We start from the raw sequence: 72089 nt of genomic DNA, 5'->3' as shown, positions 1-72089 counted from the left end.
GGGGAGGGGGGCACATACCTTAATGCTCATCTTTTTCTTCAAATATTGCCTATTTATTTCCATGTGGTTTTCTGAAATTGGCCAACACTCCGGTTTTTCTTTTTTTTTATTGGTTGTTCAAAACCTTACAAAGCTCTTGACATATCATATTTCATGCATTAGCTTCAAATGAGTTATGAACTCCCATTTTTACCGCAAATACAGATTGCAGAATCACATCGGTTACACATCCACAATTTTTACATAATGCCATACTAGTAACTGTTGTATTCTGCTACCTTTCCTATCCTCTACTATCCCCCCTCCCCTCCCCTCCCATCTTCTCTTTCTATCCCATCAACTGTAATTCATTTTTCTCCTTGTTTATTTTCCAATTCCCCTCACAACCTCTTATATGTAATTTTGTATAACAATGAGGATCTCTCTCCATTTCCATGCAATTCCCCTTTTCTCTCCCTTTCCCTCCCACCTCATGTCTCTGTTTAATGTTAATCTTTTCTTCCTGCTCTTCCTCCCTGCTCTATTCTTAGTTGCTCTCATTATATCAAAGAAGACATTTGGTATTTGTTTTTTTAGGGATTGGCTAGCTTCACTAAGCATAATCTGCTCTAGTGCCATCCATTTCCCTGTGAATTCCATGATTTTGTCATTTTTTAGTGCTGCGTAATACTCCATGGTGTATAGATGCCACATTTTTTAAATCCATTCATCCATTGAAGGGCATCTGGGTTGGTTCCACAGTCTAGCTATTGTGAATTGTGCTGCTATGAACATCGATGTGGCAGTATCCCTGTAGTGTGCTCTTTTAAGGTCTTCAGGGAATAGTCTGAGAAGGGCAATAGCTGGGTCAAATGGTAGTTCCATTCCCAGTTTCCCAGGAATCTCCATACTGCTTTCCAAATTGGCCACACCAATTTGCAGTCCCACCAGCAATGTACAAGAGTACCCTTTTCCCCACATCCTCTCCAGCACTTGTTGTTCTTTGACTTCATAATGGTTGCCAATCTTACTGCAGTGAGATGGTATCTTAGGGTGGTTTTGATTTGCATTTCTCTGACTGCTAGAGATGGTGAGCATTTTTTCATGTACTTGTTGATTGATTGTATGTCCTCCTCTGAGAAGTGTCTGTTCAGGTCCTTGGCCCATTTGTTGATTGGGTTATTTGTTATCTTATTGTTTAACTTTTTGAGTTCTTTGTATACTCTGGATATTAGGGCTGTATCTGAAGTGTGAGGAGTAAAAATTTGTTCCCATGATGTAGGCTCCCTATTTAACTCTCTTATTGTTTCTCTTGCTGTGAAAAAACTTTTTAGTTTAAGTAAGTCCCATTTGTTGATTCTTGCTATTAACTCTTGTGCTATTGGTGTCCTATTAAGGAATTTGGAGCCCAACCCCACAATACATAGATCGGAGCCAACTAAGAGAGTTGGTACCAGTACCATGCTGTTTTTGTTACTATTGCTCTGTAATATAGTTTGAAATCTGGTATCGCTATGCCGCCTGATTCACACTTCCTGCTTAGAATTGCTTTTGCTATTCTGGGTCTTTTATTTTTCCATATGAATTTCATGATTGCTTTATCTATTTCTACAAGCAATGCCATTGGGATTTTGATTGGTATTGCATTAAACCTATAGAGAAATTTTGGTAATATCGCCATTTTGATGATGTTAGTTCTGCCTATCCATGAACAGGGTATATTTTTCCATCTTCTAAGATCTTCTTCTACTTCTCTCTTTAGGGTTCTGTAGTTTTCATTGTATAAATCTTTCACCTCTTTTGTTAGGTTGATTCCCAAGTATTTTATTTTATTTTTTTAGGATATTCTGAATGGAATGTTTTTCCTGATTTCTGTTTCAGAAGTTTTGTCGCTGATATACAGAAATGCCTTTTATTTATGCATGTTGATTTTATATCCTGCCACTTTGCTGAATTCATTTATTAGTTCTAGTAGTTTTTTTGTAGACCCTTTTGGGTCTTCTAGGTATAGAATCATGTCATCCGCAAATAGTGATAATTTAAGTTCTTCTTTTCCAGTTTTTATGCCTTTAATTTCTTTCATTTGTCTAATTGCTCTGGCCAGTGTTTCGAGAACTATATTGAATAGAAGTGGTGATAGGGGGCATCCCTGTCTTGTTCCAGATTTTAGAGGCAATGCCTTCAATTTTTCTCCATTCAGAATGATGCTAGCCTGAGGCTTAGCATAGATAGCTTTTACTATGTCAAGGTAAGTTCCTGTTATCCCTAGTTTTTCTAATGTTTTGAACATAAAGCGATGCTGTACTTTGTCGAATACTTTTTCTGCGTCTATCGAGATGATCGTATGGTTCTTATCTTTAAGTCTATTGATGTGGTGAATAACATTTATTGATTTCCATATATTGAACCATCCTTGCATCCCAGGGATGAATCCTACTTGATCATGGTGCACAATTTTTTTGATGTGCCTTTATATCCGATTTGCCAGAATTTTATTGAGGATTTTTGCATCTAGGTTCATCAGAGATATTGATCTGTAGTTTTCTTTCTTTGAGGTGTCTTTGTCTGGTTTCGGAATCAATGTGATGTTGGCCTCATAGAATGAATTTGGAAGAGCTCCCTCTTTTTCTATTTCCTGAAATAACTTGAAAAGTATTGGTATTAATTCTTCTTTAAAGGTTTTGTAAAACTCCACTGTATACCCATCCGGTCCTGGGCTTTTCTTGGTTGGTAGTCTTTTGATTGCTTCTTCAATTTCATCCATTGATATTGGTCTGTTCAAATTGTGTGTATCCTCCTGACTCAGTCTGGGCAAATCATATGTCTTAAGAAATTTATCGATATCTTCACTATCTTCTATTTTATTGGAATATAGGTTTTCAAAATAATTTCTAATTGTCTTCTGTATTTCTGTAGCATCTGTTGTGATATTGCCTTTTTCATCCCGTATGTTAGTAATTTGAGCTCTCTCTCTTCTTTTCTTCATTAGCATGGCTAAGGGTCTGTCAATCTTGTTTATTTTTTCGAAGAACCAACTTTTAGTTTTGTTAATTTTTTCAATAGTTTCTTTTGTTTCAATTTCATTGATTTCCGCTCTGATTTTAATTATTTCTTGCCTTCTGCTGCATTTGCTGTTGTTTTGCTCTTCCTTTTCTAGGGCTTTGAGATGAAGTGTGAGCTCATTCATTTGTTGGTTTTTCCTTTTTTTGAGGAATGACCTCCAGGCGATGAATTTCCCCCTTAAAACTGCTTTAATTGTGTCCCATAGATTCCTATAAGTTGTGTCTGTATTTTCATTTATCTCTAAGAATTTTTTCATTTCCTCCTTTATGTCTTCTGTAACCCCTTGATCATTCAGTAACATATTGTTCATTTTCCATGTGATATTGGGTTTTCCCTTCCTTCTTTTATCATTGCTTTCCAGTTTCATTCAATTATGATCATATAAGATACATGGTATTATCTCCACCCCTTTATATTTACTGAGGGTTGCCCTATGGCATAATATATGGTCTATTTTTGAGAAGGATCCATCTGCTGTTGAGAAAAAAGTATATCCACTTGATGATGGTTGATATATTCATTATATGTCAGTTAAGTCTAGGTTATTGATTGTGATATTGAGTTCTATAGTTTCTTTATTCAACTTTTGTTTGGAGGATCTGTCCAATGGTGAGAGAGGTATGTTGAAGTCACCCATAATTATTGTGTTGTGGTCTATTTGATTCTTGAACTTGAGGAGAATTTGTTTTATGAATGTCGCAGCACCATTATTTGGTGCATAAAGATTGATAATTGTTATATCTTGTTGTTGAATGGTTCCTTTTAACAGTATATAATGTCTTTCCTTATCCCTTTGAATTAGCTTAGTCTTGAAGTCGATTTTATTCGATATGAGGATTGCCACCCCTGCTTGCTTGCGAGGACCGTGTGCGTGGTATATTTTTTCCCAACCTTTCACCTGCAGCCTGTGTATGTCTTTTCCAGTCAGATGTGTCTCCTGGAGGCAGCATATTGTTGGATTTGTTTTTTTTTTATCCATGTTACCAGCCTATGTCGCTTTATTGGAGTGTTTAAACCATTAACGTTTAGAGTTACTATTGATATATGGTTTGTACTTCCAGCCATGTTTGATTATTTACCTCTTTTTTTAAAAATTTAGTTTGTTTCTCCATGATTAGCTTTCCCCCCTCCGTCTGTCTTTACTGAGGTACTTCCCACTATTAGCTTTGGTTATTGTTTTTCATTTCTTCCTCATGTAGTGTTTTGCTCAAGATGGTTTGCAATGCTGGTTTTCTGGCTGCAAATTCTTTTAGCTTTTGTTTATCGTGAAAGATTTTTATTTAGTTGTCATACCTGAAGCTTAATTTTGCTGGATACAGAATTCTTGGTTGGCATCCATTGTCTTTCAGTGTTTGAAATACGTTGTTCCAGGATCTTCTCGCTTTCAGCGTCTGTGATGAAAAAATCCGTTGTTAACCTTGTTGGTTTACCCCGAATGTAATCTGCCTCCTTTCTCTTGTAGCTTTTAATATTTTCTCTTTGTTATGTATATTGGATATCTTCATAACAATGTGTCTTGGCGTTGGTCTACTGTGATTTTGTATGCTCAGTGTCCTGTATGCATCTACAATTTGTATATCTGTTTCCTTTTTTATTTCTGGAAAGTTTTCTGTAATTATTTCATTTAGTATGTTACTCATTCCCTTCGTTTAAATCTCTATCCCTTCTTCTATCCCGATGACTCTTAAATTTGTTTTTTTTTATGTTATCACATATCTCTTGGATGTTTGTCTCATGATTTTTAACCAGCCTATCTGAGTTGGCTAGACTCTTTTCAAGATGATATATTTTGTCTTCATTATCTGACATTCTGGCTTCTACCTGCTCCACTCTATTAGTGATACTCTCATTTGAGATTTTAATTTGGTTTATAATTTCCTTCATCTAAGATTATTGTTTATTTCTTTTTTGTAATCTCTATCTCCTGATAAAGATGCTTAACTTCTTCTTTTATCTGTTTATGTAATTCATTCTCAATGTGTTCTTTTGCTGTTTGAATTTGCTGTCTTGTATCCTCTTTAAGGTTCCATTCCATCTGTCTAAGGTATTCCTTGAGTTCTTTATATGACCATTTTTCTGATGACTCTATATCCTCCTGAATATTTAGGCTGTCCTGTATTGTTTGTACTCCTTTTCTTCCTTGCTTTTTCATACTGCTCATGTTGCTTCTTGTTCTGTTTGACTGCTGAGTTACTGTTTACTCCTATAAATTTATTTGATGCTTGGGAGGAAAGGTATTAGCAGGGAAGGGAAGAAGTCACCAAAGAGAATGAGAGTAAGCAGGTAGAATTCAAGGAAGGGGGAATAAGAGAATTGAAAAGAAATGAAAAGACAGAAGAGAAGATGAAAGAAAAGAAAAAAATAGAAAATTAAAAAGAATTAAAAAATAATAATAGTAATAATAAAAATGAGAATTAAAATTAAAAATAAACTAAAATAAAATAAAATGAATTAAAAATTTTTTTGAAAACAACAACAACAACAACAGCAACAAAAAACAAAAAAGAAAAAAATTTAATAAATGCTGTCTTAGAGTTTGATTCACTATTCTTCCAGTAGGTGGAGCTGTGCCCACTGGGCTAAGCTTCTCCTCTCAGTAGGCAGGAGCCTGTCACTGTGCAGCAGCTCTTCCTCCGGGACTGGGCGGGTATCCAATCCTGAGTGCCTAGGGCCTTCTCTTGTGTCTAGTCACTTCCCCACTTTTCCTGCGCTAGGCCCCGCTCACTGGTGACGCTCACCACAATACTTGCTACACGCCAGGTCTGCTGCTCCTGTGAGCCCTGTTTTCATTAACCCCTGGGCACACTCTCCCTGTTTGCCATTCCCTCGGACCCTAAGTTTGTAGAGCTTGGGCTGAGAACCCCCAGCGAATTTGCTTGCCCTCTGGTAGCCACGCCCCTGGAAGCTGGTGCAAGAGACCTCAGTTGTCAGCACTGGTGGGAGCGGTAGCCGGGAGTTCCCCGCCGTGGGTCCCGCGCCACTCCTGATTCACCCGTGCGGGTAGGGCTGTTCGAAGAGCCGGTGGGCTGGCCGTTCGCCGTGTGGGCAGGGCCTTTCGCAGAGCCCATTGTTCACACGAGGGGGGGGAGGGGGGGTTCGTCGTGGTCGTCCTTTGCAGTGCCGAACCGGAGGGGGGGTGGTCGTTTGCAGCGCCCAACCGCCAGAGGCAGTTCACAGAGCCAGGCCGGAGGGGGCCCAGGCAGGCAGCCGCCATTCCTATGTTTGCTGTGGTGCGTGGGCAGCGGCAGTTCGGCAGCAGCCAGCGGGATTGTGCCCCTGCTCTGCGTTGCTGAGATTCACTTGTCTGGGACAAACTGACCCCTCCAATAGACTTACTAATTCCCGGCAGGTCTCCTTTCAGCGGAATTTTGCTAGAAGTATCTCAGCAGGTCGCATGTAGGTGTATTAATGGGTCTCTCTGATCCCGTTACTGCGGAGGCATTGAAAGTGCTGCCTCCTCGCTGGCCGCCATGTTGGGTCCCCCTCCGGTTTTTCTTTGACTTGTTGATTTCATCACCTTTTATTTTATGCTCTCCTGGCACCCTAAATGATTCTGGTTGGGAAATATAACTGTTTGCAATACCTGTTTTTCTCCTGATACCAGGAGTTCAGGGAATATTCAAGTTCATAGTGGGTTTATGTTTATGGATGTTTCTTTGTAACATCTCAGTAACATTTTGTAACTACATTGGATGTATTCTGTGAGGTGCATAAGGAAATATTTATCCAGTCGGGGAAAGAGTAACCTGCCAGGTTATTCAGGAGGCTGCTTCATATGCAAACAAGCATAATAGCAGCACAATTTGGAATCACAAGGTCTGGTTCCAGGACCTGGATTCCTGCTTTAGTTCATTGGCAGGTCTATCTCCCATTTCTCTGTTCCCACATCTGTAGGTGCTCATTAAAATAATCCCAGTTCGATTCATGATGTAGGACAAAAGAGGCTGAATACCCAAGGAATTTTCAGTTAGCAGGTTTATTGGCTACAGGGTTCAGAGGAGCTATCACCTGTAAAATTCTCTGGACCTTGAGTCTGGAAATTCTTGGAACTTTGTATGAGAGAGAGGTTGGTGGTGTACATGAAAAGTGCTTTTTGTCCCATTTTTTTTTAGATTAGTCAGAGATTTTCCAAGTTTTATCACAAAAGCAGAAGTAACACCATCAAGTCTTTAGCGAAACTTAACTTTTGCGAGACAGAGCAATTTAGTCCTCAAAAAAATAGGAAGTTCTTTCCCAAATTCAGTTTTTTCAGATTTTTTTTGCTTATGTTTTGTTAATAAGAACAGTTATGGTAAGGGTCTCTGGAGAAGCTTAAGATTCTTTGGTGGAAGAAGGGGCAACACCATATTTAGCTCATGGAACCACCATCAGGATCCATGAAGGGAGATGTGAAAGCACTTTGTAAACTGTGAAGTGCTGTGGAGGTGTTAGCAGATAGTTTATCAGAATAGACACTGGATGGAGTAGAAGGTGAGCAGCCACGATCTTCTCTTTTTATTTCTGTTGGCTGCTTGGCAGCTACTTTTAGAGGGAATCACCCATGCTTGTGGGGACAGGGGAATCTACCGCTCTTTGAGTAATTGTTAATAAGCTTTCTATGTTGTTCTGCATTAGGCCCTACAGTAGAAAAACACAAAGAACCTGCCAAACCAGCCAAGGCAGTTCAGCTCCTCTTTCAGGTGAAGTGAAGTAAACTTTTCTCATTATAATCTCCTTATAAAACTTCCTTCTACCACATCTTGAAATTTGATGCATGAATAAGCAGGTATGTCACTAAGCCTGTGCAGGGCTGTGCCTGGCTCTGTGATGAGGAGTCTTCCAATATGAACAGACATTCACTTCCCCAATAAAAGACCCTCTCTTTTTGTTAGGGGAGACATTGCTTTGGGATTTGTCCCTATCCAGGATGCTCTCCATAATTGCTGCAAGTAATGAACTTTTCTTCACCGTTTCATCTCTGCGTTGTGCTTATCAGTTTTCCAAAACCAAAGTCCAAAGCCATTAGGTTTTGTTCCATTTTTTTTGACAGAAAATCAATAGAAGTGCTTTCCCTCTGGGGCAAGGGGGTCAGAAAGTACAACCCTCTCCCTCACTCCATCCCTAATCAGTGAACTTACTGTAGTTCTTCATGCTGATCTGTGTATGGGCAGAGGTCAGTTCATAACCCATTCAGAAGGCATGGGCTGAGGTGCTAATCATCCACTAATTCTGGGTGGCCTTGGGCAAGTCTGAGCTGGTGTTAAAAGATCAAGATGGGCATTCTAAAACTAGACTATCTAAATTTGAATTGTGACTCTGTTTGGAATTATCTATATGTCCTTGCAAGGATCAGGTGATATTACTGGAACTTCATTTCCTTGTCTGTGAGTTCTTAATAGTACCTGTCTTTTATGGTTGTCAGATGGATTGCCTCAGTGAATTAAGGTAAATTTTTTAGACACAAATTTCACCTATTGTAACAGTGACCCACCTCATGCTTTGAATACAGTCTTTGGCTGCTCTGCCACTAAGGCTTACTTTAAAATGGACATGATTTTATTTTCCTCTCCTCCCCCTCTCCCTCTATAACCTGGGAGTGGGAAACTATCTTTTTCCCATCCTAGGAGGAGTGATCTGTCTTTAAGCACACACCCACCACAGGAAACAAGTAATTCATACCTGAAGAATGACTCTCTCCCATTAACAGGTGAATTGAACCTCTCACAGGGAAGACCTGGAATGGATTATTTCTTTAAAAACCCTCTTTTCTTGGACTGGGGCTGTAACTCAGTGACAGAGCACTTGCCTAGCATATATGAGGCACTGGGTTCAATCGTTACCACCACATAAAAATAAACAAACAAAATAACATCATTCTGACTTTCTATAACCACAAAAAATAAATAAAATCCCTCTGTTTTCCCTGATGGGCAGAATCATAGCCTCTGGGATAGGAGTCCCCTTTGCGTCTTTCCTAGTAGAGCAGTAAAGCTTCCTCCTTTGTCTAAAATCCATCCTTGTTATTGAATTGGCATCAGGAACAAGACTGAGCTTTTGGTAACACTGTTGTTACTTGAGATAAATTCTGTGAGTGTACTGGGCACAGTGGTGCACATCTATAATCCCAGGGGCTCTGGAGGCTGAGGCAGGAGGATCGCATGTTCAAAGGTTTAAGCAACTTAGTAAGGCTGTAAGCAACCTAGTGGGACCCTGTCTCAAAATAAAAAATAAAAAGGGCTGGGGATGTGGCTCAGTTTTTAAGCACCCTTAGGTTCAATAATTGATACTAAAAAATTCTCTGTGTGTTTGTGTGCAAGGGTGTGTGTGTGTGTGTGTGTGTGTATGTGTGTGTGTGTTGCCTTTTCCTCTGTAGTCCTAGTTGAGAAACCAGTCTACAATTTTAAAATTAGGACCTCCTTAGCAGATGTCTTCTCCAAGGTACAGTCTATTCCATCTTTGTGCTTGATCCTGCTCCCAGGAGCTCTTGATTCCTGGCTGTACTAGAGGGTCTGGGGAATTCTCAGTGATATGCAAGATAAAGAGAATAATGAGAAGATGGTGTGTTTTTGAAAGTTCAAGAGAATTATAGAGTAGAAAGAGGCCGGCAGTCCTGTGGGGTCCTGTGACTTGAAGGACCTTGACTGAGCCTCTTCCAAAGATGAGGAAACAGAGCTAGGCACACCCAAGTGCTGATACACCCCACTCCTCAAGTCCTGTGGATTCTGCTTTCATAACTTTCAAAGTAGGAGAGAGTTAAGGGGTAAAGTAAAAGTCATGATATGATTTTGATCTGGTAAGTTCCTAAACGCTCAAGTGTTAAAGACTCAGTTTCTAATGCAGCAGTGTACAGGTGGAGATGGAGCTTTTGGGAAGGTGATTGGATTATCAGCCTCTCTAACCTCATCTGTGAATTGATCCATAGATGGATTCATAATTTTATGGCATTATCAGTAGGTGGTAGAGAGGACAGGGTCTAGGGCCTAGTTGGAGTTAGGTCACTGGGTGCATATCCTGGAAGAGTTTATCACATCCCTTGCCCCTACCTTGCCCTCCCTATGCTTCCCATTCACCATGAGCGGAGTGACTTTGCTCCATGGTGCACTTCCGCCATGATGATCTGCCTCAGTACAGTTCAGAATCAATAGATCCAAGTGATTATGGACTGAAATCTCTTAAACTGTGAGTTCAAATATATCTTTCCTTCATTATTTAATATTTCTCCTTATTTTTTCTCTTGTGGTTTTAAAATTTTATATTGTGCATTATGATTATACATAATAGTGGCTTTCATTGTGATCTATTCTTACATTCACATAGCATACATTGGTTTATTTCATTCTCATGTACCCCCTTCTTTTTGCACCACCTTCTCCCTCCTCTGATCCCAATTCTCTACTCTATTGTTCTCTCATGTTTTCATTTTCTTTCTCTAGCTTCCCCATATAATAAAAAGGTTTAACCCTTGACTTTCTGAATCTGGCTTATTTCACTTAGTATGATGCTCTCTGTTATGGTTTTGATGTATGGTGTCCTCCAACAGTTCAGGTGTGAGGCAATGCAAGAAGGTTTGGATGAGAAATGATTGGATTACATAGCATAGCCTTAACCCAGTCAGACAATGATTTCTTAATGGGTTTAGCTGAGTGGTAACTGGAGGGAGGTGGGGTGTGGCTGGTGGATATGGTTAACTGGGGGCATGGATTTGGCATATATATTTGTATGTGGCAAGTGAACACCTCTCTCTGCTTTCCGATCATCATGTGAGCTGGGTCCCTCTGCCACACTCTTCTGCCATGATATTCTGCCTCATCTTGTACCCTGAGAAATGGAGCTGGCCTTCTATGGACTAAGACCTATAAAACCATGAGCCCTTAAGTAAAAATTTTCTCCCCATACAATTGTGCTGGTTGGGTCCTTTAGTCACAGAAGCAAAAAAGCAACTAAAACATTCTCCATTTCTATTAATTTTCCTGCAAATGACATAATTCCATTTGTGTTTATGGATGATAAAAATGTGGGTATATATACCACATTTTATTTATTCGATAATCTGTTGATGGACACCTAGGTTGGTTCTATAACTTTGTTATTGTGAAGTATACTGTTATAAACATGTATATGCATGTGTTGCTATCATGTGCTAATTCTGTTGGACAAATATGGAGGATGGTGTAGCTGGGTCATATATTGGTTTCATTCCTAATCTCTTATCACAGCAACAAAAACCTGACAATAGAGGTCACCTGTGTCAAATACTGCTGGGAACTTCAGCAAAGTTTCTTTTATTTCAAAATAATTATCTCAATTTGTAATTTAATATTATTTTTGTGTTTATTTGGTTAGCATCCCTCACCATTAATCAAGGTTGAGACCCATAAGGGCAAAGATTCTGACTGGCTTGTCGGTAGTATTTGGCACATGTCCTGAACACAGCAGACAGGCAACCCTGCCAATCCACAGTGACACTGAGGTGTAGCACACACCTCCTCCAATGTCATGAGGTACTGTCTCTGGACCCGACATGTTCCTTGGCACTCCCAACCATGAGACCCCATCATTCATCCACCAAAGCTTAGATACCACCTGGTTCCCCAAATTAGCAAGATCAAGTTTTACCCAACTGAGAAGAATGTGCACTTAGCTAAGTTAGACAAGTAATCTTGCTTGCATTTTTCCATAATCACAATTATGAATTGTGGAATTTGAACCTCATACACAAATTATTTCAGAGCACTACTGTGCCTCACTATACCCAGAGAAATTCACTCAGTGCAAGTCAAGATAGGCATCCCATGAGAGGAACCACCTGTGCCACCATTATGAAAGAATGGAAATGCCATAATGATTGTACACCTTACATTACTGAGTTGGTGGATCACCTGTTCATTTACACTTATATCAGCCTGATGCCTCCCTGAATGCTATCTGAGATGGAACTTTTACCTGTTGTCAATGAGAACAAGAAAAGAGATAAACCATTCATATTGATAAGGACTGTATATTTCTCATACCTGTATGATTCATTTTATGTGGCTGGACTGTCCTTATTTATGCTACATCCTCATTTGTCTTTATCTGAAATCAGAATAATAACTGGGCATTAGTCATCTGAGTACTTAAATATTTAGAACAGACCTTTTAAGGTATGTGGTAAGTGTTTCACTAAATATGTGTGAGGAAGAGAGGCCAGAGGTCACGAGGGCACTCTTCTGGCACATAATGCTTTCCTGCCTTGGTGCAGCACAAATTTAGTATGCAAATCATTTAGTGTTTGAAGATATTACCCTCTATGGAATTAAGTTCATGAGGAATATGTCTCTCTCTCTCTCTCTCTCTCTCTCTCTCTCTCTCTCTGTGTGTGTGTGTGTGTGTGTGTGTGTGTGTGTGTGTGTGTGATAACTTCTCCCTTCTACCTGTGTTGCCTGGCCTTGAACTCCTGGGCTCAAGTGATCCTCCGGCCTCAGCCTCTTGAACAACTTGGACTACAGATGTCTGCCATCCTTCCTGGCTAGAGCATGGCTTCTCTGATTGCCTTTGCAGAACAAGAACCTTTGCATAGGTTGGGCCCCAGCACTGGATGCGTTTTTCATCTCAAGGAATGACTAACCCATCCTTGTTGGTAGAAATCCCAACCAGTCCAACCAGGACCAGAACTAAGCAGGACAGGGGGAAAATCATATTAGCCATGGTTATTTCATCATCTTAGCCAAATATATGTCTTGAAAAAAGATGAAATTATATAATTCCATAGAGATTTTATATACAAAAAGTATAAAAAAGATTTTGGGTTATGGTGAGATTGTTACTGACAGCCTAACCCTGGGACCTACCTTGATCCTAGCTGGCTGGATTTGGCTGTCCACCCACCTAATAAATAGACAGAAGATGGTAAAATGAGTATTGAACTTGATGCCGCTTGATCAACCTGGGAGGAAGCAGTTAGATTGCTTCTCCTTACCTATCCCACAACACAATTTTAATTTACAGAAACAAAAGCCAGGTGATATACATGTGTAGATTCGGTTGATCTGAAGAGGGAGCAATCTGGAAAAAAAAAAGCAGGAAATACACACAGTCAGATTTAGTTAGTCTGTGTTAGTCCCAGAAGGAAGGACATCCCCACTTCCATCTTCTTTGGTGCCTGTCAGGGTGGGAGGTGGAAGCCCCATAGCCCCCAGCTTCTATTCTCAGCATGAGGAAGTCATTCCCAATGTCAGATGGAGTGCCTCCAAATTCAGTCTGTTTCAAGATTAATAATTGTCAATAGTTCTCAAATGACACTGTAATCTCTCCTTGTTTGAATGCATGCCAGAGATGTAGGAAAGGTTGGTGAAGGGTGAGTATCAGTTGGCACAGAGTCAGAAGAAATAGAGAAGGAAGCACACAAGCACGGCTTAAATGTCTTCTCATTTTGTTATGTTTTGAGAACTTGGAGACTTTGTTACCTAATCCTCAGTTTCTCAGCCTAATCAGACAAAGAATTTAACTCAGAGTTGAATTGATGAGCTGGTATGCTGGGGTCCTGCCCTAGCGGGGTCCAAGGAGTCCTGAAGATGTGTGGCATTGGTGAAAAGATGAGACAGGAGTCGTTCCGTTGGAGCAATCTCCAGAGAGAGAGAGATAATGCAGCTTTCTCTGGGTCATCTTTTATTACAAATTTTCTTATCATTATAGATTCAGAATACATCATTGATTATATAATTTAAAACTTTGCCAAGACATGACATTTCCTTAACCATGATTGGGGGTACAAAAAAATGTAACATTAATTTACATTTTTCCAGGATATGACCTTCAGTTATTTAATTATTAAAAGTACAGAATCATTATTAAAATACGTCACTAATTTACATTTTTTAGATTTTCCCAAGATTTACTATTTTCCCCAAGTTATGCTATTTTCTTATTAACTAATGCCAAACTATGTAACCAGAATCTAAGTCTCCTAACCAATCATTAACCTTTAAGTTTAAAGTACACTTGTACTTTATTTCTAATCTAAAATTCCCATCTAAAAAAGCCCCCTTAAATCTTATACTTAAAACATCCTAAAGTTTATAAACCATTCTTAAAACATATCAGAAACCCATACAACTAAAAACTTAAGAATTTCTAAACTTAAGAATCTAAATAAAATAATATTTCTAGCATTATTCTAAAACTGTATCTTATAAAGCTATTTTAATTAATTCTTAAATTTATCCTCATAAAACTGGTTGAGCTGCTTTCTCAAAGAGTTTCTTTGTTTCTCAGTCAAGGTGCACTAGTTCTCATATCTTTATAATCTTTCTCAATAGAAAGTAAGTTCTAAACATCAATCCACTTTCCACCAATATTAACTATGCTCATCATATAGCCCTATGTAAAGTAAAAAAGGGTTTATAAAAAGAGAAGTATATATATTTATTTGTTTTAACTTTCCTAAGTGTATAATATAACTTTCCTTAATCAAAAATGAGACTATATGTGGTGAACTGTGTAAAATAATCATAGGTTCTAGTTGATATAATCAATGTGGTGCCTAAAATTCTCATGACCTTTCAGAGGATGATTGTTGTCCATTATCAGATTTGTCCACAATGTACTGAGATAGAAGAACAGCCTTCTACTTTGTCCTTGATATGCTGAGGAGTAGTAGAACAGCCTTCAAGGCATGAACTACATGTTATGTTCTAGCCATCTGAAATTTAATTTGTTTAGCATTTAACATGCTCATGCCTCCTCTCAGAAACATAAGCATGAAAATGAAAAGTCCCAATTACATAAAAAAGGGTCTCATGGTTTCGGTTTCCCACCAACCAGTGTGGCTTTGCCATCATTCATCCTCACTGTGACCCTGTCAAGACAGTGGGAGAGCGGCTTTGCCAGCACTTTTTCTAACTGTGACCCTGTCAAGACAGTGAGTGGGGGATCGCCTTCACCAATTCCCCCTTTTTTATTTTTTAAATGAAGTATTTTTAGTTCCAGATGGGCTGAACGAATTCCACAACTCAGCAATTTGAACAGGACTGGAAGGACAAAAATAAGGACAAGAATAATTAAAATACTTACACCACTATTGATTAAAATAGAAAATAAGGTTTTGCTGGAGACTAAAGAATTCAATTTGGAAACAAAAGTGTCAGCTAATTCTAGAATGGTTGTTTCTGAAATATGTGCCTGGCTAATGTCTTTAATCTTTTCCTGTAATTCCTCTATATCTAGAGTTAAATTAGTGTTTTTCCATAATCCTCATAAATGACATTGTATCTGGGACCATGTTTTTTCAGAATAGCGCCTTCACCACTGGTATAATTTCCAAACACTCAGACCTGGCATCACTCACATCAGGAATCTGCTGAGGGTCTCACAATGACAATTGTTCTTATAAGTCTCCTCCTAAACCAGCTCCCAGGGTCTGCTCTCCACCCGCAACCACCCATTTACCAAAAAGCAAGAAGCCACCTGCTCAGACACCTCTTGGCCTAATGAAAAATCTGGGATCATGTTTTTGGAGTTCTGGTGCTGGATGTGCTCTCTGTGGTGATATCTGCCATGAGATGGGTGGGTAGAGATTTGTGGTTCACCTGGCCATGCAGACTGCTATTCTCCTCTTCTGTCCTTTCACACCCACTGGTCATGGACATGCATTATTTTCAGAGACAGAGGCTATTATTTTCTCTAAAATCTGTCTAACTTGCTGACTACTGCAGGGATCTCTTAATGGTGGCACAGGAAGTAGCCGGGATTGATATTACTTAGTGCATCCATCAGCTTCATCTTGTCTCTGCCCACTATTTTTTTTCTAGAGGACTTCTGGCCATCAGGGTACTAGCACAACAGCCTGATGTTCCGGGAAGGTGGCTGTGGCCCAAACAAGCCAAATCATCTTCCTGTATTAATAAGATAAAATGGTCAGCAAAAACTCACAAGTAAAGAACCTGCAGAGGCCCAGCAATCTCACCTGACTCAATGACCAAATGTCCCAGATACCAGCTCTTTATGAAGAACTCTGATAGAGACTAGGGGTGTAATAGTGGATAGTACAGAGACCCTGCTCCAGAGAAGTTCACATTCTGGAAAGTCAAACAAAGGTGGAATCCAACAGTGTTGTAGGACAGTAAAGAGAACAACAACAAGAGAAATGTGTTCCAGGGAAAATAGAGGTTGTCCAGGGGAGGAAGTGGCTCCGTGTGAAGAGGTGGTATTGAAAGCCTTTACCAGATGAAGTTTTGACTGAGCTGGGTTTTGAAGGATGATTAAGAGTCTTCTGGCCCTTATGGTCACGCCCACGGAGAGATTTTGAAGTTTCCCAGTTGTTTGTATCTGGTGTGGGTGGGAGTCACACACCTGCTAAAGTAGATTCCGCTGGGAAGGAATCTCTTTGGCCGAACTTTGGTGACTTCCCCTCTCTGTTATGGCGGGCCCCTGGCTCCTTGCCGGAGTGTCCGAAGGGAGGGGTGGAACTGGCTTGTCTCTGGTCTGACACAATCTCTGGTTTTAGTTCCCAGTTTGCTATTTCGTAAAGGGTTGGTTAGATTCCCTTCACGCTGTCGGGGGGGGGGGGGCGGGGGGAGCCGTTCGCCGGGTGGGGCGTGGCTGTTAGTAGAGCCCGGAGGGCACGGGCTGTCTGCTGGGCCCGGTGGGGACACTTCTCACTGCGCCGGGCCCGCCGCTGCGTGGCTAAGATCCGGTGGGTGGAGTGGCCGTTCGCTGAGCGAGAACGGGGCCTTCCGGGACAGCGAGATGGCGTGTGCCGTCTGCAGGTTCAGGCGGACCATGCCGCTTGGGGCCTCCGGCCGCTTTCTGAAGCGGCTGGTGGCTGCGGGACTCGACCTCCGCGCCCGCGTGACCGGCCAAGATCCACTTGTCTGAGACAATCTGACACTTCTAATAAACCTACCAATTCCCGGCAGGTCCCCTCTTCACGGAATTTTGCTAGAAGTTCCTCAGTAGGTAGACTGCCGCTGTTCCAATGGGTCTTTCTGATCTCGTTAATGTGGAGACATTGGAATCGCTGCTTCCTCGCCGGCATCATGGGAACAAATCTTTACTCCTCACACTTCAGATAGAGCCCTAATATCCAGAGTATATAAAGAACTCAAAAAATTAGACAATAAGATAACAAATAACCCAATCAACAAATGGGCCAAGGACCTAAACAGACACTTCTCAGAGGAGGACATACAATCAATCAACAAGTACATGAAAAAATGCTCACCATCGCTAGCAGTCAGAGAAATGCAAATCAAAACCACCCTAAGATATCATCTCACTCCAGTAAGATTGGCAGCCATTATGAAGTCAAACAACAACAAGTGCTGGCAAGGATGTGGGGAAAAGGGTACACTTGTACATTGTTGGTGGGACTGCAAATTGGTGCAACCAATTTGGAAAGCAGTATGGAGATTTCTTGGAAAGCTGGGAAGGGAACCACCATTTGATCCAGCTATTCCCCTTCTGGGTCTATTCCCTAAAGACCTAAAAACAGCATGCTACAGGGACACTGCTACATCGATGTTCATAGCAGCACAATTCACAATAGCAAGACTGTGGAAGCAACCTAGATGCCCTTCAATAGATGAATGGATAAAAAAATGTGGCATTTATACACAATGGAGTATTACTCTGCATTAAGAAATGACAAAATTATAGAATTTGGAGGGAAATGGATGGCATTAGAGCAGATTATGCTAAGTGAAGCTAGCCAATCCCTAAAAAACAAATGCCAAATGTCTTCTTTGATATAAGGAGAGTAACTAAGAACAGAGTAGGGAAGAAGAGCATGAGAAGATGAATAACATTAAACAGGGATGAGAGGTGGGAGGGACAGGGAGAGAGAAGGGAAATTGCTTGGAAATGGAAGGAGACCCTTAGGGTTATACAAAATTACATACAAGAGGAAGTGAGGGGAAAGGGAAAAATAATACAAGGGGGAGAAATGAATTACAGTAGAGGGGGTAGAGAGAGAAGAGGGGAGGGGAGGGGAGGGGAGGGGAGGGGAGGGGGGATAGTAGAGGATAAGAAAGGCAGCTGAATACAACAGACATGAGTATGTCAACATGTAAATCAATGTAAGTGTAACTGATGTGACTCTGCAATCTGTATACGGGGTAAAAATGGGAGTTCATAACCCACTTGAATCAAAGTGTGAAATATGATATATCAAGAACTATGTAATGTTTTGAACAACCAATAAAAAAAAGAGTCTTCTGGGCTGGGGCTGTGACTCAGTGGTAGAGGGCTTGCCTAGCATGTGTGAAGCCCTGGGTTTGATTCTCAGCACTGCATAGAAATAAATAAATAAATAAGAAAGAAAGAAAGAGAAAGAAAGGAAGAAAGAAACTAAAAATATTTTTTAAAAAGTCTTCTATGGAGCAAGAGGGCATTGTAAGCAGAGAAAAATGCATTATTTAAATATAACCTTTTTGGGTGGAATTTAAGGATTTTGTAAAGAGAACATTCCAAGGAGACAAAAACTGATTAGAGGACATTTAATTCCAATGTTTCCCTTGAGTTTCTGATAAGAAGCAATAACCTTTTGGCAAAGTTTTTATTGATAATTTTTATAAACCTGAGCTCAAAGATCAAAATAGGCACGTCTCATGATTCACTGCCTACTGCCAAGGTGGAGGGGGCATCTGGCTTCTGCAATAGTGGGTGGGGCACAGGTGATTTTTTCTACTGGCTGTACACCCAGCCCCACCTCCTTTCCCAGTATAAAAATATGCCGGACTGACTTTATTGACTCACAGCTGTTCACAGAAGACAAGCTTGGCACCTTCCCCTGTGAAAAGATAGCTCACATAGCTGGAAGTAAAACTCAGAGAAGAAAATTTTAGAAGGAAAGTAGTGATGGACCTGATCCCAAACTTTTCCATGGAAACCTGGGTTCTCCTGGGAATCAGCCTGGTGCTCCTCTATCTGTGAGTAACTGTCCCAGTTCCTCTCCTCTTAAAACCTCCCATTTCTGTGAATAGGAGGTTTAGTGATATAATTTGATTTGGGGGATGAACTTCTGATTGAGTCTCAGTTTGGACCTAGATTAATCAGCCAGAGTTCTGTAGAGGTAGATTACAAACAATTGGACACCTTCTGAAAAGTGATGCACCTTCTGCAAACTTTCAGAATTCTGGGGGTTAAGAGGGGTCTTCACAAGTTTCTGTGTCATTGTTTATCTTTTGTGTTCTATGTGCAGTATAAGAGATGTGTAGAAGGCTCATATCCTGTGGAACAGGTGGTTCCTGCTCCTCCTCCCCACGTCCCAGCACCATTTGTAAAATGCACTAAGTGCACCTCAGGTGCTACCACAGCTCAGACTCAGTTCTTCCCTCTGTTCTGTTCTCCTTCCATGGAACAGCCCTCTCTCCAAAAACTCAAATCCTTCACCCTGTAATATGCAACTACTGCTGAATGATGAAACTATTGAGCAAAGACCTGGGAGAAATTTTGAACTTTTATTCCTTAAGTTAGCATCAGTGTAGAGTTTTGTTTCTTCCTTGATTTGAAATCTAATTGTAGGTTCAAGAGACAAAAGTTAACAAGCCAATTTTGTATTTTAAACATTTTCCCATGATATTCCAGTACAGGAGCATGAATAAAATGATCTAGTAGAAGAATTCCTTTAAATAGTGGGACTCCTGGTCTGGGATTGTGGCTCAGTGGTAGAGAGCTCATCTGGCATGTGCAAGGCACTGAGTTTAATCCTCAGCACCACATAAAAATAGATAAATAAAATAAATGTATTGTGACTGCCTACAACTAAAAAAATATTTAAAAAATAGTGGGATTCCTGGCTTCATGGAGCAGGTGAAGAAAGCAGTTATTTCTAACTGAGGGTAGAAGACATTGCCCCAAGGAGACCTTTGACTTCTATCTTAAATCCACTTTTATAAGAGTAGGCATTCATAATGAGGTGAAAATAGAAAATATAAACCTGGTTGTAACAGTTGAAGTAAAGGGTAATATTCAGGCTTTTGTTGCATCTATTTTCCCTCCAGTGGCATTTTAAAATTAATGGAAATGTTTTAATTTCATTCTGTTCAATAGTACAATTTCTTTGAGGTAAGTTCCTCACGTTCCTTCTGAAGGTCAAAATAGGACCCTTGGATTCTGTATTTGTGAAAACCAACCTGTTTAAAAATGACCTCACCTTTTTGAACAATTGAAGGAATATTAATCTAATACATACATCCATGACGTAGATTGCACATGTCTTTAAATATATCTGCCCCACAGGTTATTCTTACTCAACAGTTTCCTGTATTCCAGTGTTCTTAATCCTTTACAGCAGATGAGTAAGGGAGAATGTGGACCAATGATTCAATAAAAGGCGTCCAGATAGGAGTTATGAAAAAGTGGGAGATTATTCCTCTCTGCTCAGGGAAGAAGGCCCAGAGTGGGGACAGCCCCCACTGAAAGCCACTAGAGAGGCCAACATGATGGTATCAATTCAGCTTCCTAAACTGACACCAGTGAATGAGGTGACCTGGAAGAAATCTAGGCTGAATTGCTCAGCAATTTTCAAGATCATGTTTGGGGAACTTATATCAGATATTCACTGTAGCATTGGGAGCCTAAAGATGGAATTAGCTGCTTTGAGGTAATTATTATGATTTTGGGCGTCTCTCAGGATTCCCTGAGAGAGGAGATGATGAGCAGATGTAACTAGGGCCATTGGAGTTTTTGTTATTATTTATGGCCTACATGTTATCTGCCTGGCTTCACTGTTTCCATACTTGAATCAGTGACTCGTGAGCCACTATATACACACAGTCCCAATCCCTTGACCTGGATTTCTCTTCCACTTTGTAGATATGGGACCTATTCACATGGATATTTTAAGAAGCTGGGAATTCCAGGGCCAAGACCTTTGCCCTTTTTGGGAACTCTTCTTAATTATCGCCAGGTGAGTGTCATTTGAGCTCCCTGTTTTGCCTCTTATGGTTGCAAACATCTGCTTAGTTATATCAGTAGAAATTCAGCTCCATGAGAGAAGTTTCAAGATTTTTAAGCTTCAGAAACTGTGTGAGGGCCCCATCCAAAGCACAGTCAGGTTTACTCTGGGGCTCTGTTTACAACTCCTGATAGTGTCAGGTTCACTTCTGTTGATGAGCTCAGGACTCTGGCACATCCACACTCCAAGCTGTGGACTTTATGTTCAGACTGTGAGACTTCTCACCAAGTTTTCTTTTTTTTTCAGTGAAGATTCTAGGAAGACACACTGGGATGCTTTATTTGCACAGTTAAAATGTTACAAATGAAACTTAGCATGAGGAAGATTAATTGCTTAGTTTCTATGACGAAAACTCAGAGCCAGTGTTTACCTATTTGTGTCCTATGTGCAGAGAGGCAGCATCTCCCCTTTTCCTAAGTTGAGCTACACACAGGAAGGCAAGTCCACTTTTTATTTGTTTACTATCTCATTTACTTCCTCAATAATATGGTCTCCTAGGCTAGAAGAGGTTGCTGGTATCTTTAACTTCCTAATGCTACTAAAATTCTAGAGAAAACATGAGATAAATTAAAATGATACTGGATGAGGAGATAAATGATGGCCCTGGGAAACACTCACTTTTCTTTACCCTGGGTTTCCTCGTGTGTCCATGGAGCTAATAATTCAGAAGGTCTCAGTATTTCTGAGACAACATAAGTAGAAGAAGAAATATTGCAGAAGAGAAGGATGTTGTATTCATAGACAAGGGTAATTAGTTGAGTATGTATAATACTTAGAGAAAATTTAAGTGACTTTACATATTTCATTTCAAATATTGTATATTTTCTCTTTTCTTCTCAGAAGCCTCTGAGTGAGAGCTTCTCTCTAACCACCTGTTGGAACATCAAACCTGATTTAATGGGACTTGGGACATTTGATGTTATGTCAGTACATTTACAACAATAATGGAATTTCATTTTGTTCTTCTTCCTAGGGTTTTTTTAATTTTGATGCAGAATGTTATAAAAAGTATGGAAAAACATGGGGGTGAGTATTCTGGAAATTTCTCTTTGGTAGACTTGTTATGATGTGGCACCCCAATGTGTGAGGACAATCTCAGCCCAGAGCTTTTTGGATGCAGCCCTCTGTGCTGCAAAGTCCTTGGAGGCTTGTCCTGCCAAGGGTGCTGCATGCCACCAGAAGTTGGCTCCACAGTCTGACTTGAGTTGAGAATGTTGCATGTTTTGGCTTTTTTCCTGCTTTTGATGGCCCCAGAGTCTCCTAGCCTTACTTTATGTCCAATGTCTGGTTATTCCAATCTTCCCCATTTTTGTTTGTTTTTGACTCCTTTAGTTGAATAATATGTATTATTTGAGAACTTTTTTTTATCATGGGCTTATAAGTCTATGGCATCATCTTTTTCCTCCATTGACTTCCTTTTAGTTTAAAAGCAAAGTTCCCTTATTTAAATTTCAGATTAAATGTATGATTTTAAACAAAAGGCTAGGAGGTACTGGGAAACAGATGGGAAGTCATTTCTGCTCAGCTTTCTTCATTTACTTTACTTTTTTCTTCTTTTTATTGTCATAATTATTGTTGCTTATATGCCATTTTTAAGTTTTAAGTGTTGACTTTTCAATGAAGTAGATCTAAGCATTTCTTTTTCTCCTTCATCCATTTGATGTTAAGACCAAATGTAGAATGTAGTTACACCACTGAGTTCCCTGGTGGATTGATGGGGTTTATATTGGAGGGTGGCCTCAGCTATTGTAGCAACTATTCCCTTTCAGAGCTGGTGGGGGTTTGGTGAGAGCCATAGAAGAGGTGTAATCATTTTGCTATACACTAAAAAGAGTGGTAGAATACATTGACTCTTCTTCTTCATCTTCTCTCAACAATCCGCAGAAAGCACAGGGCTGACCACAGTGTTCTGCTCAGTTGACATGGCGCATAGATGCCATGTGATCCAGTGACACAACCTGTCCCACTGGATCACCAAAGGCCCCATTCCAGCTACCACTTGCAAAATTTAGTAATTGTGAGCAGTTAGTCAATTATCTGCCTTCAATTTTTCATTAACCTAATAGCCTTTTGAATAATCCAATATTTTGCGATGTGAAAAGTTATGGAGACTCTGGGCTAAGGCTGTAGCTCAGTGGCAGAGCACTTGCGTAACACGTATGAGGCACTGGGTTTGATCCTTAGCACCATATAAAAATAAACAAATAAAGGCATTCTGTCCATTTACAATTACAATAAATAATAAATAAATAAGTTATGGAAAGTAGTGTAGGCAATACTATTATATTCACCATCTAGATTTAACAAGCGTTCCAATGCTCTTTCTAATTATGATCTCTTAGGTGGTGTATTTTGTCTCTTCCTACCTACTTTAACTACTTTACCCTTTATGCTACGAAGACTGCAGTGGTTTCTGTGGTCAGAATCCCCAACCAGAACTTCATATTGCTATGTAATGTAGGACTAGGCAGGTAGAATAGGTAACATCAGGATCAAAGTCTGGATTCCTGCTGCAGAATCTGGCCTGTTAGATTTAATCAGCCCTATTTTTCTAACACAGCCTATATGATGGTCGACAGCCTGTTTTGCTTATTACGGAGCCAAGCATTATCAAAACAGTGCTCATCAAAGAATGTTATTCTGCCTTCACTAACCGACGGGTAAGCATTTACTTTTCAACATTTATTTAGTTATTTTTAAGTTTTTATTTATTCTTTTCAGTTATACATGACACTAGAATGTATTTTGACATATTATATATACATGACATACAACTTCCCAAGCCTGTGTATTCATATATGAACATAGGAAAGTTATATCTGATTCATTCTACAATCTTTCCTATTACCATCTCCTCATCCTTCCCTTTGTTCCCCTTTGTCTAATCCAAAGTAACATTTATTTATTTATTAACTCAATTTTATCCTGAGATATTTATAAATTCAGAGGGCATTCCTTGCCAAAAATTACCAGGCAGTTGCATGTATAATTTATTCTGTTTTACCCAATGATAATTTCTTACATGACTATAAATTTATTAAGTTCCTATTTCTATAGTAACAGGAAATTGATACAATATAGGCTTTTTATTTTCATTTTTCCTGTTTTGTGTGCCTATATGAATGAGTGTGCAACTCTGCAAATGTGTCATATGCCTTCATTTGTGTAGATTTAGATTGTGTTTTTAATGTGTTTTCACCAATTCTTCATTAACCTTATAAATGTGCTTGGTTTCTTGTGTGTTGACCACATTGGTCAATGTTTGCACCTACAAATAGGGAAAATCCTATCTGTATGCCTTTTATTTATTTTTCTTTTCCTCTGACATCAGCTGGGAGTTCCAGTGTGAAGTTGAATAAGAGCCAGGAGAGTGAACATTTCTTTTGAAGGATATAGACTTTAATCTTCCAAAGTTTACCCCAATTTTAGATGAGGCTGCTGCTGCTGCTGCTGCTGCTGCTCTGTGTGTGTGTGTGTGTGTGTGTGTGTGTGTGTGTGTGTATTCCCATACAATCTTTATCTTCACTTTTTAAATTCTTTGGGGGCTGGGTTTATGTCAGTTGGTAGAGTGCTTGCCTCACAGGCACAAAGTCTGGGGTCCACTCCCCATCATCACAAAAATATTTTAAAAACTTTGATTAATATTCCACACTGCCCAAATCCAGCCTCTATTTACTTCCCAACATGTCCAAATCACTAATCTATACTCAGATGAAGTTTTTACTTGTTTTTCTGTATGTGACTGAGCAGACATTGTAGAATTATTCCTGATGCTTGGGAGAAAGCATTCAGTTTGCCACCAGTAAGTATATTGTTAGTAGAAAATGGATTTTTTGCAGAGTCAATTTGTCAAGTTGAAGAAACTTCCCTCTGTTCATGATCTCCTAAATTTTTACAGTGAATGAGTGCTGGAAGCATATATTTATTTTTGGGTGGGGAGGGACTGAAGATTAAACTCAAGGGCACGAAACACTGAGCCACATCCCTGGTCCTATGTTGTACTTTATTTCGAGAGATGGTCTCACTGAATTGCTTAGCACCTCACCGTTGTTGAGGCTGGCTTTGAACTTGTGATCATCCTGTCTCAGACTCCTGAGCTACTGGGATTATAGGCATGCACCACTGTTCCTGGATGAAAGCATACATTTTAATTCAAAAATATATTTTAGATTATGGAACTAAATTTCAAGCGTTTTACTTTGGTGAGCTAGCACCCAGGTGAAAAAATAGAATTATCTTTCTTTCCCCCTCTGCCCTTGTATAAAATATTGGAAGAACTCCCATTAATAACTTGTTTTTTTTTCTTTATTACACTTATGTTCCAAATCCTTTAAGTTTCAAACATTGTTATTTTTAAAATTATCATATCTAAGCACCCTTTTATCAAGATGCTTATGCTGTAAATGCTTGTAAAGACAGAAGTGGTCTTGGTTAACATACAGTTGACCAAGAACACCTGGAATCTGTCACCAACCCATTTCTGCTCTGCATAGCCCTGGAGGTTGTACTAAATCTTCTTAGGTCTTCTTCCTGTCTACTTCCCTGGAAAAAGCTTCCTACCAAGGGAAATTTTGCATCTAAACAAAGGTTGGAATATAAAGTCCAAAAATGGTGTGAGGTACCTGGGTGACTCTTCCTAACTCTCAGGAGGTTAGGAACTTGGAATAAATACTATTGAATGTCTGACATAGTGCTAGCTACCTAGTAGGCCGTCACTAAACATTTTTTAAAGTAAATCATGCTTGTTTAACAAACTTTTGCAACTGTGGAGACCTCCAAATTTATGTAGGACAAAATCTCTTTTCCTTTGGACTCTAGAATTTTGGTCCAGTGGGATTTTTGAAAAAAGCCATCACTTTGTCTGAGGATGAAGAGTGGAAGAGAATAAGAACACTGCTGTCTCCAACCTTCACCAGTGGAAAACTCAAGGAGGTAATAAAATAGGAGGGCTTTTCATTGGAAAGAATAAATCTGGGAATGGGTAGAAAGTGAGATAGATAGTAGTCCCTTTACAAGGGATAGTCCTCTGAATTTGAACTTCCTAAAAATGTTCTTTTGTCTTTATGTTTTAGAAGAGATATAGTAAGATTCATTATAAATGTCACATATTTCTTCATCCCAGGAAAGCCATAGCCTTGGGGACTGAGTATCCTCACTTAACCATGGACAATCTTGTGTTTTGTGCATAGATGTTCCCCATCATTAACCAGTATGGAGATATGTTGGTGAAAAACATGAGATTGGAATCAGAGAATGGCAAGTTTATCAACTTGAAAGAGTAAGTAGCAGGGCAGCTCTGGCATTCCAAGCTCCACCAGGAGCCCCTCCACATGCCTGCCACATAACTGAATTCCAAATGTTGAGCTAGTACAATGAGCAGACAAAAACAAGTTTGGAGTCACAACTCCAACTATCTATCCAAGAAGGTGCTGCTCCCAGGAGGAGACAGGGCAATTGGGGGAGAAAGGATCTCTCCCATATCTGCCAAGGTTTTTTGGCTGCTATTTATGACTTTGGATATACTTGACGACAAAATACTGTCAAGGTCAAGGTCAACTTTTGTGAGTCCTTTAGAAAGATTCAGTTATTTGTCCTGCTTAAGCTCAGTTTTTTACACAACTCCTGCCAACAATGCCAAATGCCGCAAATAACTCACTCGTAGGTCAGCATGAGCAAGAAAGAAGAAGCAGAAGCCGAAGAAGCAGCAGAAAAAAGCTACTTTTTTGTATACAGCAGTCTTTCTATAGTATTGTGAACACTATCCCCATCACTCCTTGCACAAGGACAGTTCCTCATTTGCAATACAAAGAACAGCCTTCCAACAGCAATAAATCAGGTCTTAGGCTAGTTAAACATAGTATACAGAAGTCTTATTTTCTAATCAGAAGTGATCCGCTTCTCATGGCTTAATCTACTCTTGGCCCAGAGCATACGGAGCTCTGCTCTTTGTTAAGAACAGATAAAAATTTTCTCAGCGCCCTCCTAGCCTACTTGGCAGAACATCCCGTTTGCGAGCAAGTCCTACCAAGGACAGAAAACATCTCATTTTCAAGCATGTCCGCTGTTACCTTATCTAAACCTGACGGAACCTCCTGTTTGCAGGCAGACCCCATCAAAGACAACAAACATTTCGTGTGCAAGTATGCTTGCCGTCACCTTATCTATACCTTGACAGGACATCTCTTTTGCAGGAAGGCCCATCAAGGACAGTAAGCATTACATTTCCAAGCTCGCAGTCATATCTGATTCTCTACACACAACCATCCTCATTCTACTTGTGTTAGTGTGTCTGATTATGGATCTTATCCCTGTGTGGGTGAACTCCTTGAGTTCAGAGATGAGTCTAACTCACCTCACTATCCCCATCACTCCTTGCACAAGGACAGTATCTCATTTGCAATTCATAAAGGCCTCATAGTGTTAAGGGATCATAGACTCATCTGATAGTTCAGCAGATAACTGTGACAGTGTGTGGCTCATTGCTTGTCTTGCCTGGGTATGTGAACTTCCTCCTACTTCTTGCTGCATGTGTAGTAGAATGATTGGGAAGAGGCACTGATTTTAACTTTCCATGTCTTTCTCTATTCAGCATTTTTGGAGCCTACAGCATGGATGTGATCACTGCGACTTCATTTGGAGTGAACATCGATTCCCTCAACAACCCACAAGATCCCTTTGTGGAGAAAGTCAAGAAGCTCTTAAAAATTAATTTCTTTGACCCTTTGCTCCTCTCAATAAGTATGTGGACTACCATGTTATTCGTTCCCTCTCTCTATTTAAATAAGATCATCATTGAAACATAATTAACATACCTTTTAATTTCCCCACTTAATTTATACAATTCAATGGTTTTCAGTACAAAGATATACTCAGCCATTACTAGTGACCATTTGTCAACTCAGAGCAGGCTACTATTTCATTATCAACTCTCTATTCCCCAAGCCTAAGCAACCATGGACCTATTTTCTGACTCTATAGAGTTGCTGATAGTGTGAATTTTCTATTAATGAATCCTACAATATGTGGCTTTGCATGTCTGACTTCTTTCATTTATCATTGTGTTTTCAAATTCTTCCATCCTGAAGCATGTGTGAGTACTTCATTTCTGTTTTAAAAGAAATTGTTTATTTATTTGTTCTAATGAATTATACATGGCAGAAGAATACATTTCACTACATAATACACAAATGGAGCACAAATTTTCATTTCTGTACTTGTACAGGAAGTAGATTCACACCATTTGTGACATCATACATGTTCCTAGGGTAATGATCATTCCACCATCACTCCTACACCCATCCCCCTTTGTTTCCCTTGCCCTATCCAAAGTTCCTTCATTCCTCTGATTACTCTCCCACCTATTATAGATCAGTATACACTTATGAGAGAAAACATTTGTCTTTTTGTGTTTTGGGATTGGCTTACTTAGAATGATATTCTCCAACTCCATCCATTTATCTGAAAATTCCATGATTTTATTCCATTTTAATGCTGAATAATATTCCATTGTGTATATGAACCACATTTTCTTTTTTTTTTAAATTTTTTTTTTAAAGAGAGAGTGAGAGAGGAGAGAGAGAGAGAGAGAGAGAGAGAGAGAGAGAGAGAGAGAGAATTTTTTAAGACTTATTTTTTTTTTTTAGTTCTCGGCAGACACAACATCCTTGCTGGTATGTGGTTCTGAGGATCGAACCCGGGCTGCACGCATGCGAGGCGAGCGCGCTACCGCTTGAGCCACATCCCCAGACCCAAACCACATTTTCTTTATCCATTTATCTGTTCATGGGCATCTAGGTTGGTTCTACAGTTTAGCTATTGTGAATTAAGCTGCTATAAACATCGATGTGGCTGCGTCACTGTAGTATGCTGATTTTAAGTCCTTTGGGTATAAACCAAGAAGTTGGATAGCTGGGTCAAATGATGGTTCCATTCCAACTTCTCTGAGGAATCCGCACACTACTTTCCAAAGTGGTTGCACCAATTTGCAGTCCCAACAGCAATATAAGTGTCTTTCCTCCCAAATTTTCACCAACATATATTTTTGCTTGTTTTCTTCATAACTGCCATTCTGACTGGAGTGAGATGAAATCTTAGAATAGTTTTGATTTGCATTTCTCTAATTACTAGAGATGTTGAACATTTTTTCATATATTTGTTGGACAGTTGTATATCTTCTTCTGAGAAATGTCTATTCAATTCCTTAGCCCATTTATTGATAGGGTTATTTGTTGTTGTTGTGTGTGTGGGGTTTTTTTTGGTGTTAATTTTTTGAGTTCTTTATGTATCCTGAGACTAGTGCTCTATATGATATGCATGTTGTAAAAATTTGCTCCCATTCATTAGGCTCTCTCTTCACCTTACTGATTGTTGCTTTTGTTGATAAGAAATTCTTCAGTTTGAATCCATCCCATTTATTGTTTCTTGATTGTTTCTTGTTTCTTTAGGAGTCTTGTTAAGGAAGTCAGAGTCTAATCTGACATAATGAAAGTTTGACACTACTTTTTCTTCTATTAGGTGCAGGGGCCCTGGCCTAATTCCTAGGTCCTTGATTCACCGTGAGTTAAGTTTTTTGCATGGTGAAAGATAGAGACTTAATTTCATTTTGCTACATATGGACTTATAGTTTTCCCTGTATCATTTTTGAAGAGGCTTTTTTCCCCAGTGAATGTTTTTGGCACCTTTGTCTAGTATGAGATAACTGTATTCAAGTAGGTTTGTCTCTATATCTTTTGTTCTGTACCATTGGCCTACGAGTCTGTTTTGGTACCAATATGGATTTCCAGTTTTGCCAGCACCATTTGTTGAATAGGCTCTTTTCTCCAGTGTATATTTTTGGCACCTTTGTCTAGTATGATATAACCAAATTCATGTGGGTTTGTCTCTGTGTCCTCTATTCTATACCATTATTCTACAAGTCTATTTTGGTGCAGATATCATTTTGTTATTGTTATTGTAGTTCTGTAATATAGTTTAAGGTCTGTTATAGTGATAATGCTTCCTGCTTTCTTTTTTGCTAAGGATTGCTAGCTATTCTGGGTCTCTTATTTTTTTCCAAATACATTTTATGATTGCCTTTTCTATTTGTATGAAGAATATCATTGGGATTTTAATAGGGATTGCATTAAATGTGTGTAACACTTATGATAGTACGGATTTGCCAGAATTTAATTGAGACTACTTGCATCTATGTTCATTAAAGATATTGGTCTAATTTTCTTTTGTTGATGTGTCTTTAGCTGGTTTAGGAATCAGGGTGGTACTGTATTCATAGAATGAGTTTGGAAGTGTTACCTCTTTTGCTTTTTCATGGAATAATTTGAGGAGTATTGGTATTAGGTCTTCTTTGAAGGTCTTGTAAGAATCTGTCTGTTCAGGGTTCTTCTTTGTATGTAGGCTTTAGATGGTGTCTTCTATTTCCTTGCTTGAAATTGATCTGTTTAACTTGTGTATATTACGTTGATTCAGTTTGGGTAGATCATGACTCTAGAAATTTGTCATTGTCTTTGATATTTTCTATTTAATTGGAGTATAAATTTTCAAAATATTTTCTAATTATCTTCTGTATTTCAGATGTGTTCATCATGATATTTCCTTTATTATCACAGATTTAGTAATTTAAGTTTTTTTCTCTTCATTTCTGTAGCTAAGGGTTTATGAATTTTATTTATTTTTTCAAAGAACCAACTTTTTGATTTGTCAATTTTTTCAATTGTTTCTTTTGTTTCAGTTTCATTGATTTCAGCTCTGATTTTAATTATTTCTTGTCTTCTACTACATTTGGTGTTGATTGTTCTTTTTTGGGGGGGCTTTGAGATGTAATGTTCGGTCCTTTATTTATTGTCTTTTTCTTCTTTTAAGGAATGAACTCCATGCAATAAACTTTCCTCTTAGTAGTGCCTTCATAGTGTCCCAGAGATTTCAATATGTTTTATTAGTGTTCTCATTTACCTCTCAGAATTTTTAATATCCTCTCTGATGTTTTCTGCTATCCCTTACTCATTCAGTAGCATATTATTTAGTCTCCCGGTGTTGGAGTAGCTTCTATTTTTCATTTTATCATTAATTTCTAATTTCATTCCATTATAATCTGATGGCATGCAGAGTAGTATCTCTATTTGTATTTGCTATGAGTTTCCTTGTGGCATAATATACAATCTATTTTAGAGAAGGATTCGTGTGCTGCCGAGAAAAAAGTGTATTCACTCATTTATGGATGAAATATTCTCCATATGTCTGTTAAGTCTAAGTTATTGATTGTATTATTGAGTTCTGTTGTTTCTGGATTTAGCTTTTGTTTGGAAAATCTATCCAGTGGTGAATGAGGTGTGTTAAAGTCACTCAGTTTTATTGTGTTGTGGTCCATTTTACTCTTGAAATTGAGAAGAGTTTGATGAATGTAGATGGCCTTTACATTTGGCCTTTTCATGTTATCCCATAATTATTGTTTGGGGCATAAGTATTTTTAATTTTTATTTCTTGTTGATGAATGATTTTCTTAAGCAGTATGAAATGTCCTTCTTTATTCCTTTTGATTAACTTTGGCTTAAAATCTACTTTATTTGATATGGGAATAGAACCTGTGCTTGTTTACAAAGTCCACGTGAGTGGTATATATATTCCCAACCTTTCACTTTCAGTTTGTGGATGTCTTTTCCTATGAGATAAGTCTCTTGAAGGCAGCATATTGTTGGTTTTGTAAAAAATTCAATCTGCCAGTCTATGTCTTTGATTGATGAGTTTAGGCCATTAACATTCAGGGTTATTATTGAAACATGGTTCATATTTCCAGTGATTTTGTTTTATTTTTGGTTTTTACCTTTACTTGTTTTCTCCTTTGATTGGCTTTTCCTTTAGTGTATTTCCTCCCTTTGCTGATTTTCATTGTTGTTTTTCATTTTTTCTTCATGGAATATTTTGCTAAGGAAGTTCTGTAGTCCAGGCTTTCTAGTTGTAAATTCTTTTAATTTTTGTTTATCATGGAAGGTTTTTATCTTATCATGAAATCTAAAGCTTAATTTTGCTAGATATAAGATTCTTGATTGGCATCCATTTTCTTTCAGATTTTGGTATATATTGTTCCTGGACCTTCTAGCTTTGAAGGTCTGGGATTAGAAATCTGAAGAGATCCTAGTTGATTTCCTCCTATATGTAATCTGATTCCTTTCTCTTGTGGCTTTCAAATTTCTTTCCTTATTCTGTATGTTAGGCATTTTCAGTGTTATGTGCCTTGGTGTAGATCTGTTGTGATTTTGTACACTTGGTGTCCTGTAAGCCTTTTGTATTTGATTTTCCAATTCATTATTCAGGCTTGGAAAAATTACTGATATTATTTCATTGGATAAATTGTTCATTCCTTAGTTTTGGAACTCTATGCCTTCCTGTATGTCAATAATTCTTACATTTGGCCTTTTCATGTTATCCCATAATTCAAGAATATTCTGCTCATGGTTTCTTAACTTCTTCACTCTGTGGTCAACTTTACTTTGAAGATTATATATTTTGTCTTCATTCTCTGAGGTCCTATCTTTCAAGTGATCTAGTCTGTTGGTGATGATTTCTATTGAATTTTAATTTGATTTATTTTTTCCTTCATTTCAAGGATTTCTTTTCCTTTTTTTTTTGCAGAATCTCTATCTCCTTATTGAAGTAATCTTTTGCTTCCTGTATTTGCCTATGTAGCTCTTTATTGAAATGACCTTTGGTTACCTGTGTTCAGTTTCTTATGTAATCCTTTAATTCACAGAACACTTTAATTACATACACCCTGAACTCCTTCTTGGACATCTCTTCTTCTGTGCTGGCCATTGGTTCTTGTAATGTATCTTGGTTTGTTTGGGGCACTTTCTTTCCTTGTTTTTTCATATTGTTTGTGTGCCTTTCCCTTTAGCAGTGTAGATTCAAGCTATTACAGTTTTTACCAATAGATTTATAGTGTCCCTGCAGGATCCATTACCTCTCCTTTAAGGAGGAGATCAATATTCACATATTTAAATGCAAACAATATGCCAGCTTAATTAAACCAAATAGCTTCTATTGAGATGTTTACAGTTTTGTCACAATAGACATAAATGGTGAGTTTAATTATTATCAACAATGTAAACAGTAGGTTGCAAAAGGGTCTATGGTTTATAATGGTGGACAAAGAGAGAACTTGGGGAGGTGAGGATGAGATGTTAAGGAGGTAGGAGATGAGGATATAGAGTTATTAGATCTTAGGAAGCATAAAAGAGGAATCAAAAGATGTTAGCTAGTAGCAGCAGAAAAGAGAGAAAGAGACTTTGGGGAGATAGGTAAGTGGGAAGAGAGAAAGAGAGAGAGAGAGAGAGAGAGAGAGAGAGAGAGAGAGAGAGAGAGAGGAACAACAAATTATTTTGTTGAGATTTTTGCATCCATAATTATAAGATATATCAGTTTGTAGTTCTCCTGTGTTATCTTTGTGTTAAGTCTTAGGATTAGGTTAACATGGGCATTTTAGGATCTTTTATAAGTGTTCACTATATTCTATATTTAGAAAATACTAGGTATTTCTATGAATGTTTGTAAAGAGGTAAAGAATTGGTATTAGTTCTTTTAATGTTTGGTAGAATTGTCCATGGAATATCTGGACCTGAGCTTTACTTTGTAGAAAAGTTCTTAATTTCTAATTTAGTCTCATCACATGATGTATGTCAATATATATTTTGTATTACTTTTTGTGTCAGTTTCTGTTGTTTGTGTCTTTTTAGGTATTTGTCTATTTCATTTATGTAATTTGTATAATTGTTATGATAATCTGATTGTTACAATATCTTTATAATTCTTTCTATGTTTATAATGTCAGTATTTCCCCAGTTTTCATTTTGAATGCTACTAACTGTAGCCTTTCTATTTCTGGGTCAGTGTAGCTATTATTTTGCAAATTTTGTTGTTTTTTTTCAAAGAATTGCATTTGTTTTTATTAATTTCTTCTATTGATTTTATTTTTTATTTGATTAGTTTCCACTTTGGTCCTTAATATTTTCTTCCTTCTGTTTCCTTTAAGTTTAATTTGCTTTTCTTTTTTAATGATTTATTATGTAAAGTTTGATCATTCATTTGTGATCTTTGTTTTTATTTAATAGATAAGAATTTCCCTCTGAGCAATGATGGATTTTACTCCATTCCATAAGTTTGATTGATATATTATGCCTCCTTTTTTCCTTTCAAAACTTTATCTATTTCACTATATGTCTTCTTTCATCCAGTGTTTCTTTAGGTGTATATTGATCAATTTTCTCATACTTTGAGTTTCCCAATTTTCTTTCTAATAATGCCTTCTGGATTCCTCCTGTGGTGCTCGAGGAAAACATGTTCTGTTGATCCCACCCGACTGCCCTTTCTTGAAGAGCATGATTAACTGAAGCCTCAGACTAAAGCCTAGTTTTATCCAAAGACACTCTATTCCAGTTCATGAAGGGGAAAAGGGTCAGGGTTTTCATCTTGCTCCTTTGGTCACCCCACAGAGGCAGAAGGTGCCACTGATCTCACTGGTTTGGTGGTGGCCATATATATGACATCCTCTTGCTCAGCCAGTGGCCTGGAACTCAATCAGTGGTCCCAACAGGAACAGTTCCTCTTTAGGAACTCTTGTGAGTTCCACTTTTCTGATAGGTAGAAAAGATGTAATTGCTCCAGGTAAATTTTACATTTTTCACTAAAGTGTCCTTTGTTTTTTCTTTCCCCTGCAGTAATTTTTCCATTCCTTACTCCAATTTATGAGGCAATGAATATCTCTATGTTTCCAAAGGATGTCATAAATTTTTTAAAGAAAGCTATAAACAGAATGAAAGAAAGTCGCCTTCAAGAGAAACAACAGGTAAAATCCAGTGGTGGATACAGAGGAGGTTCATTTTTGATAGCTTATTTGCCTATGGGTATATAAGTTCCATACTTCTTTGTATATTTTTATAAGGTAGATGAGGAACTCTTGGTTGAGAATAGTAAGGTGTTCTCATTTGGGGGGAATAAAGAATTTAGCATCTGGTAATTGAGATACAAGAATGAATCAGAGAGGGAACTGAATTAGAGTATGATGTATTCCATGCTTTTATAACTATGTCAAAATGGATTCTACTCTCATATAACTAAAAAGAACTAATAAAAAAAGACTTAAATAAATACAATTATATATTCCAAATACTGAAAAAATAATGAACCAAAGAGAAAGCATTTACAGTTAAATAATGGGAATGGAATTTAGTTTGTCAAGGCATAAATATTGCTGATAGAAAAAGTCCCAAATACTCTAAAAAGGAGTCCTTATACATTGTTGACTAGAATGCAAATCAGGTTAGCCTTTATGGAAAACTGTGTGGAGGACCCTCAGAAATCAAATACAGACACACTGTATGATCCATAAATCTCACTACTAGGTGTATAACCACAGGAAATAAAATCAGTATGTCAAAGAGACATATGCACTCCAATGTTTATTGCAGCATTATGTTAAAATTGTTCTTATTAATTGAGCCAAATATATTTTGAAATCATCCACTATCAGGAAATTATGAATGCAGTTAAAGATGCATTTAAATTGACATAAACATCAAACAGCATATATATATATATGTGTGTGTGTGTGTGTGTGTGTGTGTGTGTGTGTGTGTATATATATATATAAATAATCGGGTTACCTTGTTAATATGTACAGCTTAATGTTTTTTATATATCAGTTGAAATTATTTTTTAAATAGAGGAAAAACATTTTATCATATCCCTTCTCTCAATAGATAAAATTTCAACATAAAAATTATTTTCCTGATGCTTTAATTTCATCAGATTTTATATTTGCAAAGAAACCTTATGTTTCCAAACCTCTCACTTTACAAACTCTCCACAGAAGGCATCCTGAGGGTAGCTGGTACTGTCTGGCCCCTCATGGAGCAGGCATGGGGTTCTTTAGGTGAAAATTTTGCCTCATGTGCGAAGCCCAGCACAAGGATGTGTGAAGGCCAGGGAGCCAGGATGGGCCCTCAAGGTGTCAGGACAAAGTTCATAGCTTCAAGCATGGTGGGATCTTTCAAGAAGCTTGCCCAAAATCTGATGATGAGCTCTAAAAAATTTCAGGAGATCAATCTGTGGCATCTTTGGTGAAGAATTATGGCAGTAAAACAAAATATTGCAGTCCAGAACTTCTCCCTGAGCAAACAAATGTAACAGGAGACAAAGCCAGCCACTCTCTGGCCAGGAGGCTGTGTTCAGACTCCACTGAAGCTCACAAGCAGGGAGAGCAAAGACCAGTAGCTATTAGATACCATAGCCTGTTTTCACTCAGGAAAAGTCCTACTCTCCAAAGTTTGTAGATGGATGCTTTTCTTCACTGATGACTTAGGAAACTCCAGCTAGACTTCTGTACTTAAAGGTAAGTCATAGTCTCAGAAGGGAAGATAAGTTCTGCACTCTTTTTTTTTAAGAGAGAGTGAGAGAGGAGAGAGAGAGAGAGGGAATTTTTAATATTTATTTTTTAGTTCTCGGCGGACACAACATCTTTGTTGGTACGTGGTGCTGAGGATCGAACCTGGGCCGCACGCATGCCAGGCGAGCGCGCCACCACTTGAGCCACATCCCCAGCCCAAGTTCTGCACTCTTAATTTTTTTCTGACTTCATAATTAACCTTCCATCTTTGAAATCACTCTGTTTCTAGCATCGGGTGGATTTTCTTCAGCTTATGATAAATTCTCAGAATTCCAAAGACGTGGAGTCTCATAAAGGTAAACAAGGTTGCTATCTCATCTACTGATGGGGAAACTCAAAGGGAAGGGTGTTCTGGAAATGTGCAGGAGATTCTCCAGCAAGAAGAGCATTTCTAGCACGTCACAGAAAGACCATGGTTGGATATTTTATGCAGTAGGGTGAGGAATTTTCTAGAGAAACACATCTAGAACCATGTTCAAATGTTGAAACTGATAGAAACAAATATTTCTTTTACCCACATGGTATTTTTATTCAACTTATTTTCTTACTATTTTTATTTATTTATTTATTATTATTAGTTGTTCAAAACATTACAAAGCTCTTGACATATCATATTTCATACATTTGATTCAAGTGGGTTATGAACTCCCATTTTTACCCCGTATACAGATTGCAGAATCACATCAGTTACACATCCACGTTTTTACATACTGCCATACTAGTGTCTGTTATATTCTGCTGCCTTTCCTATCCTCTACTATCCCCCCTCCCCTCCCATCTTCTCTCTCTACCCCATCTACTGTAATTCATTTCTCTCTCTCGTTTTTTTTTTCCCTTTCCCCTATTATTTTTATTTTGATGCTCAATTTCTCCCATATTTGTCCACTGGAATCCCTTCTTGTAGGCTCATGAGTCCTCTATTATTCTTGTCACCTTTTTTATGATTGTTTAAAAAGTAGCTTCTGTTTATTCTGGCCATAGCAATATTGAGCTGAAAATATACAGATTCTCCATGTAGTCTTAAATATAATGCTTCACTCTTAATATCCACCACCAGAGAGTTATATTTATCACAGTTCAGGAACCTGTATTGACACACTTTTATCATTCAAAGTCCACAGATTTCCTTAGGGTCTGCTCTTGGTCTTGTACATTCTATGACATGTATCCACATTATAGTAGCATACAGTGTATTCTGTGCCCCTTTCATTCATTTTCCAAGTATTTTCTTGCTTTCTGATTTAAGATATTCCAGGTTTCTGCTCCGTTTCTCCTGACAGCTTTGATTTTTGTTTTTGCAATTAATGGAATTTAGAAATCAAAATCTATAATCATCTTACAGATTTTTGCTTTTAGATACTCTCGGCAGACAAGATTATTAACATAAAATACTTCTATATGGAGCAGAGGAAAGAAATATTTCTGTATCTACTCACATTCAGTGATATAAACTATTTTTCTCTCTCCTTCAAAATTTTCCCCTTAATTTACAGCTTATTTCTGTATTACACAAATACTTCCATTGCAGTTCTAATTCATGGTACCCAGTGCCTTGACAACCATCTGAAAAAAAATTCCTGAATGCTGAGCAATTATTTCTAGAGATGAGGACTAGGCTCACTGCAGCCTGCTAACATACACATTTAAAAATATATTTTTTTTTATTTGAAGGTGCACACAATACTTTAATTTTAGTTTTATGTGGTGCTGAGGACCAAAGACAGTGCCTCACATGTGCTAGGTGAGTGCTCTACCACTGGGCCACAACCCCAGCCCTAGTATACATATTTTTATGTTCACATATACTTATTATCTATCTATCTATCTATCTATCTATCTATCTATCTATCTATCCATCCATCCATCCATCCATCCATCCTGTAGTATCTACCCAGTTATATTCAGCTTTCTATGATGAAGCAAACAGTCTATATTTAACTCATCAATAAAATAACCACCAAACATATGTGCCTACTGAGCACATGACATGTGGCTAGTGCCACTGAGGAACAGAAGTGTATTGAATTTTAATTAATTAAAGTTTAAACACTCACAAGTGACTAGTAGGTACAAATGCAAACACCCAAGCTCCAAACCTTGACTTTTTTTTTTTTGGTGCAGGGGAGAGGGTTACCAGGAATTGAACTCAGGGGCACTCAACCACTGAGCCACATCCCCAGCCCTACTTTGTATTTTATTTAGAGACAGGGTATTACTGAGTTGAGTAGTGCCTCGCTGTTGCTGAGGTTGGCTTTGAACTCATGATCCTCTTGCCTCAGCCTCATGCAGGGATTACTGGTGTGTGCCACTGCACCTGGCCCAAACCTTGACTTTATAGTCCTATTTCATGGGGTTCATACTCACTGGGATAAAAAATTTGATAATTACATGTTCCCATGACATCATCATAGAAAATCATTATCAGTAAATCTGAACTCTGTAGATCTTTCAAATACTTGTTTCGTGTTTTCTTTTGTTATCTTGAATTGCATGTTTGGCACAGAGACCATGTTTATTTCAGGGCCCAGGTATCTAAAAGTCCATATTGATCATACTGTGTATCTTAGATAGAAATGGTGTCTCTTGAAATTACCTGTCTTTGGTGGTTCTGAGAATGGCATAGCTAGAAGCCAAGTCCAAGAGTGGTGTAGACCTCAGGAAAACTGGATTAAAATTAGCTTTCCTTTTTCTTCCCTATCAGATAGACATGAGAGTAAAAACCACTCTGAGAATGACCCTGAATTGCTTTTCCATGGTCCTGCCTAGTTATCTGTGGGTTTTAATGAGATTTATCTTCATCTAAACCCTGATGTTGTGATTTGCTGGATTTACCTAAATTGCGTTTCCTCTTCCATTAGCCCTGTCTGATCTGGAGCTTGTGGCCCAATCAATTATCTTCATTTTTGCTGGCTATGAGACCACTAGCAGTGCTCTTTCCTTCATTTTGTATGAACTGGCCACCCATCCTGATGTCCAGACCAAACTGCAGCAGGAGATTGATGCAGTTTTGCCCAATAAGGTGAGAATATGGTACCTGGAGAGGGAGGAGAGAGGTAGAGCCTCAACAAGACTGCCTCCTCTTCCCTTCCTAGGAGGCCTTGTCCAAATATAGTCACTGATTTTTTTCACCATCTCTATTTGGAAAGGCTCTGAAGAGACCAATTAAGGAGAAAAAAGTATTTTGGGGAAAATGCTATTCCCAAAACTACAAGGAATTTTTAAGAGTGTAGTTTAAGTTGTATCCATTAACCCATTACTAGTTACCATGATGATACCTAGGAAGTAAAAGCATGTGTCACTCAAGTGTCCAGATCATTGGCTCTGCTGAGCTGTGGCATGAGCTCCTGCCTGACTGTCGGCTGAGTGAGCCTGGGCTTGGTGGGCAGGCTGACTCTGCTCTGCTCCATACATCTTCACTCTCTGATCATGTATTAGAGAGAAGCAAGCCAAGGGATGAGTCAGGTTTCCTGGCTCCTGAGCCATACTCTTTACTACTACCTTGTGTCCTCTCCAGTGTCACACCAGGCATTAGCCACATGTTGTGCTGCTGTCTTCACACCTCTGCCTAAACAGGGAGTCTATCGGATATGAAGACATCTGGTCTCTGGGGCTGGCATGGCTGGTTTGGCAGTGAAGTGGGCACAAAGCCTCTTCTTCAGAGCTCACAATGAAGCCCTGAAGAACTACCAGGAGACTGGTCCATCAACAGAGGGTGGGACTGAGAGTGGCTTCCTGTCCTCTTTAGATTGTTCTCTGGAACTGATTTTGTGTGACATGGTGCCATCCAATCTTAGACTTCTTTTGGTTGATTTAGGGTGGAAGTTACCAATTTTTCCCAACATTTTTTACATGATATAGTGTTATATCTAATAATCCTCCAAACAGGATTATTCAAGAAAAAGCAGATGTATAATGGGTTATTTCCTCTTTTCTATGTTCTATTTCCTTGAAATAGACATGTAACTTTTCTAGTGAAAGGTTACAGTGACTTTCACATATTTTGTCTGTGCGTAATTGTCATATTCTATTAGTTACTTTCCCTCACATGAGAAATAGTAGTACATGATGATGCTGAGGATATTACACACTGTATTTGGGATTGTCCCAAAGGTCTCTTATGTTCATAACTAATCTGCACTTCTCAGTGGGCCATGGATAGGGTTGTCAAATGGACATGATTGTTATTACAATGCTTAGTCAATTGTAAGTACTACTGTCCTTCACCATTCTGTTATTCTTGGGACCTCCTAACACTTTAATAAAACTACGTAGATTGTGTTTAAAGTTAGTTCTAAACATGAATTTCAAAAAATCTCTTTTTTTTCTCTTCAGGCACCTGCTACCTATGATACCGTGTTACAGATGGAGTACCTGGACATGGTGGTGAATGAAACTCTCAGGTTGTACCCAATTGCTGGCAGACTTGAGAGGGTCTGTAAGAAAGATGTTGAAATCAATGGAATGCTCATTAGGAAGGGGACAGTGGTGATGATACCAAGCTTTGTTCTTCATCGAGACCCACAGCACTGGCCAGAGCCTGAGGAGTTCTGCCCTGAAAGGTACAGGGCCTCTGGGAAAGGGAACCACCCTGGGCTAGGGTTGTCCAAGCATGTCCTTGTATTCCTTATCACAGATGAAATACAGGTAGCTATGTAATCATTTTTATATATGCCTTTGTACTTTAAGCAGTTTTCCTGTTATAAATATACATTTTCTTGCATGATATGAATTTGTGACAAGGAACAAAATGAATGCTATGTCCATTCACTATCCTAAACTCTTTTTTAAAAAAAATTAATTGATTTTTAAAAAATAAATGACAACAGGATGTATTACAATTCTTTTTTTAGAGAGAGAGAGAGGAGAGAGAGACAGAGAGAGAGAATTTTTTAATATTTATTTTTTAGTTCTCGGTGGACACAACATCTTTGTTTGTATGTGGTGATGAGGAACGAACCTGGGCCACCCGCATGCCAGGCGAGTGCACTACCACTTGAGCCACATCCCCAGCCCACATTACAATTCTTATAACACATATAGAGCACAATTTTTCATATCTCTGTTTGTATATAATGTATGTTGACAACAATTCGTGTCTTCATACATGTACTTTGGATAATGATGTCTATCACATTCCACCATCCTTGCTAGCCCCCTGCCCCCTCCCTTTCCCTCCTACCCCTCTGCCCTATCTAGAGTTCGTCTATTCCTCCCATGCTTCCCCTCCCTACCCCACTATGAGTCAGCCTCCTTATATCAGAGAAAACATTCTGCATTTGTTTATTTTTGAATTGGCTAACTTCACTTAGAATTATCTTCTCCAACAACATCCACTTACCTGCAAATGCCATGATTGTATTCTCTTTTAATGCTGAGTAAAATTTCATTGTGTATATATGCCACATTTAAAAAATCCATTCATCTACTGAAGGGCATCTAGGTTGGCTCCACAGTTTATCTATTGTGAATTGTGCTGCTATAAACATTGATGTGGCTGTGTCCCAGTAGCATGCTGTTTTTAAGTCTTTTGGGTACAAACCGAGGAGAAGGATAGCTGGGTCAAATGGTGGTTCCATTCCCAGATTTCCAAGGAATCTCCATACTGCTTTCCATATTGGCTGTACCAATTTATAGTCCCGCCAGCAATGTATGAGTGTACTTTTTTCCCTACATCCTCGCCAACACTTATTGTTGTCTTCATAATATCTGCCATTCTGAACTGCAGTGAGATAATATCTTAGAGTAGTTTTGATTTGCATTTCTCTCATTGCTAGAGATGATGAGCATTTTTCATATATTTGTTGATTGATTGTATATCTTCTTCTGAGAAGTGTCTCTTCAGATTCTTGGCTCATTTATTGATTGGGTTATTTGCTTTTTTGGTGTTTTGCTTTTGAGTTCTTTATAAACCCCAGAGATTGGTGTTCTATCTAATGTGTGAGGGGTAAAAATTTGCTCCCAAGCTGTAGCCTCTTTATTCACCTCACAAATTGTTTCTTTTGCTGAGAAGAAACTTTTTAGTTTGTTAAATTCTTTAAATAATCATGAATTAATAATATGATCATGTTCTCATAAACATATTTCTATGCATATATAGATATTTTTGCAAAAATAGATTATATCATATTTTATTTGATTTTTGCTAGCACTTGATAATATATGCATTCAACCTCTGCATCTATGATTTTTTGGGGGGTACCAGGAATTGAACTCAGGGGCGGTTGACCACAGAGCCACATCCGTAATCCTATTTTGTCTTTTATTAGAGACAGGGTCTCACTGAGTTGCTTAGTGCCTCACTAAATTGCTGAAGCTGGCTTTGAACTTGGGATCCTACTGTCCCTGCCTCCAAATTCTCTGGGATTACAGGCATGTGCCACTGTGCTCAGCCTGTATGTATGGTTTTTGCATCTATAATTTCAACTAACTATATAAACTTTTTTTCTTGTCAGTTTCCCCTAAACAGTCTAATACAATAAGTATTTATATAGTATTTACATATTATTAGTTATTATAAGCAATCCAGAGATGATTTAAAATATATTTCAGGATGTGCACTGGTTATACAAGTATTTCCCCATTATTTTTATAAGAGACTTGATCACCCAGGATTTTGTTTATTCCGATGCTAAAACTAATTCTCCTCAGATATGGTATAATGACTCTTTGTGTATGCATGTGTGTGTGTGTGTGTGTGTGTGTGTGTGTGTGTGTGTGTCTGTGTTTTCAGATTTTATAGCATGTGCCATAACCTACATAATCACTATCTCATTTCATTTTATTTATTCACTCTTATACTCCTTATATTTTATGAGTGTTTTGTTTTCTTTTCTGTCTCAATTTACCATGATTTTCTTTGAAATAGCATTTATCTCATCTCAAAAAGACTGAAAGATCCTTTAGGATAAGAGGGAGCAAGGTGGAAAAACTCCTATAGGCTAAGGGGGAGAAGATGGAAAAACTCCATAGCTTAACAATTCTCATAGCAAAACCACAGCTGGATTTCAATGACCAGCCAAGAAATCATCTTTTACACCATTGATTGGGGGTGTCTAAGGCACAAACTGAAACAAGTAACCCTTGTGGTTTTAATGTTTTGTTGACTTTTCATCTATTGTGGTACCAGGTTCAGTAAGAAAAACAAGGACAGCATTGATCCGTACATGTACATGCCCTTTGGAAATGGCCCCCGAAACTGCATTGGCATGAGGTTTGCTCTCATGAACATGAAAGTTGCTCTTCTCAAAGTAATGCAGAACTTCTCCTTCCAACCTTGTAAGGGAACACAGGTCAGTAGATTTTCATATAAATAATGTTTATTTCAAGATGTTTTTCCAAATAGAGGGGCCTAGTCACAGAAAAATATATGCTTATTCATCATTTAATTCTTAGATCTATAGATCTAGATCTAAGTGAGTCCAGTGAGTCTCTTTTGCACCATCTTTGAGATTTAGAGTTCTTCACCATGGCGGCTCTAAGTTTATGGCTTTATGTAGAATAAAGTGTAAAAAACATATGGACTCAATGCAGATTAGTGTGACATGTGTATGTGTGGACTGTGATCTTGAGCACAGTGTAAATTCAGCTTTAAGTCTCCTGGAGAGACCCTGTGCACAGTTGTGAGGTGTGGTTACCACAGGGTTCTGATGTTTAAGTGAAGCTCTCCTCACCAGAACTTACAGAATCTCCCTGTCTCAGGCCTTGTACAGGATAAATGTTTATGAAATAATTTTCCAGATAAATGAATAATTTTACTATCCAATCATTGCACACCTTAGAGAATGAGTAGGACGAATTCAAAGTATATTATACTAAAAGTAGTTTTTATGTTTGTAGAGCATCACTGTGCTTAATGTATCTTCTCTACTTTTCTCCTTTGATTCTTGGTGTTTCACTCAGTGCTTCTCCATATGATTGTCTATATGTTACAGATTCCACTGGAATTAAGAGATCAAGGACTTCTTCAACCTAAAAATCCCATTATTCTGAAGGCTGTGTGCAGAGATGGGACAATAAGTGGAGCTTGAACTTCCCTAAGGATTTGTGCATTGTTATCCTCAGAGCCTGGGACCCACAACATCAGAGAACAAAAATGTATTTTGTGAAGAAAACTCAAAATTAAAATTGACTTTATATTCCTCAATTGATGAATGATAAGAGATGCCGGACCTTTGCTGAGATTTCCCAGGTTCTGTGTAGAGTATTATCTGTTTTATGATGGAAAGGAGGTGCCCATCTCAGTGCCAGATGTGAAGACTCACCCTTTTTGGGTCTAATGGGCTCTCTCCTCTCACTGCCAGTTAGTCCTGGCAGCTCCTCCTGAGCTCTGATCAGAGAATCAACAATCATCAACAAATTTGTCAACAATTTTTAATGAAAATGAAGGTGGTTGTGGTGGCTTTTGTAGTGACGTTGATATATGATGTGTTCTTTGAAATATGCTGTGATCCTCCCATCAGCAGCCAAAACGAAACCTGTCTAGCCAGCGCTGCGGGAGGGGCAAGCAGAAAAAAACAAAATGATAGAGTGCCGGGGATCTCAATAGGCAATTGTGCGACCCCAGATATCCGGGCTGACTGATCTCCGCGGCCTGCCCCATGGCTACAGAAGGTGGGATGCCGCAGAGAAGCGATTACTTAGCAAGCAGGGAGGAAAGTGGCTGCCATTCGGTAGAACCCCGCCGGCCAAGCCCGCACTGACCCCCGGGCTGAGTACGGGATTTCAGACGGGGAAGGAAGCTATACAGTCCCATCCCCCACAACAGAAACTCCACCAAGGCAATCAGCGGCCACCCTCTTGGAGAGCTGAAGTATCCACCGCCACTCTCCGACAGACTGCAACAATAAAACAGGTCTGTGTCACTCAGCCCATCCCCCATACATCGGGGAATCCGCATAAAACCTCTCCTAGGCTTTCCAGGGGAGGGAGTATCAGAGTGAGCCCGCATAAAGACTAGGGGAAAACTAGAGACACCTGACCTTCAACTCCCCCTCCCATTAGCAGCCAAAACGAAACCTGTCTAGCCAGTGCTGGGGGAGGGGCAAGCAGAAAAAATCAAAACGATAGAGTGCCAGGGATCCCAATAGCCAATTGTGCGACCCCGGGGATCCGGGCTGACTGATTCACCCGGCCTTCCCCGCAGCTACAGAAGGTGGGGTGCCGCAGAGAGTGATTAATTAACAAGCAGGGAGAAAAGTGGCTGCAATTCCGTGGAATCCTGCCGGAAGAGCCCACAATGACCCCCGGGCTGAGTGCGGGATTTCAGAGGGGGAAGGAAGTGGTACAGTTCTATCCCCCACAATGGAAACAAAACAATAGAGTGCCGGGGTCCCCAATAGACACCCTCCACACCCAACAAACGGCAGGTCCAGAGTACAGTTTGAACTGCCGAGAGCCATCACTCAGGGGAAATCTGGTCTAACAGGAGAAACCAAGACTAGCAGGAGAAACTAGGGGACTAGAGGCCAGGCCCTCGTGACTGGGCGGCTGGAAACCGCAGGCCTGCCGGCGACAGTTAGCGCACTGCCCGCGTAACTGAGCAGTAGGAGAACGCCCCCCTGCCGACTACCAACCGCTGGACTGGGTGCCTAGAGATCGCCCGCCCACTGGCGACAGCCGGCCCGCTGCCCGCGCGACTGGGCGGTCGGAGTCCACTCCCCCGGTGCGACCGATCACCCGCCCGCTGCCTGAGATACTGGGTGGCTGGAGACTGCCCGCCTGCCTCTATGGGGAGCTGAAACCAAACAGAGACAGTCCAGTCACACAGCCCCATTAGGACACCCCAGCAAGGAGCCTGGGGCCCGTCATAGCAGAGTAGTGACGTCACTGAAGCTCGGCCATCGGAATTCCTTCCCAGCAGAATCCACATTAGCAGGCACAGTTTAACAACACAAAGAAGAAACAACAGAGTAATACAGAACCAAAACAAATCTATAGAAGAGAGCAGAAACACGGCAATCAAATAGAGCTAGAAAGTAATGTGGACAACATGAGAAAACAAGGGAAAAAAGGAGTACAAACAATGCAGGACAACTTAATTCTACAGGAGGACATAGAAACATCAGAAGCAGGGATAGGGAAAGAACTCAAGGCATGCCTAACTCGAATGGAAAGGAATATTAGGGAAGACATGAGACAGCAAGTCCAAGCAATAAAAGTATATTTTGAAAATGAATTAAACAAACAAATTCAAATGTCAAAGAACGAGCTCTACCAGGAGATAGAGATCTTAAAAAAAATCAAACAATAATCCTAGAATTGCAGGAAAATATAAACCAAATTAAAAACTCAAACGAGAATATTACAAACAGACTTGATCAAGTAGAAGTCAGAATATCAGATAATGAAGACAAGGTTTATCAACTTGAAAAGAATATAGTCAACACAGAAAAGATGCTAAAATCCTATGAGCAATCTATTCAAGATATATGGGATGTCATAAAAAAAACAAATTTGAGGGTCATCGGGATAGAAGAAGGCACAGAGACTCAAACCAAAGGAATGGACAGCATATTAAATGAAATAATTCTAGAAAAATTCCCAGAGATGAAAGATGAAATGGATTGCCAAATCCTGGAAGCCTACAGGACCCCAAACATTCAAAACCATAATAGACCAACTCCAAGACATATAATTATGAAGATAGCCAATGTACAGAACAAGGAGAGAATATTAAAAGCTACGAGAGAAAGGAGGCAGATTACATTTAGGGGTAAACCAATTAGGTTAACGACTGATTTCTCATCACAGACTTTGAAAGCAAGAAGATCCTGGAACAATGTATTTAAAACGCTGAAAAATAATGGATTCCAACCAAGAATACTGTATCCAGCAAAATTAAGCTTCAGATTTGACACTGAAATTAAAATCTTTCACAATAAACAAAAGCTAAAAGAATTCGCAGCAAGAAAACCAGCACTGCAAAGCATTTTGAGCAAAATACTACAAGAAGAGGAATTGAAAAATAGTGCCCAAAACTAACAGCAGGAGGTATCTCAGTAAAGGGGGAGGAAAATAACCAAAAAGTAAAACCAGCCAAACTAAAATAAATAAATAAAGAAGCATGACTGGAAGTACAAATCATATCTCAATTGTAACCTTAAATGTTAATGGACTAAACTCACCAATCAAGAGACATAGGCTAGTAACCTGGATCAAAAAAATAAATCCAACAATATGCTGCCTTCAAGAGACTCATATGATAGGAAAAGACATACATAGGAAGGTAAAAGGTTGGGAAAAATCACCACTCACATGGCCCTCAGAAGAAAGCAGGAGTGGCCATACTCATATCGAATAAAATCAACTTTAAACCTAAGTTAATCAAGAAGGCTAAAGAAGGACACTATATACTGTTAAAAGGAACCATCCACCAACAAGACATAACAATTAGCAATTTGTATGCACCAAACAATGGAGCTGCAACATTCATAAAACAAACTGTCCTCAAGTTCAAGAGTCAAATAGACCACAACACAATAATTATGGGTGACTTCAACACACTGCTCTTGCCATTAGACAGATCCTCTAGACAAAAACTGAATAAAGAAACTATAGAACTCAACAGCACAATCAATAACCTAGACTTAACAGACAAATATAGAATATATCAACCATCATCAAGAGGATACACGTTCTTCTCAGCAGCACATGGATCCTACTCAAAGATAGACCATATATTATGCCACAAGGCAACTCTTAGTAAGTATAAAGGCGTGGAGATAATACCATGCACCATATCTGATCACAATGGAATGAAATTGGAAATCAATGATAAAAGAAGGAAGGAAAAATCCTACATCACATGGAAAATGAACAATATGTTACTGAATGATCAATGGGTTACAGAAGACATAAAGGAGGAGATGAAAAAATTCTTAGAGACAAATGAAAATACAGACACAACATATCGGAATCTATGGGACACAATGAAAGCAGTTTTAAGAGGGAAATTCATTTCTTGGAGTTCTTTCCTCAAAAAAAGAAAAAACCAACAAATAAATTAACTCACACTACACCTCAAAAACCTAGAAAAGGAAGAGCAAAACAACAGTAAATGTAGTAGAAGACAAGAAATTATTAAAATTAGAGCAGAAATCAATGAAATTGAAACGAAAAAACCATTGAAAAAATTGATAAAACTAAAAGTTGGTTCTTTGAAAAAATAAATAAGATAGACAGGCCCTTAGCCATGCTAACCAAGAGAAGAAGAGAGAACTCAAATTACCAACATACGGGATGAAAAAGGCAATATCACAACAGATACTACAGAAATACAGAAGATAATTAGAAAGTATTTCGAAACCCTGTATTCCAATAAAATAGAAGATAGTGAAGATATTGATAAATTTCTTAAGGCATATGATCTGCCCAGATTGAGAAAGGAAGACACACACAATTTAAACAGACCAATAACAAAGGAAGAAATAGAAGAAGCTATCAAAAGACTACCAACCAAGAAAAGCCCTGGACCGGATAGGTATACAGCGGAGTTCTACAAAACCTTCAAAGAAGAATTAATACCAATACTTTTCAAGCTATTTCAAGAAATAGAAAAAGAAGGAGCTCTTCCAAATTGATTCTATGAGGCCAACATCACTCTGATCCCAAAACCAGACAAAGACACTTCAAAGAAAGAAAACTACAGACCAATATCTCTAATGAACTTGGATGCAAAAATTCTCAATAAAATTCTGGCGAATCGAATATAAAAACATCAAAAAACGTGCACCATGATCAAGTAGGATTCATCCCTGGGATGCAAGGCTGGTTCAATATACGGAAATCAATAAATGCTATTCACCACATCAATAGACTTAAAGACAAGAACCATATGATCATCTCAATAGATGCAGAAAAAGCATTTGACAAAGTACAGCATCCCTTTATGTTCAAAACACTAGAAAAACTAGGGATAACAGGAACTTACCTCAACATTGTAAAAGCTATATATGCTAAACCTCAGGCTAGCATCATCCTAACAGAGATAAACTGAAGGCATTCCCTCTAAAATATGGAACAAGACAGGGATGCCCTCTATCACCAATTCTATTCAATTTAGTTCTTGAAGTACTAGCCAGAGCAATTAGACAGACAAAAGAAATTAAAGGCATAAAAATAGGAAAAGAAGAAATTAAATTATCGCTATTTGCGGATGACATAATAATATACTTAACAGACCCAAAAGGGTCTACAAAGAAGCTGCTAGAGTTAATAAATGAATTCAGCAAAGTGGCAGGTTATAAAATCAACACACATAAATCAAAGGCATTCCTGTATATCAGCAACAAAATCTCTGAAATGGAAATAATGAAAACCACTCCATTCACAATATCCTCAAAGAAGATAAGATACTTGGGAATCAACCTAACAAAAGAGGTGAAAGATTTATACAATGTAAACTACAGAACCCTAAATAGAGAGATAAAAGAAGATCTCAGAAGATGGAAAAATGTACCCTGTTCATGGATAGGCAGAACTAACATCATCAAAATGGCGATATTACCCAAAGTTCTCTACAGGTTTAATGCGATTCCAATCAAAATCCCAATGGAATTTCTTGTAGAAACAGATAAAGCAATCATGAAATTCATATGGAAAAACAAAAGACCCAGAATAGCAAAAGCAATTCTAAGAAGGAAATGTGAATCTGGAGGTATAGCGATACCAGTGTTCAAACTGTACTACAAAGCAATAGTAACAAAAACATCATGGTACTGGTACCAAAACAGGCAGGTGGACCAATGGTACAGAATAGAAGACACAGAGACTAATCCACAAAGTTACAACTATCTTATATTTGATAAAGGGGCTAAAAACATGCAATGGAGGAAGGATAGCATCTTCAACTAATGGTGCTGGGAAAATTGGAAATCCATATGCAACAAAATGAAATTGAATCCCTTTCTCTCGCCATCCACAAAAGTTAACTCAAAATGGATCAAGGAGCTAGATATCAAATCAGAGACGCTGCATCTGACAGAAGAAAAGGTTGGCTCCGATCTACATATAGTGGGGTCGGGCTCCAAATTCCTTAATAGGACGCCCATAGCCCAAGAGTTAATAACAAGAATAAACAAATGGGACTTACTTAAACTAAAAAGTTTTTTTCTCAGCAAGGGAAACAATAAAAGAGGTAAATAGAGAGCCTACATCCTGGGAACAAATTTTTACCCCTCACACCTCAGATAGAACCCTAATATCCAGAGTATACAAAGAACTCAAAAAATTAAACAATAAGATAGCAAATAACCCAATCAACAAATGGGCCAAGGACCTGAACAGACACTTCTCAGAGGAGGATGTACAATCAATCAACAAGTACATGAAAAAATGCTCACCGTCGCTAGCAGTCAGAGAAATGCAAATCAAAACCACCCTAAGATACCATCGCACTCCAGTAAGATTGGCAGCCATTATGAAGTCAAACAACAATAAGTGTTGGCGGGGATGTGGGGAAAAGGGTACACTTGTACACTTCTGGTGGGACTGCAAAATGGTGAGGCCAATTTGGAAAGCAGTATGGAGATTCCTGGGAAAGCTGCGAATGGATCCACCATTTGACCCAGCTATCGCCCTTCTCGGACTATTCCCTGAGGACCTTAAAAGAGGGATATGGCCACATCAATGATTATAGTGACACAATTCACAATAGCTAGACTGTGGAACCAACCTAGATGCCCTTCTATAGATGAATGGATAAAAAAATGTGGCATCTATACACAATGGAATATTATGCAGCACTAAGAAATGACAAAATCATAGAATTTGCAGGGAAATGGATGGCATTAGAGCAGATTATGCTAAGTGAAGCTAGCCAAGCCCTAAAAAACAAATGCCAAATGTCTTCTTTGATATAAAGAGAGCAAATAAGAACAGAACAGGAAGGAAGAGCATGAGGAAAAGACTAACAGTAAACAAAGATGAATGGGGGGAGAGAAAGGGAGAGAGAAGGGAAAGCATATGGAAATGGTAGGAGACCTTCAATGATACACAAAATTATAAGAGGTTATGAGGGGCAAGGGGGAGGGGGGAAAAGGGGGAGAGAATTGAACAACAGCAGAGGAGATAGAGAGGGAAGATGGGAGGGGAGGGGAGGGGAGGGGGATAGTAGGGGATAGGAAAGGTAGCAGAATACAACAGTCACTAATATGCCATTATGTAATAATGTGAGTATGTAACAGTTGTGATTCTGCAATCTGTATTTGGGGTAAAAATGGGAGTTCAAAACCCAATTGAGTCTAATGTATGAAAGATGATATATCATGAGCTCTGTAATGTTTTGAACAATCAATAAAAAAAAGAAATATGCTGTGATAAGTTTTGTAATGAGAAAGTCAATAAACATATCTTTATAAAATTTATCTGAATCTTTTGATCATCACAATCAGTGAATACATGGAAATTTTTCAGAAATTCAAATTAAATGATAAGATAGAGTTAACCCACTGTGAATTTTCCCATTGCTTGAAAAGTATATTCATAGTTTCTTTCTGAAATTTTTGAAGCACAAATTTGTAAGACTCTACTGAGGTAGTTATTACTATACCTCTAGTTTAGATTTCATACTCCCATCTCATTTCCCTTGTTGATTCTGGAAACAAGAAACATATTTGTAGTCCATCTTCAACTCCCAACTCGATAACAAGCATGATGAGCATTGAATTAGAAATTGGTTTATAGTCAGTTGTTTCTATAGCAATGCTCCTCAGATTCAACTGGTATCAGGAGCTACACAGGAGTTTTCCATCTTATGTCCTGTTCCTTCTCTTCCTTCCCTTTACTTCCCCTTCCCTTCTTGAATAATTCACTCCTAATCCATTAGATGTGGTCCAGCAATGTGAGGGCACACTTTGTGGTGGAGGAGGGAATAATGGTGGCTTCAAGTCAGATATGAGATACAATTGGGAAGGTGTCATCAGAAGGGACAGCCTGGCCTGAGTATGGAAGCCCAAGCAACCTGAGATGGGCTCCAAGCAGAGGGATGACCTGTCATAAACACTTGTTGACTAAAAAGGGTAAAGAACACCCAGGTGAGCTAAGGAGTGCTTGTGGGGTTAGAATTAGATAAATGGAAGATATCTGTAAGAAGAGATTGTTTAAATAAGTAAAATCATCAAGAATAACGAAATCCAGCTTTCATAGGAAATGCTGGTGAAGGGACTCACTGGTTCAGGAAAGAAAATTGGAATGAGACCTGTGAAGTAGAACTGGATGGAATATATCACTATGAATTCATGCTCTTTCAGATAGGAAAATAGAGAAACAAATGGATGTGGGGTTTGCATGTGTTTGTGTAGGTTTGAATGTAGAAATTTAAATTCCCTACTTGCCTGCACTGATGGGACTGGGTAACAGTGACAGTTTCATAGCAAGGAGCAGTCTTGGTGACCAGATGGTGGAAAAAAAATACCGTATTTCAGTATAGGAAGCAGGGCTGGATAGAGAAAAGGCTGATTTTATGGTAAGGGCTGGGCAAGTCCAAAGTAAGGCTGGAACATCTTTTTGTACAGAATGCAAGAAAACATTCGGAAAAACCAGGGCCATATTGAAAACACACTGAAGCCAGCCTGAGGGGCTGACACTGACCCAAAAAGGGACCATTTGGTTCACATCATAAATAATTATATGAAAATATTATCATCCATGGAAATAAAAAGTAAGACATTAGTACAAACAGGTATATAAATAAATAGCTAAATTTGATAAATATATTTACACAGTTTTTTTGAACATGGGTGAGGATACATTTTAATTGCAAAAGATAAAGTGTAACATTACAGTAGAGAGACATGGAAGACACATCCTGAATCAAGGAACCAGAGAGAACAACCTTGGAAATGAATTAAATCAGTCATGGTATACCTGATAGTTTTGGGAGTGGTGAATGGATTATAGATTTCTGTCCCGTTCCATGACTAAACACTCAGGATCACTCCAGGTGAATTGGGCTGGCACAAAATAATCACACAGAGACAGAGGAGTACCTTTTTCCTTGCGTCCTGTGATGGCTCCTCTGACCTTAGGGGTCTATGGAAAGAGAGAGAAGAGCACGTGCTGAATCCTCTTATTGGGCAGAAGCCATTCAAATGAGGCAAGGGGTAGGATTACAAAGGAACAGGTGAGTGTAGCTCAACCCCTCTGAATGCCACCTACTCCCAGGGCCATGCCTTGTTATCTGAGCAAGGGAAAAGCCCTAGCCACAAGTCATGGCACTACTGCACCAGACGACAGTGATCTTTCAGATCCCCTTGGTGCATCAGGACTTAAAGGTGCATGCATTTGGAGTGACTCTCCACAGATTTCTTTGAACAATACCAAGGCAGATGTGATTCCCTTCTGTGAACTCTCCATGGAATCGGGATTGAGACTGTTCTGTTGCTAGTGACACCCTGTTCAAAGCAGGTTCTGTGCCTTACAGAATTTATTGGTTCAAATAGTCCTGAGTTCAAGTGCCACTGGCCCAGAGATGAAAGAGATATGGGAGCACTTAATATCCTTGAGATGCCCACTGCCTGGAGGTAGAGAAGGTATGGGTTCAAGCCAATAAGCTTTTAATAGGGCTGTTCCTGCTCACAGTCTTGTTTTTTCTTATCTTGAAGGAGCTTCTCATATTAAATCCTTTTGATATTTAAACCTATATAATAAACGTGAAGAGCCCGCTCTGATGTGAGTCAAGGCCCGTCAGAGTTTGGTTTTCCAACCAAACCCTGATTTCCTATACTTCTATATCTATGTGTTTTTATTTCGAATCCTCTCACCTTCTGAAGTTCGGGGAACTGATCAAATATTATGCTGGACCATAACATGATGGAACAGAGAAGGAAGGACGCAGTGTCAACTCTGTCATCAGGAGGGAGCTTTGATCAAAACCATGAAGAAACATCAGAGAAACCCAGTCTAGAGAAATATTTCACTCCCAACAGGTCACTGTTTCTAGTCTGGCTGGTGGAACTCATGAGAACCAATGGATTGTAATGCAGAGTTGAGCTCATGTTAAGCTTTGAAAAGTGACCTGGACCCAAAGAGTCTAAGGAGAACACAAAACTCAGCACTTGGGCTGGATTCTTCTTCTGAAAAGAACATGGTTGTCACAACTTGAGAAATGCAGTTAGGGCCTCTGGACTACATGGAAGCAATGTATCATGGGATCCAGGACCTTCCTCTATTTAAAGGCACTTACAAGGATCATGACTTTGAACCATCCACTCAGTACGTTAGCAACATAATGCATTATGATGGTCACACTGCAGTAATGTAGGAGAGTGTCCATATTGTGTAGGAATACAATGGGTTTTAAATATGAGGTTGACAATTTACTTCCACTTAATTCAGGAAAATAGATCTTTGAACAAATTTCTCTTTTAGTTTCCCATGGTTTTGTGGGGAAAGTTACACACCACTTTCTGATTGACACAGCTTTATCCTTTATTTCATCTATTCTAGCTGGTGTTGTTCATTTAATTCAATATAAGGAGGCAGTACTACACAGGGAATGAGGATGTTGGCTCTCAGACTGGGACTCCTGAGCCTTGAATCCCACTGGGAGCTCTGGGCCAGGATTGTAATGCAGAGTTGAGCTCAAGTTAAGCAGATTTGCCAGTCTTTTAGACCCCTTCAGTCTGTTGTAGACTGGCTCACAGAGGAGACATAAACTCCACAGTGAAATGACTTAGATTTGCACAAGGGTAATTCTCAAGAATGTGTGGAATCTGTGAGCTATTGGCAGGCAATCTTCAGGGTGACTGTTGGGTGGGTCACAGCTAAGTCCTTTCTCCACTCCAGACCCCTACCAGCTTCATGCCTTGAAAAATTCACTCAGTACCTTTGTGTCCTAGTGCAGAGTCCCTTAGATTTCCTAACAGCAGCAAAGAGAGATAATGCCAGCCTCTATCTCATGTGGCAAAGGAATCAGATGATGGCTGTGAAGTGTCAGGAAACAGACCACAGACCACAGAGGGAGTGTTTAACCACTGTCAACTGCTATTTTAGATCATTCATAGTCTTCAGTCTTCAGGAGAACAATATGGCTTTTGATGCTTAGATTCCACTTTTATCAAATCCAGCATCACCTAACATTTTAGAAAATAAAATTGCTGACACCCTTCATTGAGTTTTCCATTTGATATCATTGATATCAAATCTGATATTGGTCAATAATTTCCCTAAGGATCAATCAATATGAACATCCATACTCTAGGATTTCCTCTGTGATAACAACTTAGTGGGAACCATCTTGGGAGTATGGGCTTCAGTGTTCAGTGGGAAAACTTCCTTCAGATTCAACATGAGCATTCTCCTGTCCTAAGAATCTGTTTTTCTGGTCCCAGAATCAGAGCAAGTCCTTCCTGTCATGGCCAGGCTGTGTGATGTCCACAATAAATGGAAACCTGGGATGAGATTGGATGAACGCTTCAGGGTTGAAAATCCATACATAGGACAAAGGAAGAGTCCAGTCAACCTTGGTTAACCCAAAGGATGCTCTTCCTGTCTTGTGGCAGATGGGCTGAGACCTTTAGAAAGTTCTTTCTGGGTGATTGCTGATGGGCCCAGAAGGGCTTGAGTTGATCTTTTATAATGTATATTCACTTCTTTTGACCAAGAGTTGTACTCTTCATAAAATCTTATTTGAATATGTAAAAGCTACTCCAAAGTGTTCAGCTACATGTATTTATGTGGTTACACATCTGCATTTGTTATTCATGTATCCATGTACTGGTTTATGTAGCTCTTTCTGTGTGTCACCTATTTCCATCTCTCCATCTACCAGTTCATTTATTTATGACTTGTGTATCATCTATCTAACTTTCTGTCTTTCCAACCCAGGAATATGAACAGAGCAGTTGGGGTGGCCCTAGACCAGCCCTTCTGCAACCATTGGAGAGACTCCACTGAGTCTTTCCCAGGTGAGCCAAATCAACTCAAAGATTCCTGAGCAAATTAAAGAATCTTCATTGACCACTCTTTTGAGAGTGGCTTCTTATGACACAATAGTTCATTGGGACATCTGTAGAGTGAGATGTATAATGCAGACAGCAGATGAGAAGTTGGGGGAATTGGAAGAAGAAATGATACCTTGATTGTGAATAACTGGAATAGCTGAGAGGCTGAGGGTCTATTCAGAGGACGGAGTGCTGATATGTATGCAGGGGTGTTCTTTGACATCACAGAGTTCAGTACATTGGTGTAGAAGGGTCCAAGCACCAACAGTATGGAGACCCTTCTATGTGCTAGTTCTACTTGACATCAAGTCTCCTATCCTTCAGTATGACTTTTGTTCAGCAGTATTGTGGTTAGAGGATGTGATAACCACTTTTCTTGAGTCTCCCCAATGCTCATTTCCTCCTGGTGTTCACAGCATTGTGAGTCCTTTCCTATGTGAAACTCCCAGGATAGGGAGGGACTCCTGAGACTGAGTTGTAAGACACATTGGGGTTTCCACTTTCCCCCTGTTGGAGCATTCGCTCTGGTGGAAGCCAGCTGCAATGTTCTGAAGACACTAAAATAGCAACCTGGCAAGGAACTGAGACCTCCTGCCAACCATCAGTCCTGACTTGCCAGGCATGTGCATGAGCTACCTTTGAAGTAGATCATTTGGTCTAATTTTTACACGAGGGCTGCTCCTAGCCATCTTGGATTCAGCCTCATGTAAATCTCCCAGCCAAAACAACCAAGCAAAGCAATTTTGGAATTGTGTTAGACCAAGATGCAAAGAAAAGAGCACTGACTCCAATAAAATCAAATTAAAGCAAGCTTATTATTTTGATCGGCCAGGCTGCCTCTCCCAACAAAAACCACAGGAATAAGACAGCCCTGCAGATTTCTTGCAGCCCAGCTGTATAGCCCAGAAAGTTACACAAAGAGGGGTTACAGATAACAAAACAAAGGCTAGTTTACATTTTTGCTGGGCCCGACATCAGAATTTATGAAGGTCATTAGAGCCTCAGAGAGGGTTGTTATCAGGCCAGGGAAGGCCAAGATTTATGAGGCATCACTAAAGTTTCAGAGAGGGCTGCTATTTGGTCAGAGAGAGCCAGGCATGGGTGAATCAATGCATGGGCAGGCATTCCAAGCAAGTTCAGAATTTGCAGTAATTTATAGTAAAGCCAATATTATCTTTTCATGGCTTTGTGGTGAGATGGCTCCCCTTTAAGAGGGAATCAGGCTGGGTCTATCAATTTCTACCCACAAAATCTAAGATATTATAGTTATTGTTTGAACCCCTATATTTTAGGGTAATTTGTAATAGACATCAGATAACTAATACAGATACAGAGGAGCTGAGAAAATAATTTTTGAGGTCTAAAATAAAAAAAAAATCTGAGGCCATCCATAGCCATGACTTTCAACTAGATTTGCAGGATAAGAGAAATTTGGTGTTAGTGGTGTGGGGTGGTGGTGGTATACACACATATATATGTATGCCCAAGAAAAATTGAAGTAGATGTGCTAAAAAGGAAATAAAGACTTCATTCAAGTTTATGGGAATAATGGAGAGTGCAGAAAGCCATCCATGAAATGTGTGTGGACTAGATCAGCATTGAAGCTATTATGCTCAAATTCAGGACCCCCCAAAAGACCACCAGAGACCAAGATCCATGTAAGCAGCAAAGAGATGTTTATTGGGAGCTAGCTCAGTCCTCTGGGTGCACACAGCAACTGGTGATGCTGAGAGGCCCTGAGCCCAGGGTTTTCAGCAGTTTTATATATTCTTTTGGGAAGGCAGGGACTTCACATACATTATAACGTCTCTTAGCAAATCATCACGCACGTGGGAAAATCATAAAATAACTCTAAAACATGATTAGCACATTCACTGTTGGGAACAAGTTGGGTAAGAGTGATTAGTTAGTACAAGAGGGGGATTCATTTGAACTGATTGGTTTAAGCCATGAGGGGAGTATGTGCTGAACTACACGGTTTCCCAACATGTTATCAAGGACCATAAACTACTGGGAGGGTCATCTGGCATCCCAGGTATTTTCCCTGTCTCATGCTGATTGGTGGTTGCTAGGGGGTTGCTATGGGTTCTCAACTAGCCAGACTGAGTAAGGGACACCTGGCTCCACAGATCTCTCCTATTAATTGTAGATAAACAACTCAGCAGGGTGAGTATATACCTAGGAGTTGTCTGTGGGTCTTTCCAAGGACAAGGGTCATGCCGCTTTCCTTGGACAGGCTTTGCTCTGAGGTAGAGGCTGGATTTTCAATGCCACTGAGTGGGAAGATCTGGTATCTGGGAATTCACAGGGGCACTCCTGCTGGTGACATGGCCCAATACTTCTTGAACTCCCACCCAGCTCTGCCAAAAGGCCAGACACAACACCAGAGATGGGCATGACACATTAAGAACTGAACAGCCTGCCTACCCCCACCTCTATCCTGTTTTTTCCTGAAGAAGCAAGCACTGAGACAAGACTCCTCCCAAACTGAAATCTTACACCTACCAATCCCCTTTGATCTGTACTGTTATAAATAAAGCAAGCACAGGCTCCATTTTTGTTAGCAGCTGTATCCATCTGGTCAGCTTGGCCCATCACTGACCCTGCTTGAAACTATATTTCTGTGTCCTGTGGTTAGTTTGTAGTACTATTTTCTTTGGTTTTTTTTTCTCAGTCAGCCCATCTCTCCAGAGGGGAACCTGTTCCCTCGTCCACTGGGACATATGTGAGAATTTTTGCCCAAACATGGGAACCCTTGCAAGGAAACCAAAAGAGAAAGTTTATCAGGTGGGTGGTTAGGCCCTCTCTTGCAGGAAGCATGCATGAGACTATCTTATTGAGAGAAAGAGGAGAGAGGAAATTTCTTTGTAGCATGACATCAAGCATGGAGAACTCACTCTCTACAGAGAGGGAAATTTACTTTGCTATTCTCAAGACTATCATGAAGCAAAAGGGAAAGTCTACAGAAAGAGCTCAACTTGCTCAGTCTCTAGAGGTGATTAGGGAAGTTTGTCCATGGTTTTGTGAGGAGGAATCACTTGATTTGCATACTTGGGAAAAACTCAGCAGGGAGCTGCATGCTGGTATATTTCACCTAACATGCCTAGGAGTACAATTGAGAATGTAGAAAACATTTGGACTGTAATAGAGACTTGCTCATATTTGGGTGAAGATATTGGATGATGATTCTCTGGATATTTACTCACAGGCCTTAGAAATGTGGTTAAAATTTTAGACCTACTAGACAGGTCTGCCCACCTTCCAGGACTTCTTTGCCTGCAGGGAATGTAGCATGGGAAAAGCAGGGATAAGATCTAAGGGCAGAGCCAAAGCAGGCTCCATTCCCAGGGCATAGAAAGTAGGAGGAGGAGCTAGAGGCAAATGCTCTATTAGATAAAGAGATACAGGAGGATAAGGGAGGGGATTTCTTTGCAAGACCCTGAGGAGAATGATTTAGCAGGAGACCTTCATAATTCGCATTTGAATGGTGCTGCTCCTTCAAGCTACCCTGTCCATGAAGGAAGACTCAGACTCAGAGTCCCAAATATGGCAGCCACAAAAATTCTCCACTCAGCAGGGTCTCAAAGCCAGAGCTTCCCAAGGGATAAGTGAAGATATACTGGGGTTTAAATTATTACCAATTTTTTTAAAGAGAGAGGGGAGAGAGAGAGAGAGAGAGAGAGAGAGAGAGAGAGAGAGAGAGAGAGAGAGAGAGAGAGAAGAAAAAATTTTAATATTTATTTTTTAGCTTTTGGCAGACACAATGTCTTTGTTTGTATGTGGTGCTGAGGATCAAACCCGGGCCGCACACATGCCAGATGAGCGCTACCGCTTAAGCCTCATCCCCAGCCAAAATTATTACCAATTTTTAAGCAGTTAAATCCACAATATCAAGATGAGAATGTATGAATTCATGCGGATATTTCTTTTAAAACATTAAAATAATTAAAATTCGCCTTCTCCACATATGGCCTAAACACACCTTTTGTTCAAAGCTTGATAGAATCAGCAAGTAATGAGGCCCTACTGCCTCATACCTGGATTACCCTTGCCAAGACTTGTCTTTTGAGAGGTCAATATTTGTTGTGAAGGGAATTTTGCTCTGAGCAGGCAGAAACTAACAGAAGGCATGGAGTTCAAATTACGTTAGGGATGTTGACTGGGATGGGACAATTTGCAAATTTGGGACAATGTTAAATTGTGATTTACAAACTTATTATTGTGTATGCAAGAAGGGCATAAGGAAAATTATCTACTAAGGGAGAGAAGACTCTAGATTTTAGCCAGATCAGGCAGGGGCCTAGGAAAACTTCTCAGATTGTGTAGACATTTATATCAAGCTGTGAGCTGTATGATTGGAGATCCAAATGACTCTGAGATATTAAACAGCTAGCTTTTAAAAATGTTAGTAAAGTTTGCCAAGAAGTAATTTGGCCCCACTGCAAAAAGGGAATGATATCCGATTACATACATCTTTGTTCACATGTGGGACCGGCACATATACAGGGTGTAGCTGTGACAGCTGCATTAAAAGTCTTATCAATCTCTATTAAGGGAGACCAATTCTAAGATGCAATGCTTTAATTGTGCAAGAAGGGGCACATGGCTATGGATTACAAATGGTTGCAAGGACAAAGAAATGTACCAGGTCTTCGCTCATGTTGTCAGAACGGTAACCACTGGGTAACGGAATGCCATGTCCAGAATATCATAAAGGGAACATTTCCTTTTATGCAGCAGGGAAATTGGAGGCAGGCTCAGCTCCAGCCCTTCCAAATAGTGGGGACATCACAATTTTCTTTGGAGAAGCTATTGGCTCTGGGTCAACCATCACTCACTCCCTATGTGCAGGCTCAGTCTCGTGATACATCTGGGACATTTTTCGCTCAGGAACAGGGAGCTTGGAGCCCCATCCCACCTTAGAATTCATTCTGACTCTGGAGATGGGTCCACAAATGGTCCCAATAGGAATTTATGGTCCCTTATCACCAGATGCAATAGGTTTAATATTAGTTAGAAGCAATTTAACTAAAAAAGGAATTTGGGTATTACCGAGTATTCTTGATGTAAATTTTAGTGGGGAAATTAAAGTTGTTGTTCAAACAAATTCCATCATTCAGCTTTCTACAAAGGACACCATACTTCAAATTGTTTTCTTGCCTTGTCTTTCTATAGGGAAAGATTTAGAGGAGGAATGCTGCGAAGTTCAGACTTTCGGGTCCTCAAATAGAGTAAATTGGGCTCAATTAGTTCGGCGAGAGCTCCCTCTATTGGATCTTAAAATTAATTGCAAAACTTTCAAGGGAATTATAGATTCTGGCAGAGAAGACTTTGTAATCTCCAGTAATTTCTGGCCCTAGGATTGGGCTTTATACATATCACCTGCCCATTTAGAAGGCAGTGGATAGATCTCTCAGCCTTCTCAAAGTGCTTAATACCTCCAATGGAAGATGGCAATATGGGACTTTTTAAACCTTACATCCTTGATACTTTACCAGTAAATTTATGGGGGTGAGATATTTTGAGCAGCCTAGGAGTTTTGTTAATAGCCCCTAATTCTATGGTGTCATCTAAGCTGCTTAGTCAAGGATCTATTTCCACTAAAGTATTAAAAGAAATCAACAGGAAAGACCTATGCCCTAGTCTTCTCAACAAAGACAAATTAAATTATTTAATTCACCTAATCAAAAAATTTAATGGGGGCATTGGTCTGTTCCTAGCCCCAGAAAACAGCAGAAAAAATTAATTGGCTATCTGATGATTTGTATAGGTTAACAAATGCCTCTGTCTAGGGGAAAAGCTCCAAGTAGCTCATAATATAGTTCAAAAACAGCTTCAAGCTGGCCATACTCATCCTACTTTTACTTTTTTTTATTGGTTGTTCACAACATTACAAAGCTCTTGATATATCATATTTCATACATTAGATTCAAGTTGGTTATGAACTCCCAATTTTACCCCAAATACAGATTGCAGAATCACATTGGTTACACATCCACATTTTTACATAATGCCCTATTAGTAACTGTTGTATTCTGCTACCTTTCCTATCCTCTACTATCCCCCCTCCCCTCCCCTCCCATCTTCTCTCTCTACCCCATCTACTGTAATTCATTTCTCTCCTTGTTTATTTTCCCGTTCCCCTCACAACCTCTTATGTGTAATTTTGTATAACAATGAGAGTCTCCCTCCATTACCATGCAATTTCCCTTTTCTCCCCCTTTCCATCCCACCTAATGTATCTGTTTAATGTTGATATTTTCTTCCTGCTCTTCCTCCCTGTTCTGTTCTTAGTTGTTCTCATTATATCAAAGAAGACATTTGGTATTTGAGTTTTAGGGATTGGCTAGCTTCACTAAGCATAATCTGCTCTAGTGCCATCCATTTCCCTGCAAATTCCATGATTTTGTCAGTTTTTAGTGTTGCGTAATATTCCATGCTGTATAAATGCCACATTTTTTAATGCATTCATCTATTGAAGGGCATCTGGGTTGGTTCCACAGTATAGCAATTATGAATTGTGCTGCTATGAACATCAATGTGGCAGTATCCCTGTAGTACACTCTTTTAAGGTCTTCAGGGAATAGTCCGAGAAGGGCAATAGCTCGGTCGAATGGTGGTTCCATTCGCAGCTTTCCCAGGAAACTCCATACTGCTTTCCAAATTGGCCGCACCAGTTTGCAGCCCCACCAGCAATGTGCAAGAGTACCCTTTCCCCCACATCCTCGCCAGCACTTGTTGTTGTTTGACTTCATAGTGGCTGCCAATCTTACTGGAGTGAGATGGTATCTTAGGGTGGTTTTGATTTGCATTTCTCTGACTGCTAGAGATGGTGAGCATTTTTTCATGTACTTGTTGATTGATTGTATGTCCTCCTCTGAGAAGTGTCTGTTCAGGTCTTTGGCCACCCATTTGTTGATTGGGTTATTTGTTTTCTTATTGTTTAATTTTTTGAGTTCTTTGTATACTCTGGATATTAGGGCTCTCTCTGAAGTGTGAGGAGTAAAGATTTTTTCCAAGGATGTAGGCTCCCTATTTACCTCTCTTATTGTTTCTCTTGCTGAGAAAAAACTTTTCAGTTTAAGTAAGTCCCATTTGTTGATTCTTGTTATTAACTCTTGTGCTATGGGTGTCCTATTAAGGAATTTGGAGCCCGACCCCACAATATGTAGATTGGAGCCAACTTTTTCTTTTATCAGACGCAGAGTCTCTGATTTGATATCAAGCTCCTTGATCCATTTTGAGTTAACTTTTGTGCATGGCGAGAGAAAGGGATTCAGTTTCATTTTGTTGCATATGGATTTCCAGTTTTCCCAACACCATTTGTTGAAGATGCTATCCTTCCTCCATTGCATGCTTTTAGCCCCTTTATCAAATATAAGATAGTTGTAGCTTTGTGGATTAGTCTCTGTGTCCTCTATTCTATACCATTGGTCCACCAGCCTGTTTTGGTACCAGTACCATGCTGTTTTTGTCACTATTGTTCTGTAATATAGTTTGAAATCTGGTATCGCTATACAGCCTGATTCACACTTCCTGTTTAGAATTGCTTTTGCTATTCTGGGTCTTTTATTTTTCCATATGAATTTCATGATTGCTTTATCTGTTTCTACAAGAAATGCCGTTGGGATTTTGATTGGCATTGTATTAAACCTATAGAGAACTTTTGGTAACATCGCCATTTTGATAATGTTAGTTCTGCCTATCCATGAACAGTGTATATTTTTCCATCTTCTAAGATCTTCTTCTACTTCTCTCTTTAGGGTTCTGTAGTTTTCATTGTATAAATCTTTCACCTCTTTTGTTAGGTTGATTCCCAAGTATTTTATTTTTTTTTTTGAGGATATTGCGAATGGAGTGTTTTTCCTCATTTCCGTTTCAGAAGTTTTGTCGCTGATATACAGAAATGCCTTTGATTTATGCATGTTGATTTTATATCCTGCCACTTTGCTGAATTCATTTATTAGTTCTACTAGTTTCTTTGTAGACCCTTTTGGGTCTTCTAGGTATAGAATCATGTCATCTGCAAATAGTGATAATTTAAGTTCTTCTTTTCCTATTTTTATGCCTTTAATTTCTTTCGTCTGTCTAATTGCTCTGGCCAGTGTTTCAAGAACTATATTGAATAGAAGTGGTGATAGAGGGCATCCCTGTCTTGTTCCAGATTTTAGAGGGAATGCCTTTAACTTTTGTCCATTCAGAATGATGCTAGCCTGAGGCTTAGCATAGATAGCTTTTACAATGTCAAGGTAAGTTCCTGTTATCCCTAGTTTTTCTAATGTTTTGAACATAAAGGGATGCTGTACTTTGTCGAATGCTTTCTCTGTATCTATCAAGATGATCATATGGTTCTTATCTTTAAGTCTATTGATGTGGTGAATAACATTTATTGAATTCCGTATATTGAACCATCCTTGCATCCCAGGGATGAATCCTACTTGATCATGGTGCACAATTTTTTTGATGTGTTTTTGTATTCGGTTCGCCAGAATTTTATTGAGGATTTTTGCATCTAGGTTCATTAGAGATATTGGTCTGTAGTTTTCTTTCTTTGAGGTGTCTTTGTCTGGTTTCGGAATCAGGGTGATGTTGGCTTCATAGAATGAATTTGGAAGAGCTCCCTCTTTTTCTATTTCCTGAAATAACTTGAAAAGTATTGGTATTAATTCTTCTTTAAAGGTTTTGTAAAACTCCACTGTATACCCATCCGGTCCTGAGCTTTTCTTGGTTGGTAGTCTTTTGATTGCTTCTTCTATTTCATCTATTGATATTGATTTGTTTAAGTTGTGAGTATCCTCCTGACTCAGTCTGGGCAAATCATGACTTAAGAAATTTATCGATGTCTTCAGTATCTTCTATTTTATTGGAATATAGGTTTTCAAAATAATTTCTAATTGTCTTCTGCATTTCTGTAGCATCTGTTGTGATATTGCCTTTTTCATCCCGTATGTTAGTAATTTGAGTTTTCTCTCTTCTTCTCTTTGTTAGCATGGCTAAAGGTCTGTCAATCTTATTTATTTTTTCAAAGAACCAATTTTTAGTTTTGTTAATTTTTTCAATAGTTTCTTTTGTTTCAATTTCATTGATTTCTGCTCTGATTTTAATTATTTCTTGCCTTCTGCTACATTTGCTATTGTTTTGCTCTTCCTTTTCTAGGGCTTTGAGATGAAGTGTGAGCTCATTTATTTGTTGGTTTTTTCTTTTTTTGAGGAATGACCACCAGGCGATGAATTTTCCTCTTAAAACTGCTTTCATTGTGTCCCATAGATTCCGATATGTTGTGTCTGTATTTTCATTTATCTCTAAGAATTTTTTGATTTCCTCCTTTATGTCTTCTGTAACCCATTGATCATTGAGTAACATATTGTTCATTTTCCATGTGATGTAGGATTTTTCCTTCCTTCTTTTATCATTGATTTCCAGTTTCATTCCATTATGATCAGATAAAATGCATGGTATTATCTCCACCCCTTTATATTTACTGAGGATTGCCCTATGGCATAGTATATGGTCTATTTTTGAGAAGGATCCATGTGCTGCTGAGAAAAAAGTATATCCATTTGATGATGGTTGATATATTCTATATATGTCAGTTAAGTCTAGTTTATTGATTGTGGTATTGAGTTCTATAGTTTCTTTATTCAACTTTTGTTTGGAGGATCTGTCCCATGGTGAGAGAGGTGTGTTGAAGTCACCCATAATTATTGTGTTGTGGTCTATTTGATTCTTGAACTTGAGGAGAATTTGTTTTATGAATGTCGCAGCACCATTATTTGGTGCATAAATATTGATAATTGTTATGTCTTGTTGGTGAATGGTTCCTTTTAACAGTATATAATGTCCTTCTTTATCCCTTTTGATTAACTTAGTCTTGAAGTCGATTTTATTCGATATGAGGATGGCCACCCCTGCTTGCTTACGAGGACCGTGTGCGTGGTATATTTTTTCCCATCCTTTCACCTTCAGCCTGTGTATGTCTTTTCCAATCAGATGTGTCTCCTGGAGGCAGCATATTGTTGGATTTGTTTTTTTAATCCATGATACCAGCCTATGTTACTTTATTGGAGAGTTTAAGCCATTAACATTCAGAGTTACTATTGATATATGTTTTGTACTTCCATCCATGTTTGATTATTTATCCTTTTTTAAAAAAATTTAGTTTGTTTCTCCATGATTATCTTGCCCCTCGCCCTCTGTCTTTACCGAGGCACTTCCTACTGATGGTTTTGGTTATTGTTTTTCATTTCTTCCTCATGTAGTGTTTTGCTCAAAATGCTTTGCAATGCTGGTTTTCTGGCTGCAAATTCTTTTAACTTTTGCTTATCATGAAAGATTTTTATTTCGTTGTCATACCCGAAGCTTAATTTTGCTGGATACAGAATTCTTGGTTGGCATCCATTGTCTTTCAGTGTTTGAAATACATTGTTCCATGACCTTCTTGCTTTCAGTGTCTGTGATGAAAAATCCGTTGTTAACCTTATTGGTTTACCCCTGAATGTAATCTGTCTCCTTTCTCTTGTAGCTTTTAATATTTTCTCATTGTTCTGTATATTGGATATCTTCATAATAATGTGTCTTGGCGTTGGTCTACTGTGATTTTGTGTGCTCGGTGTCCTGTATGCATCTTCAATTTGTATATCTGTTTCCTTTTTTATTTCTGGAAAGTTTTCTGTAATTATTTCATTCAGCAGGTTACTCATTCCCTTGGTTTGAATCTCTGTACCTTCTTCTATCCCGATGACTCGTAAGTTTGGTTTTTTTATGTTATCCCATAACTCTTGGATGTTTTTCTCGTGATTTTTTTACCAGCCTTTCTGAGTTGGCTAGACTGTTTTCAAGATGATATATTTTGTCTTCATTATCTGACGTTCTGGCTTCTACTTGCTCCACTCTGTTAGTGATACTCTCAATTTAGTTTTTACTTTGGTTTATCGTTTCCTTCATTTCTAGAATTATTGTTTGATTATTTTTTATAATCTCTATCTCCTGATAAAGATGCTTAACTTCTTCTTTTATCTGTTTATGTAATTCATTCTCAATGTGTTCTTTCGCTGCTTGAATTTGCTGTCTTGTATCCTCTTTAAGGTTCCATTCCATCTGTCTAAGGTGTTCCTTGATTTCTTTATATGACCATTTTTCTGATGACTCTAGGTCCTCCTGAATATTTAGGCTGTCCTGCATTGTTTTTACTCCTTTTCTTCCTTGCTTTTTGAAGCTGCTCATGTTACTTCTTGTTCTGTTTGACTGCTGAGTTACTGTTTACTCCTATAAATTTATTTGATGCTGTAGCCGCAGGTTTCAATGAAGTTGTCTCCTCCACCGCAGTCTGATGACATCAGTTCTCTGCCATGGTGGTATCTCTTGCAAATGGCGACAGTTCATTTCCCTCCGTAGGATGAGAAGGGCTGACCAGTTGTTTCAGCCTGATGGATTAGTGCTGAGTCACAGATGTTTGTTTGTGGGAAGCAGGCGAATGGGAGCTTGAATTCAGCCGATCCGGGCTCAGTGTGTGTTCTGAGAGGCCCAGACTGTTCGCCCCAGATCCACATCAGCTCAGCATTGCCTAGTGATCCTGGGAGTCTCTTCTCTGTAAACTGTTGATCACTCAAGCTAGGAAAGACTGATCCTCTCCCCGGGCCTCTGGAGTGAACTTCTGCACTAAACAATTAGTAAGCATTTGGTGGAGGAGGCCTCCATAGGTAAGTGGAACCCTTATAACACCTGATATTGGCTTAAGAGAGATCTCTTCTGGGGGCAGAGAGGTGTATGGCGAGGCACATACACACTCCTGTCCAGGACAGGAGTGAAGTGTTTGTCTGTCCTCTAGTAGTGGTTTGGTAAGGAATTCCTCTGGAAAGACAGAGATGTGCCTGATGAGGCACATACACACTCCTGTCCAGAGCATTAGCAAGATGTTGCACTGCTCCCTGGGTTTGGGGGCCTGGCTCTTTTTCTCTTGTGTTTTGTTCTGTGTTCTATATGTTTTTTTCTGTCTTTTCATGTGTCTTCTCTAAAACTTAAGACAATCGAATTCCAGAATGGGTAAAAGACAATTAAGCCTGTCTTACCCCCATAGGAAAGAACCCCCATAGGAAAATACCCTTTGAGCTATGTTTTAAGGAACTTTGATAAACTTTAACCCCTTTCATTAAGCAGGATTATGATTATTGCACCACCAAGAACCACCTCTAAACTTTCTGTGAGGCTGAATGGCCCAACTTTGGAGTTGGCTGACCCCCTGAGGGCACCTTTGATCCCCAGGTGGCATGGGCTATAACTAATGCCACTCTTGGCAATGCTGGCCACCCAGATCAAATAGAATATATTTTATTCTGGCAAAAGTGATGAATAATCCACCCCCATGGATGAGGATTTTTATGGTTCAGAATGTACAGAGAGGGCAAACCCTGATTGTGGCTAGAAAAACTCCCCTGGGGCTCTCAACCATAAATCCTGTCATGCAGGACGCTCAGGAGGATGCCTTTCTCCCCCATACACTTCAGCTCCTCTTTATCTTCCTGCTGAAGGTGCAGTTAAAGCTGTTCCACTAACTACACCACCTCCTCTCTCCCCCTCTCCTCAGCCACTTCTGAAATCACTCCACTCCACCACTCTGCCTGCTCCAGCTTCCCCAAAGAAGCAAGCCTCTGTTCTTTCCCTTCCCTATATCCAACAGGGTCACCCTTATGGAAGACCCAACTCAAATCCTTCCCCAAGCTAAACTGCAGGCTCCATTTCTATTTATATCCCAGAATTAGAGGTGACTCCATCCCCGTCCTTCCTCTCCACCAGTTTCCAGAAGGTTGCTATATGTATGTTCCATTTTCCATGATGGATCTTTACAACTGGAAAACCCAGAATCCTTCATTTAGTGTGGATCCTAGTTCCTTGATTTTCCTGGTTGATTCTATCTCTTTAATCACCTCTCCACCTGGGAGGACTGCCAACAGATTCTCCATACCCTCTTCACTATGGAGGAATTGGAGTGAATCCTGGCAGAAGCAGCCAAAGCACTGCCTGGAATAAGCTGTCTTACAAGTGACCTGAAAACAGAAGTGATTGACCTTGCTTTACCTAAAAGGAGACAAAACTAGGACTATGGAACAACTGAAGGTAGGAGAACACTCAGTGAATACCACCAGGCTCTATTAGAGAGTCTTAAGAGGGCAACTCATAAGCCCAACAATCTTTCTAAAGTAGCAGATGTAAATCAAAGCCCAGATGAATTGCCTTCAGCATTTCTTGAACAGCTCCTGGAGGCATACCCTCTCTATACACCTATAGACCCCAAGGACTTGGCAAACCTTAAGGCAATTAACCTAGACTTTGTAACTCAGTAGGCCCCAGACATTTGTAAAAAGATTCAAAAAGATAGATGGCTTTTCATGGAAAACCAGGTCATAATTATTAGAGATAGCCCAAAAGGTGCTTGAAAATAAAGACAGCCAATATGATCTACTGATAAAGAAAGTAAATCAGGCCACAGTGGCTGTGCTATAGTCTTCTGAAATTTTCAACCCTAGACACATACAGACTGCATACAACAGAGGCAAAAGACAGACTCCCCTGCAAATAGATCAGTGTGCTCGTTGCCAGGAATTTGGACATTGGAAAAATGAATGCCCCCAACAAAATTGAAAAAACCTTCCTTGGCTGCAGTCCAGAGTCCCTCAGCCAAAACCAGCTCTAACATTAGAAGAATAAGAGACCATGGCTCTTTCAAACTAGGCTCCCGAGAACCAATGATAACCTTCACAATTTGGGGCCAAACTGTAAATTTCTTAGTGGACACAGGGGCTTCACATTCAGTGTTACAGAAGCCCCTATGACCCCTCACTAGCAAAACTATGGAAGTACAAGGGACAACAGGAGAAATTAAAAATTATAAATGGACCACAGACCTGAGTGTTGATGTAGGACAAGGAACTGTGACTCACTCTTTCATTGTTATCCCTGAATGCCCTTTCCCATTGCTGGGGTGGGACCTTCTAAGCAAAATTCAGGTAGCTATATCATTCTCAGGGGAGATGCCTACACTATAATTGAGGAGTCCTACAAGAGCCTCAACTATAACCACCAATTAAGTGAGAAATATCTGCTTTCTCAAAATACAATCCAAGCTTTGGAAGGAAAATGGAAAAACATTATTAACCCAAGAAATTCCTACAGTTTGGGCTGAGGATAACCCTCCAAGCATGTGTCACCAGTCATAGTACAACTAACATCTGGGGCCATGCACATTCGGGTTGGACAATATCCCATCAGCTCTGAAGCTAGAGAAGGAATCAAAACCAATTTTAGACATCTCCTAGAAGAGGGAATCACTAATTAGATGTCAGTCAGCTTGGAACCACCCTTTGTTGCCTGTCCAAAAGCCCAGGACTCATGATTACAGACCAATATAGGACTAATGGAAGTGAACAAATGGGTAGAAACCATACACCCAACCATCCCTAACCCCTAAATCTTGCTCAGTCTGTTGCCATTGGAATATACAGTGTACATGATATTATATTTGAAAGATGCATTTTTCTCCATCCATTTGTCAAAACTGAGTCAGCCCATGTTTGCATTTGAATGGACTGACCTGGAGCAGGGGTTATCAGGACAACTAACCTGGACACAGGGATTTAAGAACTCCCCCACCATCTTTGATGAAACACTCAACAAAGATTTGAGCCTGTTCCACAGTTGAGTACCCTGAGATAACCTTGCTCCATTATGTGGATGATCTTTTGCTAGCATCAAGGGAAAAAAGGACTGTTTAAAGGCCACCTAGGGCTAGCTGAGAACCTTGGCTCAATTGGGGTACTGAGTCTTCAAGAGGAAAGCACAAATCTGTTCTCCTTGAGTTACTTATTTGGCATATCAACTGAGAGAGAGGAAAAGGCTGATGTCTCAATCCTGCATAGAAGCCACAATGAAGATCCCAATCCCAATTACTAAAAAGCAGGTTAGGAAGTTCCTAGGGGCACTTGGATACTGCCACCTTTGGATACCTGGATTTGGTGAAATTGCCAAGTCTTTATATACTGCAATTGTGGGAGGCAATTCACCTTTTGCTTGGACTGAGGAAAATGAATTATCCTTTAAAAATTTTAAAAAAGGCTCTGGTTCAGGCCCCTCCTCTAACCCTCCCTTTTATCTCTAAGCCCTTCCATGTTTATGTTCATGAGTAAAAGGGTATTGCAAAGGGAGTTCTTACTCAAAATTTAGGGCCATGGAAAAGACCAATTGCCTACATTTCAAAAAGCCTGGATCCAGTAGCATCGGGATGGCTCCCATGTTTATGAGCCATAGTGGCTACTCAATCCTGGTAAAGGAAACAGACAAACTTACCCTGGGGCAAACTCTAACTGGGACTTCCCTACAGTGGAAATCCTATTGAGGGATGCCACAAATCATTGGATGTCTAATGCCCGTCTCAGTCAATATCAGGCTCTCCTCCTAGACAAGGCCAGATTAACCTTCAATAAATCCCTGGCAATCAATCCTGCAACCCTGGTGCTGGAAAATGAACAGGAAGGGCCAATTTATGACTGTTCAGAGAAGCTGGATGTCATCCAAGGTACTCGAGTAGATCTGACTGTCATTTCTCTCACGGTCAGAGATTCAGACCTTTATACCAATGGCAGTAGATATGTCTGAGATGGAATAAGATATGTGGGAGCAGAAGTAGTTATGGGTCAAAACGAAGGTATTTTGGCACAGGTTTTGCCCAGGGGCTCATCAGCCCAAAAAAGCAGAAATCATTGCCATA

The 72089-nt window shown here is 39.2% G+C and overlaps 1 protein-coding gene across 1 annotated transcript; it reads left to right on the top strand.

Annotated features, from left to right (window-relative positions):
• Window positions 1–18801: 18801 nt before the first annotated feature.
• On the top strand, window positions 18802–44831 carry LOC308650636 (cytochrome P450 3A9-like). Its single transcript, XM_081296812.1, has 13 exons — window positions 18802–18926; window positions 20815–20908; window positions 21930–21982; window positions 23517–23616; window positions 25775–25888; window positions 26146–26234; window positions 27546–27694; window positions 34663–34790; window positions 36619–36685; window positions 39248–39408; window positions 40722–40948; window positions 43516–43678; window positions 44321–44831. Exons 1-13 carry the CDS (start codon window positions 18856–18858, stop codon window positions 44414–44416), a joined length of 1512 nt encoding a protein of 503 aa, XP_081152938.1. The 5' UTR covers window positions 18802–18855; the 3' UTR covers window positions 44417–44831.
• Window positions 44832–72089: the final 27258 nt, after the last annotated feature.

Source organism: Spermophilus citellus (genome assembly GCF_964194105.1).
Source record: "Spermophilus citellus genome assembly, chromosome: 6".
Lineage (NCBI taxonomy): Eukaryota > Metazoa > Chordata > Mammalia > Rodentia > Sciuridae > Spermophilus > Spermophilus citellus.
Note: the sequence above shows the minus strand (reverse complement) of the source record. Positions and strands in the feature narration are given on the sequence as shown.

Bases quoted from the DNA above. Each gene is read 5' to 3' on its own strand.
- LOC308650636 (XM_081296812.1), top strand. From the start codon at position 18,856: ATGGACCTGATCCCAAACTTTTCCATGGAAACCTGGGTTCTCCTGGGA. The intron at 27,695-34,662 runs GTATGTGGACTA...TTTCCCCTGCAG, and splicing joins CCCTTTGCTCCTCTCAATAA to TAATTTTTCCATTCCTTACT. The intron at 39,409-40,721 runs GTGAGAATATGG...TTTTCTCTTCAG, and splicing joins ATGCAGTTTTGCCCAATAAG to GCACCTGCTACCTATGATAC.